The sequence below is a fragment of the Balaenoptera acutorostrata genome, chromosome 5 (genome assembly GCF_949987535.1).
Source record: "Balaenoptera acutorostrata chromosome 5, mBalAcu1.1, whole genome shotgun sequence".
Lineage (NCBI taxonomy): Eukaryota > Metazoa > Chordata > Mammalia > Artiodactyla > Balaenopteridae > Balaenoptera > Balaenoptera acutorostrata.
The window spans coordinates 23,267,054-23,338,479 of record NC_080068.1 but is presented as its reverse complement, the minus strand read 5'-3'; the positions used below and the strand labels follow the sequence as shown (position 1 = coordinate 23,338,479).

The following is a 71,426-nucleotide window of genomic DNA, read 5'->3' as shown; positions in this document are numbered from 1 at the left end:
AACATCATATTAGTTTCAGGTGTAAAATAATGATAATAATGACTTGATATTTGTGTATAAGAAATTAAAATTCTTGTAAAAGAATCATTTGTACAAATATGTATTCCTATTTTCAAAGTCTGAGTGAAATAGATCATTTTTGAGGAACATATAAAATACCAAAATTCATTCAAAAAGAAGCAGGAAACTTAAACAGGCCCATCTCATACCAAAAATTGAGAGGCCAATGCCAAAGTCTTGGTCTACTTAGCAGATCAGCCATGTTCTCCCAGGACTTGTCTGCTTGCTTTTTCCTGGCCATCGATCAAAGGTGGATACCTCAGCCGGCAAGGGCGGTGTTTGTCTCTGGCTGGAGTTGAAAGTGGATGTGAAATCTGCCAGTCTTGACTCCAAACATTACGATGTGATAAAATGACCTAACAAGTCACACTTTTTTCACTGGAGAAAGAAGGGGGGGGGGGGGGAGGGAATAATTTTTATTAAATAATACACACACATATTTCTTATGAATGCTATCCTTTAAATCTTATGCCATTTTCTTTATTTATAAAATAATACCTTTGCCCTGGAAATGCCGGCTCAGAAGTGACTGATTTTGATTGGACAAGGACAGTGAGATCACCAGAAAGAGCCTTTTGGTGCATGTCAGTGCCTTTCTTGGGTTCAATCTGCCACCATATACGATGGCCCTTGCCCGGACACTCCACCCATTACAATAAAGCAGTGGTTCTCCAACCTGCAGCGTCAGTATTACCCAAAAACTTGTTAGAAATGCACTTTCTCAAGCCCCATCCCAGATCTACTAATTCACAAACTCTGGGGGTGGTACCCAGGAGTCTGTGTTTCAACAAGCCCCTCCCCTCTGGGTGATTCTGATGCAGACAAGTTTGAGAAGTGCTGTAATAGACCTCATTCATGTCATCAAATTCAGCATCTATCAGAGCCCACTTCCTGTTGGTTGCATCAAAACGACTCAGAAGGAAAAAATTTTGCAGCCCCCCTCTCGCTATAAATAGTGAACACTTGCTTACCAGCAGCTGGAGTTCCGGCCCATCCTTGTTGGAGCTCTCCATCTCCATCAGACAGCTGCTGCAGAATACCAATAGCTGAAAGAACAAGGATATTCAGCTGTGCTGGGGGGAAATTAGACCATCTTCTAGGTCTTGCCCAATAAAGTCACAAAGCAGATTTGCCGTAGAAGTTTAGGAAAGGAAAGGTTGCCCCACTTTTTTTTTTAATGAGCAAAGTTAAGATGGAACTAATACACAGCTACAGACCCTAATCCTAACTACATGTGAGATTTAAAGAGACAGCAAGATCTAATGCTGAGGCAAAAAAACTGAAAGGACCAGAAACCTGAATCCTTTCCCTGTCTCGGTTACTAATTCACCACATGACCTTGGGAACATTACTCAGGCTTTGAATTCTTTACTATTCCTGTCTGTGAAATATGAGAGATAATAACCCCTCCTCCCCCCATCACAGACTGATGGGGAGATTCATTTCAACCTCCAGAAAAGAAGTTTTTAAGAGAAAAGAGCCACAGGCAGAGATGGGCCCTAAGGTACCTCAGGCCACTCTCACCCACCTCCTCCCAAACTCAGGGCGAAATTGGGAAAAAGCTAGGTTTTTAAAGACTCCCTAGCCCATGCACATGAATAACCTGAGCTTCTAACCCAGCACTGACACCCGCAAGAAGGCAGACTGGGCCACTTCAGCCCTTGGTTTGTCCCTCTGATTGGGAGAGTGGGGAGAGGTGTAGGGTGTCTTTTTTTTTTTTTTTTGGTTTTCAAAGCACCTTTATGGGAAATGATCTGATTTGATTCTAACTACAGCCTCATGTGGCAGTCAGGACAGGTAGTAGTATTTGCATTTGGTTGATGAAGACACATACTTGCTCAGAAGTAACTTCAAGATTACATGGATAGTGGATTGCAGAGTTGATATCAGAACCCAGGGCTCCCGACTCGAAGCTTCTCTGTTGGTAATAAGGTCCCAACTATCACTCCTACGTAGTCATTTTTTTCCATTCCTACCTCTCAGCTTTTTTAACTGGCTCCTGTACACTCTACCTAATTTTCCCTGTCATGCTTTTTTCTTCAGCAATTTCTATCTTAGGGCACTTTTCCTTAGTCTACTCCAGACCTTCCTACACCTTATCCCTCTTCTTCTAGGCCCTCATCCTGTCAAGTCATACTTGCTCATTTCGGAGAATCTCAACATACTAGGGTCTAACCAGTGGTTCTCAACAGGGGGCTTTTTCTTTTTTTTTTTTTAATATTTATTTATTTATTTGGCTGCACCAGGTCTTAGTTGCGGCTCGCAGGATCTTAAATTGTGGCATGCAGGATCTAGTCCCCTGACCAGGGATCGAACGTGGGCCCCGTGCATTGGGAGCAAGGAGTCTTAGCCACTGGACCACAGGGGAAGTCCCTCAACAGGGGGCTTTTGTCTCTCAGAGACATTTGGAGATATGTCTGGAGATATTTTTGATTGTCACTATGGGGGGACGCTACTGATATCTAGTAAGAAGCCAGGGATGTTGCATCTTACAAGGCATAGGACAGCCTCACAACAAAGAATCATCCAGCCCAAAATGTCATTAGTGCTGAGGGTGAAACCCTGCTCTAATCCAATGCCTGGGGAAGCCTTGTCTGACTCCTGACTTGCTCTTTGTAGGTGGAACAGCTGCGCCAGGCCATAAAGGAACTATACTATTTTGAATTTGTGGTGGACAACTTGCCAATCTGTGGCTTTGTGGGCTACATGGAGGAGAGTGGCTTCCTGCCTCACAGCCACAAGGCAGGACTCTGGACCCATTTAGACTTCCACCTAGAATTCCACAGAGACTGGATTATAATGTGCCAGAGTCTCAGTGCGGGATGTCAAGCCCCACAGTTTAGATGGGTTATGACCTGATGAGTTCCTAGGCCTCACCCACACCTGCAGCGTGCACTGGTCTGAGACGTCAGGTGAGCGTTGGAGTGACAGGTGCATGGTGATGATGGCGGTTTCTTTCCCCAAATACTGGAAATCCATTGGTAGTCCATCATCAATTCCATGGTGCTTGTGCTTTTACTGGTGGGTTTTGTGGCTGTCATTCTCACGCGTGTGCTTCGAAAGGACCTGGCTCGGTACAACTTGGATGAAGAGCCAACCTCTGGATGTTCTGGTGATGACTCTGACCAAGGTGACAATGGCTAGAAAATTATCCATACAGATGTCTCCCACTTCCCTGCATATCGTGGTCTGCTCTGTGCTGTGCTTGGTGTGGGTGCCCAGTTCCCGGCCCTTGGCACTGGTGAGGTGATAAAAAATTAATCAGGGATTTCTCTCAAGGGGTAGAACTAAGTAGGTGGTTTGTTCAGAAAAAGATCTGCAGATCTTCTCTTCTGTTCAAGGTGAGGGGCAGACCTAAGGGGTGGATGGCTCTAGCAAGGATGTGTATATTCTATTGTTATTCTACTGTGGGTTTTCTAGACAACAGAACTGGGGGATATTGTTTGGATGGAAGCCCTGGGTCTGGGAGAAAGCGGGCTGGCTGATTCCTCTGAAATTGCCAGAAGAGGGTTGGGTGAAACCTAACACAGGCTTTCCACTACCACCCTGCAGGCTTTATGGTCATGGCACTGCTGGGCATGTTAAGCGTGCACCATCCTGGGGCCATTAACTCAGCGGCCATCCTGTATGCCCTGACTTGCTGCATCTCTAGCTACATGTCCAGCCGCTTCTACTGGCAGATCAGAGGCCAGTGTTGGGTGTGGAACATCATTCTCACCGCCAGTCTCTTCTCCGGTGAGGACAGCCCTTTCCCTGGTGGGCCAGTTTAGGAACTTAGAACACATCATGGAACCTGCTTTCTCATCCTGGATCTGCCAGTTCGAGGCTGTGCTGACCTGCAGATGACTGAGCACCGGTTGCGAGGGTGCCTTTTTCTTAATTGAAGTATAGTTGATTCACAATGTTGTGTTAGTTTCAGGTGTACAGCAAAGGGAATCAGATATATATATATATAATATTCTTTATAATATGTATATTTTTATAATATATGTATATTTATATATTTATAATTTATGTATATATTCTTTTTCAGATTCTTTTCCACTACAGTTTATTACAAGGTATTGAATATAGTCCACTGTGCTATACAGAAGGTCCTTGTTGTTTATTGATTTTATGCATATAGTAGTTTGTATCTCCTAATCCCAAACTCCTAATTTATCCCTCCCCATCCTTTCCCTTTTGGTAACCATAAGTTTGTTTTCTATGTCTGTGAGTCTATTTCTGTTTTGTAAGTTCATTTGTATCATTATTTTAGATCCCACATATAAGTGATATCAGATGATGTTTGTGGAGGGTGCTTTTTCAGGATTCTCTCTTATCCCATGGCTCCCCTGATCAAATGTTTTGAGCCCAAAATAGGGTTAACTGCCTCGCAAATGAAAGGTACCTATAGAGAAACTAGGTGGGTTTTTCTAAATCAGAGGGTAAAGATTACATCCCATGTCACCGCCTGGACAATCTCTCCCCCAGCACAAGCCCTTCTAAGAGGTCTGTGCTCCACCCCACCTCCTTCCATCGGGAGCTTCCTCAGAACCTGTCTTTTCTGCACCCTTTCTTTATGCATTCTTTTTTTTTAAATAAATTTTTATTTATTTATTTATTTATTTATTGTCTGTGTTGGGTCTTCGTTGCTGCGCGCGGACTTTCTCTAGTTGCGGCGAGCGGGGGCTACTCATCGTTGTGGTGCGCGGGCTTCTCATTGCGGTGGCTTCTCTTGTTGCGGAGCACGGGCTCTAGGCGCGTGGGCTTCAGTAGCTGTGGCACGCAGGCTCAGCAGTTGTGGCTCGTGGGCTCTAGAGCGCAGGCTCAGTAGTTGTGGCGCACGGGCTTAGTTGCTGCGCGGCCTGTGGGATCTTCCTGGACCAGGGCTCGAACCCGTGTCCACTGCATTGGCAGGGGGATTCTTAACCACTGCACCACCAGGAAAGTCCCCCTTTATACATTCTGACTGCTCGATACATGTGTGTTAAACGAAAGGTAAAAGAAGAGTGAATGGCTTAATTCTTCCCCTTTGAGAGAACGCTCGACACACATTTTATCCTACTTTCGCCTGCTTGTTACAGCCAACCACGTGCCCTGCATTATCCCCACCGAGGACTGCCTGGGGCCATTGCTTCTTGAGGTGTAGGATTTTATCACAATAAGGAGCCTTAGTTGTTGTTCAGACGACCTTCTTTTACATATTAAACTGAGGCTCAGAGAGAAGATATGACCTGGATAGCTGTTTTGTCTAGAAACTTTGTTGTTAAGGTATTAAGTGATTGAGTGATAATCACTATATCAAAGGGCTTAGAAACCTTCAGAAGCCAAGGATAGATCTGGGATAAAAATGACGTCTGGGCATTGTCTTTGAGGCATGAAGAGCGGACTCACACAGAATTCAGCATTTACCCCTGTGTTAATACAACTCAACTAATTCAGCCACAGTCAAAGAGAACGAAAGTTTAGAAATAGGGTTGATGCATCTTGGCTCCCACAGACCTGCCTGAGTCCTTTCAAGGGTTAGAGACTGCCCCTTCCAAAGCCCTAGGGGAGAGGGAATGTGCCCTCAAGGGTCTCTTTTTTTTTAATTGAAGTATAGTTGATGTACAGTGTTGTGTTAGTTTCTGAGGTACAGCAAAGTGATTCAGATATATTATATATATATTCTTTTTCATATTCTTTTCCATTATGGTTTATTATAAGATACTGAATATAATTCCCTGTGCTATACAGCAGGTCCTTGTTGTTTATCTATTTTATATATAGTAGTTTGCATCTGCTAACCCCAAACTCCTAATGTATCCCTCCTCCACCCCCTTTCCCCTTTGGCAACCATAAGTTTGTTCTCTATGTCTCTGAATCTGTTTCTGTTTTATAAATAAGTTCATTTGTGTCATATTTTAGATTCCACATATAAGGGATATGATATGGTGTTTGTCTCTGTCTGACTTACTTCACTTAGTATGATAATCTCTAGGTCCATCCATGTTGCTGCGAATGGCATTTTTTCATTCTTTTTTATGGCTGAGTAGTATTGCATTATATATACACCATATCTTCTTTATCCATTCATCTGTCAATGGACACTTAGGCTGCTTCCGTGTCTTGGCTATTGTAAATAGTCCTGCTATGAACATTGGGGTGCGTGTATCATTTCACATTAGAGCTTTCTCTGGATATATGCCCAAGAGTGGGGTTGCTGGATCATATGGCAATTCTATTTTTAGTTGTTTTTTTAAATAAATTTATTTATTTTTGGCTATGTTAGGTCTTCATTGCTGTGTGCAGGTTTTCTCTAGTTGCAGCGAGCGGGGGCTACTCTTCGTTGCAGTACACGGGCTTCTCATTGCGGTGGCTTCTCTTGTTGCGGAGCACGGGCTCTAGGCGCGTGGGCTTCAGTCGTTGTGACACATGGGCTTCAGTAGTTGTGGCTCGTAGGCTCTAGAACACAGGCTCAGTAGTTGTGGCGCACGGGTTTTGTTGCTCCATGGCATGTGGGATCTTCCCGGACCAGGGATCGAACCCGTGTCCCCTGCATTGGCAGGTGGATTCTGAACCACTGTGCCACCAGGGAAGCCCTATTTTTAGTTTTTTAAGGAACCTCCACACTGTTTTCCATAGTGGCTGCACCAATTTACATTCCCACCAACAGTGTAGGAGGGTCTCTTAATGTATCCCTGAAGGAATACAATCAAGAATTTTATAGCTGTTCTGAGCTCTCCTCACTTGTTCTAATCAATGTACGAGGGAGGCCTTGGGTTTTGTCCATCTTAGAGATGAAAAACTTGGGACCTGGGGAGGAGCATCCTACTCAGGTGGACCAGTCATCATCCAGAAAGGAATTCAAAGCTTAAAATGAAGTCCACCCAGCAAGGTAGGCCTGGGTGGAGTTCTAAGGTTTAGAAGCCTGTCCTGTCTTTGTCGTCTCCCCTTTCTCTGCTCCTATTTATTGTCTTACTTTCTTTGTAGATGTTGCCTCCTCAACCTCATGTTTGCCCAACACCCTAGTGTCTGGGGCTTACCCTCTCTGGTCTCACCTCAGGTCCTCTCGAAAGCCAACTACACTTTTCTACTCGAGGCCTCCCTCTTGATCTCCCCTCCCAACATAACTTGCTTCTCCTGCATTGACACATTTTTGCAATGTAAAAGGTTGCTAGTTCAGATCCAGCAACAAGAGACCAGAAAGGGGGACAGATGGCCAGAGACGGCCTCCTCCCTCTGATAACAAAGTAGGGCCATGTTCAATTCATACCACATGATTTGCTAAAGTGGTATGTTCTCTCTTGCAAGGATATACGCAGAAGGCCTCAAGCAAGACAGAAAAAGGTCCCCACAAGTCTCCCAAACATAACTCTTCCATGATCATAGCACCGCCATTTGTATACTGTCTACCAGGTGTCAGACACCCCAAGTCTCACCCCCATCCTATGAGGTGCTACTACCCCCATGTTACAGATGACAAAACTGAGGCTCAGAGACATTAGTATGAGCTTGAATGTGAACCCAGGTCTGCTTGACTCCAACACCCGGGTTCCTAACTTTCTTCTACATTCAGCTTAACTCTGAGACGGCTGACTCATTCCAAGCTGCACCGAGAGCCAGGCAGCGTCCTAACATGCGGAGCTGGATCATTCTCCTTGCCCTCCTCTTCTGTATCCCAAACTCTCACCTCTGTGGGAACCTGATTTCCTGCAGTTTTTCTTTCTGCCCTGCCCCCGCTCTCTTCAACCTCTCTACCTCTCATGGGTGGTTTCTGATGGAAAGGTGTTGCCAGCTCTTTATAACTATCCTTTTAGTTCTCCTTAAAAAAAAAAAAACAAAAAAAACTACATTCATATTTTAAAACGTGGAAGCATGGCTCAGTGATGTAAAAAAAATTATGTCAGAACAAAGAACATAAAAGACAGAACCCTTAGAAGGAGACATATCAGCCTGCACAACCCGTTGCAAAGCTACACGACGAATAAATCACAAACGCCTCCAACAGCTGCTGTGCCCTGGAAAGGCTCTCTGGAACAAGCAGCAGTGAGAGTCTTTGTGCTTACCTTGCAAACCTCACCAGGGCTAAAGCCCTCGCACCATCGGAGAAGAAAGTTGGGGCGTGGAACCAGCCCTTAACTAGGAGTCAGTCAACTACTAAACACTGAGCAAGCATGAGGAGTCAGTCAGCCTCTCTGGGCCTCATCTGGAGAGCTTTTTGTTTGTTTGTTTGTTTGTTTTGGTTTTTTTGGAGAACATTCTTAAGGTCCAGCTCTCCCCTGCCACTCTGATTGAATATCTCTCAGATGAAGCCTAGGAACTGCTATAGTTTAAAATTTCCCTGAGTGATTCCCTACCCACGGCCAGATTTGGGAACCACTGAATGAGATGATATCTAAGATACCTTCCAACTCTAAGAACTTATGACGGTTTCCCTTACCCCACTAAGGGCAACTTGATAGCGTCGCCACATAGCTGGTATTGCCAAGTACATCCCAAATGTCACCTAAAACAGGGACACTGGTTTCTGTTGCAGAACAGAGACCGTGAGGATGGATTTGAATGACCATTTGAAATCAAGACCCAGGGAGGGGCTTGGCTGCCACCCAGGAGAGAATGGGGTTTGGCTCTTGCCTGTCTGGATGGAAGGGAGTGGATAGGGCACTGGTAACATGTACTTGACAGAATCCTGCTGGAAAGAGTGACTCTTTTAAACAAAGCAAATTCCTTGCTTTCAAGTTTATTGACAAACACAGCCAACTTAGGAGTTTATGTTTTGTATCTAAATATCCTTGATGAGCAAAATTTCAGTGATAATAACATGTGGTGGGGAAGAGATTTTAAACAGCAAAATGTGAGACGCTAGTTCTTACTTTGGAGAATTTTTTTTTTTTTTAATGTATTTGGCTGCGCAGGGTCTTAGTCGTGGCATGCGGGATCTAGTTCCCTGACCAGGAATTGAACCCAGGCCCCCTGCATTGGAAGCACAGAGTCTTAACTGCTGGGCCACCATGGAAGTCCCTGGAGGCTTTTTTTTAAAACTTCTATTACTGTTATGAGTTGAATTGTGTCTCCAACCCCCCGCCCCACCAAAAAAAAAAAAAAAAAAGATACGCTGAAGTCTGAATTCCAGGACCTTAGAATGTGACATCATTTGGAAACAGGATCTTTACAGAAGTCAAGTTAAAATGAGGTCATGAGTGTGGGCCGTAATCCAGTGTGGCTGGGTCCTTATAAAAGGAGGAAAATAATACACAGAGATAGACATGCATTCTGGGAAGACCATGTAAAGACACACATGGAGAAAATGCCATGTGCCTGGAGGGATACACCTATAAGCCAAGGATTGCTGGCAAGCACGAGAAGCTGGGAAAAGACAAAGGATTCCCCTACTGGTTTCAGAAGGAGCGTGGGCCCTGCTGACACCCTGATTTTGGACTTAGCCTCTAGAATTGTGAGACAATACATTTCTGTTGTTTTAAGCCACTCAGTTTATGGTACTTTGTTACAGAAACCCTAGGAAACGAATACAATTACCAACCTAGACTTTAAAATAATGATAATAATAACAACAACAATAATGGCCACCATCTATTGCTTGGTTTTACGTGCATGGTCTCATTTAATCCTCTCGATAACCATAAAATGGGTTTATCATCCCTAGTTTTATTTTATTGTCATCGCCATTTTTTTAAAAAAGGCAGGTGTGACCAAGTAAGATTAAGAAATTTGCTGAAGATTAGACAGCTCTAAAAAGGAATGGGACTTGAACTTGATCTTGGGCTATCTGACCCCAAAGCCTTACTGCTGCTGACCCTAGAGTAGCCTCCGTGGAAGAACTTAACCTAGAAAAGTAAACCTAAGCAATTCCTCAACTACTGATGCCAATATTTATGGCCTAGCGTCATTATTTTGTTTAAAGTAAAACTGCAGGCCAGATACCTACGATTAGGTAAATACCAAAGCACATTAAATAAAATGTAAAATGGTTTTAAGTCATCTGAGATTTAAATCAAATAAGCAGGGATAAGACCCTGCTTCTATTAATATAAGCTAATCAATGACTGAGTCTACGTATTTATAATAGAGGTGACAAAAACAGTGATATAAGAAGTGTGACTGTTTTTATTTTACAGTTGATGAAACTGAGCCACTTCAGAGAGTGAAGTTTTTATCTTAGAGATGCTCTGTACAAACTTCCAGAATTAGGGTTGATTGGAGTTGTTTCAGGATAATGGGTCTTTCCCAAACGGAACACTTTCTTATGCAATATAATACAAGAAATTTTAGAAGCTCCCATCAAAGGAGCTCTCCTGCTTTCTGAAGCTTAGCTTTTAGGCAATAAAAGCTTTGGCCTCAAAGTGGCAGCACAAAGATCAGATACAGGGAAAACATGACTGACATTACCTTGTGGTATTTTCAAGGATGAAACCAAAACTGAACCGATTCTTTTTTAAGCTGTGTTGTCATGTTTATACGTAGATAACTCAAGCAGAAATTTCCTGAGAAAGCTCATGGGTCACCAGTATGACATACGTGGAGCTTGATCTTATGGAAGAATTCTCACATGTTGATTCTAGCCTCTAGAATTAAGCGTGTGGAAGAGCTGGTGTCAGCCCTGCCTGCCCTCTGTTGGCACACAGATCTGCAGGAATGCTCCCTCAGACAGGCTCAGACATGCCCGCGCCTGAGAGACGTGGTTTTTGTCAATGGCCTCGGTCCATCAGGTGCAGGAGTGAGGCATGGCCATGACAGCTGGGCAGCCCCCTGCTCTGAATCTTCCACACCCTTCACCCTACTGCCCCATCCTCCTTTGCTGGAAGCTGCTTTTCCTAAAGCACTAGTATTCAAGATAAACATTTCAATTGTATTTCTTATTCATTTTCCCTGTTTTGTTTCCTAGATTTTCAAGGTATTTTTTTTTTCTTCCTACTGAGCTTGGTGGGTTAAATAGGCTTTTGTGGGCTAGTCTGGGAACATTGTTTCCAGTAAAAAATGCATTCTGTGTTGGAAACAAACAGCATACACAGAGAAACGGTGGTGAACACCACCTCTTTGTAGAGTGGGGACTGCCTGCCCAGCCTCATGTATCTGAGTGAAAGCCTCCAAGGGTTCTCTTTTGAAATCTAGTCAGCCCCCCCCCTTTTTTTTTTTTTAATGTCTCAATCTGGGTTGGAAAGCTATGCATCTGGCCACATGTGGGAGAATCCTAAGAAATAAACGGTTTTGATGTTTGTATCATCCGTTTTCTAACTGGCAGAGAGGGTTAGAAATAAAGTGATATGACTGCCTTCTTGCTCTTTAGGAAAACACCAGCCCTCTGAGGAGAAGGTGGTGGGAAGTGATTGAACTGTTCATTCACTTGACAAAGATAATTTCCTTAATTAATTAAATCATCCAGCAACTATATACTGAGTGTTACAACCAGCTGGTCACTGTTCTAGGTGTTCCAGCGGAAATTCTGACTGAACAAACAAGGTCTGTGGGGTGACTGACACGAGGTAACAGAATAATACACATAAACAACAACATGTTGTCGCAAACGCTATGATGAAAATGAAACAGAGGAAGAATTAAACCCGAGAGGTGTGCCCAGGTAGCTCCTTTTGATTGGGTGGCCAGGAAGGCCTCCCTGAAGAGGGACTTTTACACTAACACCAAAACCCAGCTGTGGGAATCTATAGGGAAAGGAATTCCAGGTAAAGGGAACAGGAAGTGCAAAGGCCCTGAGGTAGGAGAGAACTTGATTTTATCCCAAGAACGAAAGGGTCAGTGTGACTGGAGTGTAGCAGCTGAGAAGGAAGGAGGGTAATGTGAGAGTTGCTTGCAGAGCTGGTCAGGGACCACATCCTACAGGGCCTTGCAACCAGGGTAAACTGTTTAGATCTGATCCTAAGTACATGCGCAACGCTGGGAGGTTTTAAGCAGGGCAATGTCTTCAGTGAACTGACGTGAAAGGCCTCTCTCCTACTCCACGAGAAGGCAAGAGTAGAAGCCGAAGTTTTAATTAACGACAGCAGGGACGATTGTGGCCAACAGGTACTGTGTACGTACCATGTGCCTGGGATTCTTTAAAGTGCTTTACCTGCATTACTTTGATGAATCCTCATGACCCATCTATGGAGTAGAAATTATTAGAATTTCCATATTACACATAAAGAAAATAAAGCCTAAAAAGTAAAGAAACGTGTCTCCAGCTGGTAGGTTTTTTTTTTTAAATATCCTTTTATAATTATATAAGTTAATAATAGTCATTATAAGAAAACTGTTTTTTGGGTTTTTTTTAAATCTTTTGGCTGCGCTGTGTGGCATGTGGGGTCTTAGTTCTCCAACCAGAGATTGAGCCCATGATCCCTGCACTGACAGCGCGGAGTCTTAACCACTAGACCACCAGGGAAGTCCCAAGAAAACTGTTTTAAATGAACAAAAAGAAAAAAACTAAAGCACTTGAGATCACATTGTCCTGAGATAACGTTAACATTTTAGCTTATGTTTTTCCAGTTGTTGTGCTATGCAAATACATTATCTACTGTTCTCAAAAGCATAGGACCACTTACTTCTATACATGACATAATTCCTAGATTACAGATTTTTGTTTACATTTTTATTATTACTTTTAAGAATACTGCCCACAAATCCATTTTGAATGACAGTATGAAAAAAGTGTTAAATTGTGATAGACAGAATCAAGTATACTATTGTATAGTTAACTAATATGAAAAATTTTTTTTAATTAATTAATTTATTTTTGGCTGTGTTGGGTCTTCGTTGCTGCGCGTGGGCTTTCTCTAGTTGCGGCGAGCAGGGGATACTCTTCGTTGGGGTATGCGGGCTTCTTATTGTGGTGGCTTCTCTTGTTGCGGAGCACAGGCTCTAGGCACATGGGCTTCAGTAGTTGTGGCACGCGGGCTCAGTAGTTGTGGCTCGCGGGCTCTAGAGTGCAGGCTCAGTAGTTGTGGCACATGGGCTTAGTTGCTCCATGGCATGTGGGATCTTTCCAGACCAGGGCTCGAACCCGTGTGCCCTGCATTGGCAGGAGGCTTCTTAACCACTGCGCCACCAGGGAAACCCCATACAACATTGTTGATAGAGGTTACTATTGGTTGTTAGGATTTCAAGTTTTACTTTCTTCTTTTTGATATTCTACTTTTCTAATATCTCTACAAGTAGTATTTTTCTTCTAAAAGTAATAAAGTAAATGGTAATTTAAAATTATAGATTAAGAGTGGATTGTTGGGACTTCCCTGGTGGCGCAGTGGTTAAGAACCCGCCTGCCAATGCAGGGGACGCGGGTTCGAGCCCTGGTCCGGGAAGATCCCACATGCCTCGGAGCAGCTAAGCCCGTGTGCCACAACTACTGAGCCTCTGCTCTAAAGCCCGTGAGCCACAACTGCTGAGCAACCCCTGCTTGCCATAACTAGAGAAAGACCGCACACAGCAACGAAGACCCAATGCAGCCAAAAATAAATAAATTAAAATAAATTTTAAAAGACTGGATTGTTTTGGGGCATTCCCTGGCAGTCCAGTGGTTAGGACTCGGTGCTTTCATTTCCAGGGCCCCAGGTTCCATCCCTGGTCGGGGAATTAAGATCCCGCAAGCCGTGCGGCACTGCCCTACCCCCTCCAGCCCCCCCCCCAAAAAAGACTGGATTGTTTTTAATTTAATGAAGTTCTTCAAAAAACATTTTTCTGTCCTATTCCATGTCCATAGCTGAAAAGTCATCTGTCAGACATAAATTGCTCCCAAGATGGCTATTCTCAGCAACCTGCTCCTGGTGGGCTTGTTTGGATTGGTCCCTCAATGGCAGAGAACACCTCCTGGCAACAAGCTCCCACACAGCTCCTAGACACCTACGTGTCCAGACTGTACTAGGCACCCCGAGTGCCTAGTGCAGCAGCAAATGTAACTTCTGCCCACTACCTCAGCCACCATCACCAGAAAAACAAGCCAAACAATGTGTGACCAAGTAGTATGTCATCTCAAACAAGAGAAGGTCACCTGGGACACCCCCATAAAAACATACCTTCAAAGGTGGTCAAAAGGTACAAACTTCCAGTTACCATGTAAATAAGTACTAAGGATGTCATGTACACCATGGTGACTACAGTTAACACTGCTGTATGGTCTATAGGAATATAATTAAGAGAGTAAATCCTGAGTTCTCATCACAAGAACAAAAAATTGTTTTTGCTTTTTCTTTTTATTGTATCTATATGAGATGATGTATGCCAACTAACCATATTGTGGTAATCATTTCACAATATATCTAAGTCAAACCACTATCCTGTACACCTTAAACTTATAGAGTGATGTATGTCAATTATATCTCAATAAAACTGGGAGGGGGAGGGGGTGAGCATACCTTCAGAGATAAAGTCAAAGTTTCCTCTGCAATCTGAGGCCAGCCATGTATATATATGTTCTTGTGGTTTCATCCCCCATAATTCCATTTTGCATGACACCATGGAAATTGATGTAGGGCTTCCTCAAGTACTTTTCCTTTACCCAGCCAGCTTCTAGAGTTGTTTCTCCACCACTGTCCTGTCATTTCCCTTTCCTCTGTATGTGGCTTTTCATGGTTTGGACAGCTATGGCTCCTATCCCAATACCACTACTGATATGACCGCAGATGAGTTATTTAAATTTATAGTCTCAGGTTTCCTCATCTATAAATGGAGATAATATCCTATAAGGTCATTTTCAGGATTAAATGAAATCACATGGATCAAGGTCCTGGGATACAGTAGACTGTCTCTAAGCACCATTTTCTTCTCACTTGTCTCCTGCCCTCCTATGCCCACCATCTAAAGGATCTCATCACTCTGCATGAGATGTGTGGTATGTGAAGGCCCAATGGGCCTTGATTTGAGCTCCATTCAGCCATGTTTTTTTTTTTTTTTTTTTTTTTTTTTTTTTTTTTTTTTTTTTTTTTAATGAGGATCTTGAATCAGATGCGTATGTTTGATTGATTGATTGATTGATTGATTTTGGCTGTGTTGGGTCTTCGTTTCTGCGCGAGGGCTTTCTCCAGTCGCGGCAAGCGGGGGCCACTCTTCATCGCGATGCGCGGGCCTCTCTCCTTGCGGAGCACAGGCTCCAGACGCGCAGGCTCAGCAGTTGTGGCCCACGGGCCCAGCCGCTCCGCGGCATGCGGGATCCTCCCAGGCCAGGGCTCGAACCCGTGTCCCCTGCATCAGCAGGCAGACTCTCAACCACTGCGCCACCAGGGAAGCCCCCAGCCATGTTTTTGATGTGGGATCCTGGGCAAGTCTTTAAACCATCATGGTCTTGAGGATTACTTTGAGATACTAATGAGATAATAGATACCAAATTGCTTTCTATTCAAGATAGAGCTCTCCAAATACTAGAAGAGTATGGTAACAAGAGAAATAGGCCCTTGGAAAAAAATGAATCTATAAATGAGACACATCCACTGTATAACCCAAAATTTTTCAATAAGCATTTTCAGAAGGGCTATTCTGAAATAGGAAAGTTAATTGCAAAATACCCAAATCTTATACAGGATTGGTGGGAGGTAAGAGAAAATTGACTTGCCCCTCTTTCTTATATACAACTTAGACTGAAGCTAGCCTGCTTCAAATCACAATCTTTTGCCACACCTGAATGGGTAGGGAATCCCCGGGGAGGCCAGTCCAGAGAGGGGAAGCATATGCAGCATGGAGAACGTGCCCTGTCTTCCCAGCTGAGCAACAACTAGGCTGCCCACACCCGTAGGAAGCCCATGCTCAGCCCATGCTTGAGGAACTGCCCAGATGCCAGGTTGGGAAAGGCTGCTCAGGGCTTGTAGAAGACCTGCCCGCATAACACGGCAGCTCAACTAGCATTGTTCTCCAAGGCCCTGCACTGTCCTGCCACGGGGCTGCTTCTTTGTGTTCCTCTATCTTGAGCACAGGAGCATCTGAACTGGGTTCTGTAAATTGGGCTGAAAGATATTCCAAAGTTGGCCACAGCATTTTTTCCTGGGAACTGATCTATGAACTCAGCAAGGAGGATCAATTGGACCTTAAATGACCTGAAAGGACACTCTACGTTTAAAAAGACTGCAGGTCCCCAGCAAAGTCCATCTGGGGAAGGAGTGGCTTAGCAACAAGCCCCTCTGGGTGGGGGCTACCTATGTGTCAAGGACGTCATTTCAATGTCACGGGTTCCAGAAACACTCTGTCAATCTGTCCTTGTTGGTAACTTGAGTTAACAAGGCCACGTGAATATTTTCATTTCTGGATTGAGTTCAGAATCAGAGTCCTGTCTGTTCTCCATCTATGTTGGAGTAGATAGCACCTGCATCCTCAAGGTGAAATTTCACAACCTAAGTCATCATAGCAAAAGGCCAGCCTCTCTTCTCACGCAGAGAAGAGGAAAAATATCCTTGAGTTGGGTGCCCAGGAAAAGATGGGCAACTCTATCACATCACAGGACCTATGGACCTTAATAAGCCTGATCTCTTTATTCAAAGTGCATGGTGGCCAAAGGAAGGTTAGGTCACTGTTGGTAGCCCATGAAGCAAAATGAGCTGCTCCTCCAAGAATTTGGAAACCAGGTCACCCTCAGAAAGTTAGACTAAAATCTGCACGTATGATGGATTGGACTAGAATTCAGCGGGAGTAGACCAAGACAGTGACAGAATTTGTGACCGAAGAATTTGGAAATACCCCAAATTCCCATTAAAGTGACTTGACTGCAATATCAGGAAGGTAGATACAGAATGTGATTATGACTTTAAAAGTGTAAATCTGCCTAGTTAGGTGTATAGGATGCTGTGTGGAGAAACTGGTTTGAAGAGACTAGTGCCTACAGAACGGAAGCCCAAACTCTCAGAAGCTGGCAGGGCCATCTAAGCAAGGATGGGTGGTAGGGGTGGGTGCCTCATTCTTTCAGGGCATTGTGTCAGGGGCATTCCTCTGTGGACCATACAACAAATTTCATTTATTCTAACTCCAGGCTAAGCAAACATCTGGATGGAATTTGTCTTCTCAAGTACATTTATCTATAGAGACTGATCTTGCGTGGTAACGTGAGTATTCTGGTCTGTTGGTCATAATTTGGGTATGTCCATCAGTCTCTGGGGTCTGGTTAATGCGAGTTTATTTGAGGAAGGTCAGGATCTCGGCTGTCGTGAATGTTGTGACATTTGTGATAAACAAGACAGCTGGAAATGCCCTTCCATTCACTCTGTGGACAGTAATGTTAAAAGATACACAATGTACCCACCCCTGCAATGTTAGCATTTGCCCATGACTGATTACAGGACCCAATAACTTTAATTATAGCCCAGTAAAATAATTTTTTTAAAAAGCAATAAAATAAACTGATACTTAAGAAAACACATTTGGTTTTGATGGTCATTGTATTTTTCAAATTCCTGCATCCTATTGATTTTTCTGAAGTACTTTCTAAAGCAATCACCTCTTTGAAATCGTTTCCAATTTTTCTTTCTTCTTTTTTTTTTTTTTTTTTCAAATCATGTCATTCAGCAGCTTCACCAGACCCAAGCCTGACAAGGGTTTTCGTATCCCATAATGGAAAGACCAAAAGAAGCAGGCACACTGCAGAGGAAGAATATTTGTCCAGATTGGACCCAAATAGGGAGACCTGGGCTGTGTCTTCCCTTCCTCCATGCCCCCAAAGGGCTAAATTTAGTTTACAGGATATACTGCCATGACATTAACATGTTGCAAGAACAAGAATCAAGCCAAAGAGAGAAAAATAAGCTTAATGTGGTGCAAGATATTTAAATGCCATGGCAACTATGATGTCTTCTCTATTATTTAATTCACTTCCTCGGGTCAGGTCATCCTGCCCTCTCTCCCCTGCAGTTCCTGTTGCTGTAATCAAATCAGGTCACCCTGGATTCGTGAGTCCTCTTCATGACTGCAGTCGTGTCTATTTCCAGCAGAATGAATTTTCTCCATCTCTTCCTTTGCTCCCGGACCTTTATTTGGTGCCCTTGATGTTGCCAGTTGCTCTTCGCAGTGCTCCACATGCTGTAAATGCTTCCCTTTCATCCACATCTCTTCCCCCACACCCTTCTCCTCAGTGCTGCCCTCCCCGCCCCTCCCTCCAGCTTCTGCAGTTGTCACTAACACAGTTAGAGCCACTTGATTAGCAACTCAGTGATTCAGAAGCCAAGAACCTTGGTTCTTCTGAAAGGCCCATGCTTCTCTTCCTAGAGCAAGATAAAAGTTCCTCCTTCACCCCCAGATCTCAGTGCCCTTAAGTTGAGATGACACGGGGGCTTGAATATTCCATTTGCCAGGGTTGCCCTGTTTCTTCCCCTTTCTTTTTCTGTGCCTGTCCCTGGAGCTCTTCACGCTCTATTCAGCTTTTCCCCAGGAAAGGTGGACAGAGAAGGTTTGAGCTTAGCATTTTGGTAGCCCAACCTCCTCATTTACAGATGGGAAAACTAAGGTCCAGAGAGCTTAATTGACCAGTTGCATGGCTAGCCCTTGGAGGAACCAAAACAAATAGGGTGAAAACTCAATCACAGTGGCAGATTTGGTGGGAAAAAGTCTTGTTAAGGGGTGAGCAGTGCCAAAATGAGTATTGATGATTATTTAAGAGTTCCTTCACTCATTCTGCCCTCATCTCCCTGCCAGCAGTATTAGCAAAAGATCAAAGCAGAGCGGGCACACCAGTCATAGATCCACCAGGACACCTGGCGAGGCTCTGCCTCGTAGGAGCATGAAGACCCTGAAGACCGCCTGGGCCCCTCCAGCCCCTCCCAGCAGGACAGGATGAGGGCTCAGTGACAGCCAGACTAATGAGTTCCACACGAGTCCCACATCCACTAGGCTTTTCTCTATTTGCCAGCACACATAGTGGTGAATTGACAGAATTTTTTCCCCCTCAGTGTAAAAAGATGCATAAAATACATGATGCCTATGAAAATATATCTATTGCAAAAGTTTTATCAGTCTTGTAAGTAAGCACCAGCCCTCTCTGGGGAAAGACATGGGTGGTAAAATGAATAAAATAACTCAGTATTTTGACTGCTTCCTGCAGTGGAAGAGGGACTTCTGTTTCCCAAGCTGAGTGGGAAGAGAGGGATTTATCCTTGGATGCAGAGGAAGCAAGGCAGGGCAGCTTAGAAGAGCCACTCCTTGGTGTGAGCGTGGAAGCAAGTCCCACCCCAGAGCCTGGCCGTCGGATGTCCTGAGCCACCCCTTTCCTCCCTGGTAGGGCTTGTTCTGGTGCATTGGGATCTGCTGAGTTAGGAGCTGAGCTCTGCTGCCGACGCCCAACACTGTGATTAAGAGCTCAATGATTGATTTTCTAGCCCATGACCACACTGGTGGGGACAGAGTACGACAGAGGAGACTGGCGGGAAGCCAAGTGGAAAGAGGGTTTATGAAATGAGCTCTCAATGAAGAAAACTGTGGGAAAGAATGCAATGGAAGCAGATTTGGGGCCAGTATATGTGGGAAAATAGAACTCAAAAACGCTCTTCAGACTCGAACTGAAACAAAGCATTTTGTCAAACACAGGAAGAGGATCCAGTGTGTGAGAAAGACTCAGCACTGTTTATATAAAACAGAATATTCCTCTCTGCACAATCATCACTGACAAAGCTTCACCTTCCTTCTGTACCAGGCACTGTGCTGGGTTCTGGGGCTATAAAGAAGAATCAGTCAGTCAGTCTAGAGAAGGGGATTGAAAACACACAAAATGATGTGCAAAAATGCAAATGGCTCTTAAGGGAGTCATCAAAACATTTTGCCTAAACTTTGGGCCCAGAGCCAGCAGGCACGAGTGGTGGGGGGAGGGGGCTGGGACTGTGTCCCGGGTGCTGCCTGCCTCATGTGCAAACCTTTTTTTAAAAAATTTATTTATTTTATTTATTTATTTTTGGCTGCGTTGGGTCTTCGTTGCTGCGAGCGGGCTTTCTCTAGTTGCAGCGAGTGGGGGCTACTCTTCGTTGTGGTGCGCGGGCTTCTCACTGCGGTGGCTTCCCTTGTTGCAGAGCATGGGCTCTAGGTGCATGGGCTTCAGGAATTGCAGCATGCGGGCTCAGTAGTTGTGGCGCACAGGTTTAATTGCTCCGTGGCCTGTGGGATCTTCCCGGACCAGGCCTCGAACCCGTGTCCCCTGCATTGGCAGGCGGATTCTCAACCACTGCGCCACCAGGGAAGCCCCCTTATGTGCAAATCTGAGGAAGGTTCTGGCAGGAAGACCCTGGTCGCTTCCCACCCCACCCCTTACGTCCAGAGGAAGTCTGCTGAAGTGATGGGGGCTGTGTGCAGGGTTCCAGGTGTTCAGGCTGGGAAAACCTCACAGCACCAAGGGGAGAGTTGGACATCGTCCTCTAAGCCTAAAGTTAGGGCAGGACACTTGTAACATGATTATCTCCCCTCCCCGCACTTACCCACGCACCGTGAACTCGTGTCTCTGTGACTCCACCTGTGTGTTTTGAGGGGAGATTTCTTCCAATCTACCCTGCCCCTGCCTCAGCCCCCTTTGAGTAAAGAAATAAATTATTTGTGTTTTCTTTAGCTTTCAGCATCTTTTTTTTTTTAAATAAATTTATTTATTTATTTATTTTTGGCTGTGTTGGGTCTTCGTTGCTGTGCGTGGGCTTTCTCTAGTTGCGGCGAGCAGGGGCTACTCTTCGTTGTGGTGCGCGGGCTTCTCATTGCGGTGGCTTCTCTTGTTGCGGAGCACGGGCTCCAGGCGCGGGGGCTTCAGTAGTTGTGGCACGTGGGCTCAGTAGTTGTGGCTCACAGGCTCTAGACCGCAGTTGTGGCGCACAGGCTTAGTTGCTCTGCGGCATGTTGGATCTTCCCAGACCAGGGCTCGAACCAGTGTCCCCTGCATTGGCAGGCGGATTCTTAACCACTGCGTCAGCAGGGAAGTCCCTCGGCATCTTTTTTTTTGCCCTGGAAAATAAACTGGGAACTGGAGGAGATGATTATCTGGCGGGTTTTTGTGCATCAGTGTAATATGTAAGAGAGGAGATATGTTTAAAAGAGGAAAATGAGAAAAAATATCATATAACTCAAAACCAGTGAGTGACCAAGCTCAGTACATGATGGCTGCTTTTTTTTTTTTTTAATCAGAAATAAAATCCTGTTTCTGTGGGTCATGTTTGAAGATGATGTAATCCAAAGTGGAGCTTTCATCTTCCACTGCAGGAACCCCTTCTCTTTGCAGCTTTGGAGCCCAGGTATCTGCTCTGGAGGACTTTAAGGAGGTTAAATTTAAGCCAGAAGACTTCAGAAAGGTATCGACTAAGCCGGAAGGACCTCTGATCAATTTAGCCTAAGCTGGGGCACCTGATACCAGTGTAGCCGAAGCCTGTGGTCTCCTAGGGGAGGAATCCAGGCTGGGAGGAGTGGCTTCCCAGGGCCCTTAGGCAGGTGAGCAGCACCAGGACCCAAGTTTCCTAACTCCTGGTCCAGGCCCCTTCCCTCTCTTTCTGAAACAGTCAGAAGGGGCTGGAATTTCTGGCAGTGTATGGGACAAATGTCCCTAGCATTGTTCTCTTTTTTCGCAGAGGAAAAACTGAATTTAATAAGAAACTCACAATACTCGATAAAAATACCTGGCATTTAAGCACAAAGCCAAAAGCAAGGCGTGGTCTCCCCGGTACTGGAAGTACTTTGAAATCCACAAAGTCTCATTCGTGGTTCAGAAAACAAAATGGAACAACTTTCTCGGCTCCCTCCTATCCTCCCCTCCGCCCCCTCCGTGCGGTAGCTGTTCTTGGCAGACGCCCAGAGCGGCACCCGGTAATTCCACGGCACATTGTGTACATTTGCATACATTTAACCAGCTATTTACAGCCGCCCTTTGCCGCCACCTGTAAGAGGCAACGCCATAATGACGCTAAGTGGCGGGGCTGGGAAGCGGGTGCCCCGTGATGTTCTCCACTTAAAGAGCCCGAATCTGTGGAAGGCTGGCACTTGGAGAAACAGGGAGACGGCTGGGGACATCACACGTACAGGGGGGGAGGCGCGCCAGACGGAGGGTCCCTCCTCAGTAGCTCCGCTCGGCGGCTCCTTTTCTGTTACCACAAGCGCGAGGAGGGAACTGCCAGGCCTTCCGCGCCGCTTGTTTCCTGCCTGATAAAGAGCCCGCTGCCATTTGGATCTGCTGAATTTCTGAATCACCCGAGACGCCTGACGGTCCCGAGGAGGGTGGGGACGCAGCGCGCACGGGTGGGAGCCGCAGACCCGCATCTGGGCTGGATGTCACCCCCTTGAGTTTGGGAAACCTGCTCGCGGATGTGATGCGGCAACGCGGAGACACCTGCTCTCCAGTGCGTGCCGCACTCGTGCAGCTCCGGGTGGCAAACGGGGTGAAGTGGGGGCGAGGGCGAGAGGAAGTTGAGGCGCTGGAGCTTTAGGAACGCTGCCTTAGCTCGCCTTGCTCTTTGGAGGCTGTCCCGAGGGGGGACTGGCGGGCATTGCACGCGGACTTCCAAGTGGTCCCCGGCACAGTTGGAGGTCGGAGTTCTGAGCCCCAGAGGGCGGATACCCGGAGGTCCCAAGTGCCCGCGAGGAGCCCGCGGCGCCCAGGACCAGGCTTGGCGCTCGGAGCGCAACAAGCCTCGCAGAAGCAAAAGATAAACCCTGATGGGCCCGGGGGCTGGTGGGCTGGGGCGTAGCGTCAGCGCGGACCCCGAGCGTCTTTCGTTTTAAGGAGCCTCACTTCTGGGAAGGGACGGGGAACTGTCAATCAGCGAGGGAGGGAGCGCACCGGCGCTGGGTGATGTCAGCGGATCAGCTGCTCGATAACAAAGAGGGGGTATTACAGGAGAAAGTTGCAGCGGCGGCGGCAGCCCCGGCGGCACCCCGGAGCCTCGGAAGCGAGGGGCAAGTGGGCGAAGGAGGAGGGACGGCTGCTGCGGGAGCAGCTTAAGGCCAAGGAATTGAAAGGGCTCTAGGGGGAGGCAGTGCGAGCCAGCCCCGACTGCTCCTCCTCTTCCTCCTCCTCCAAACTCGCAGGGTTCAGCCCCAGCGCTCGCTCAGCCGCCGGGAGCACCCGGAGGGACGGGAGGCAGCCGCGCGGCCCCGAGCTGGGCAGGGTCCCCAGCCGCCATGGATAGCGACGACGAGATGGTGGAGGAGGCTGTGGAAGGTACAGGCATTTCTCTGGGACCCGGGGAGGAGGCGCCGAGGGCACGGAACGCGGAAGGAGTGGCGGGCTGCGACCGGCGCGGCGCCGGGCCCCGCGGCCGCCACTGCCCCCTACGCGGGTGGCCCGCTGCTTGGGCAGGGGCCGGACCGCCACGGCCACGCCGCTGGGAGCGCGCACTGCGCGGCGGGGCGCAGGCCGGGAACGGGGCTCGGCTGGGCCGGGGTCTCCGGGAGAGCGCTGCTGCTCCATCCCGCCCGGTCACCGCCTGCATCCGCCTTCGGAGTTGCGAAACCTGCCGGGCACTCCGGCCTTCCCCCTTTCGGGGATGGGAGGTGGCGGTGCGCAGGAGTTCAGCCCCCCGCGGCCGGCCGTCTCCGTGGAGCAGTCCCCCCGCCCGGTTTTGGCAAGCCCGAGCCCCTCTCCGGACGCCAGCCCTTTCCTTCCGCTCGCCGCTGCGACCCGCGGTGACCGCGGCCGCGTCCGGGTCCGTCCCCCGGCGCAGCGCACGGGGCCGGACCAGGCACGTGGCAGCCGCGGTCCGGGCGGTCGCTTCTCCGAAACGATGAAATCATTGCAGAGCCATGGACAACGCTCCCGACCCGGGGCTTGAACGCACGCCGGCGGGGAGGCGGGTGGCCCTGGCCTCTGCTGCCCCCGAGCGAACTCAGTCAAACCGCCCTTCCCCCTTCCTGCTTCCCAGGCGGGTGCCGCCGCCGCCACGCTGTGCAGGCGCGCCGCAAGCCCGGACTGAAATTGCTGGGTGACACTTAACTTTCTGAATTCCATGCAGTTGGCTGTGGGTGATATCACCGCCTTGGTGTCGTGTTTCTCCGCCCCTTCGCTTCCAGCGCCCCTCCCCCGACTTTTCTCGCCACTTTGTTTTGCTGAGTTTCTCCACCTTTTTTTTTTTTTTTTTGCTGGTTCTAAAAAGCGAGGTGGGGACGTTATACAATCTAGTTGTTTGTATCAGGAGATGTTATGATTTTGTAACAGTGAATACTGGAAAATACTCTTTAGCGAATTTATTTATTTGATTCTACCGTACACAGTACGTCGTGATGTTTTGCAGTGTTGCGTGATACTATTCCGGAATATTTTAACCAGATATCTAGGTAAATATTTTTTAAGCTTTTGGTTGAATACGGTTTCTATCTAATTTGTATAAACAAGCTCTCAGAAATGGTAAAGAAAGACAAAGTGGCGACCCTTACAGATGCATGAGGATGCATACTTATTGCTACTTTGGGAGAAAAAAAAAATCAGTTTTTATGTCAACATAATTGACTCCTTTTGTAGTGCTCCCGGGGTCTTAAGGATAGATTAAGTAGAATAATATTTCTGAATTCTATAAAAGCTAACTGTCTTAATGTAACTAGTGAAACTTCTTATTTCTTTATCCAGCTTCAAGGAGTGTTCATGGTGGTGTTTTAATTTCACAGTGTCCTGAACTGTTTATCTCCAATGAGTAAAGCCAATGCTGGGACTTACTGGGGCCCAAAGATGTTAGTTGGAAGCCTTCTTTAAATGTAAATTATTGACTACGTGTGCCTTCATATTATGAAAGATAATTGAAAAATGCTCTTCTCAAATTGTTAGGACTGGCTCTCATTCTTCAAAGTTTACTTTTACTCATAAAAATTTAATGCAAACCCTTGATCACAGGCAGTGCTCCCGAGGTTAACCCATCTTCCCCTTTGAAGCTGTTTGGAAACACAAGGCCCAGTTGATCACGGTCCCAGGCTCCTTGCAGAATGTGAACAAACAGCTTTAGAAATGCATCGATGTTGTTTTTGAGATTGCTCAATGGGTGAAAGCAGAGAAATTTCTTCATATAAGCAAGGAAGGTTCTGTTATATAGGGTGACCATATGCATTATTGTCCAAAATCAGAACATACTTGAGAAGGGTCACTGTTTAATACTTATGCTGGGACAACTGGCTTAAACCTTGAATGTCTGGGGCAATCCGGGACACATGGTGACTCAGTTGTACCTAACAGTAAACAATTAGAGTAACACAGAAATTTTAAAAATCCTTAGACGCACCCAAGGCTCAAACTCACACAGTGTCTAGAGCATGCATGTGTAAAAGTAGGCTTTTCTTTAGCCATTCTTGGACTTTTAAGTGCTGTCTGTAATAGTCTTTTCTTAACATCTAACACATGCATGGGGGACTGGTAAAAAGCCCGTCTGAATATCTTGGTGTTGAAGTACCAACTAACCTACCTCTCTCCACATACAGAGCCTGTGCTCTCGGTAGTTTATTTGTCTTAGCTGAAATTATCATTGCTGTAATTGTTTAGTCCTTACTATGTGCAGGCTCTGTGCTAAGTGTTTCACACACACATTATCCATTCAGTCTTATCACGTGCGTACTAATATTATCCTAATTTTACAAAGGAGGGAACTGAGGCTTAAGAGAAGTTAAGAACTAATCTGAGGCCACTCAGCCAGGTAGGAGACAGGCTTGGACCTCCAGAACCCCACTGTACCATACCAAACCGTCTCTCTACAAATTTCTTTTTTTTAAATGAGTCAGTCAAATATATGAAATAGTTGGCAACTGAGTTTGGAAGCAACAGTTAAATGTTGCGTCAGTGTCATTCTTTATCAATGTCACTCTTTAGAGGTTGGTTCTGAAAGCGTTTGGTGACTTTCAGAAAAATGTATTTGGGGAAAGAGAATTTAACTTACAGCCTCTGCAACAGATACCCTTTTTCTTCTTTTTCTTCCTCCTTAGAAACATACTCTGGGGGAGAAATTGGTCTCTTCAGGACTTGAGTCTTTTGTCACCTCATGTACATTTTGATTCTCTGTCGGGTGGAACTGTAGCTTGGGTGGCGTTCTAAGCTCAGGATGGATGAATCCCCGAGGGCAGGTGGGTGGAGGGAGTGTCTGTGTACATTGCTGGCTGTGCTGCCTTGGGAAGGTAGCCCTGGGCATCAGCAGGCCTGCTGACATCACCTGAGCTCCTGCTGTGGTTTTTAAAAAACTCTTAGAGGAAAAAAAAAAAAAAAACTCTTTGAGGCTCATTGTTTCTTCAGGGAATGCTGTTTAGCTTTGGAAATAGAAATCGTCATTACATCTATTTCTTTGTCTACCCATAGACACAAAGATGAATACAGTGTGGTCCCTAATATAATTTGAAATAAATATATCACATCTAAACCAATGAATGATGGTGGTTGAGAGGAAGTAAAAATTGCATCTCGCTTGGGGAATTAGATGGGGGAGGATTTCCCGGAAGAGGTGGCGTGGAGTTGAGTCCAGTCCAGAGGGGAACTTGGGGAGTAAAGAGAGGTGTGGAATGAAACAATAATTCACAAGAAAAGCGCAGATGACCAATAAGCATTTGAAAAGACACAACTTCATTAAATAAATACAAATGAAAATGTTGAGATAAAAGTTTTCTCTAATTAGATTGGCAAAATTCAAGGAGACTGGTATCATCCTACAAGGAAAGGGACACCCTTATGTGTGGTTCATTAATATCATCAAGGAATTTCAGCTAATTGAATACTAACCCAGGAGCACAAAGACATTAAAGAGAAAGGGGAAAAAAAAAGAGAGAGAGGAGTGCAATTATGCAGGCACATTCAGAGACGAATCCCTGGGTTCTGCTGTAACAGAGGGCCTGGGAGGAGAAAAGTGGAGGGTGAGACAGGGAAAGGAGGCTCGTCACAGGCCGAGATCGTGGACTCCGTCCTGGAGGCCATGGGCCATGTGAGGGCTCTTTAGAGCTGGGAATGGAGGATGAAGGCCCTGCTCTGGGAGGGCGCGAGGATGGGATGAACAGGCAGTGGGGAGCGGGTGAGGCGATCACCTAAAAGGCTCTTTGCAGTAGCGGTTACGAGGGTAGGAAAAAAACAGAAAGGCCTCGAAACATAAAGGAGACATCGAGGAAGAATCCTCAAAAATGGGAAATAGCAGAGTCTCCAGAACTAAGGAGCCAGAATGAAAACAAGCATCTCCATGTTTCACTGTCCCAATCCTCAAATATTAAGAGCATTTCTAACAGTCCCCCTAATATCTCATCCTGCCTGTCTCTAATAAGACTGCGAATGCTCTGCACTTAGGAAAAATACAGGCTAGGTGTCCTGGTAGCACCCTCTATGTGTAGGCCTCACATTAAAATTAAGACCCTCACAACTAATAATTGAGCTCTTGCAAGGGATTAGTCTCAAAACTCAAATTATGTTTTTTTTTTTTAATTTAATTAATTAATTTATTTATTTTTGGCTGTGTTGGGTCTTCGTTTCTGTGTGAGGGCTTTCTCCAGTTGTGGCAAGCGTGGGCCACTCTTCATCGCGGTGCGCGGGCCTCTCACCATCGCACCCTCTCTTGTTGGGAGCACAGGGTCCAGACGCGCAGGCTCAGTAATTGTGGCTCACGGGCCCAGCTGCTCCGCGGCATGTGGGATCTTCCCAGACCAGGGCTCGAACCCGTGTCCCCTGCATTGGCAGGCAGACTCTCAACCACTGCGCCACCAGGGAAGCCCTCAAATTATGTTTTTAACCACCAGCGTTAAGTGCATCATCATGAGGGCACATTCTTTGCACTAAACAGAACAAGTTTGCCTTTTTATTATTATTACTTTTTTTTTTTTTAAAGTAGTTCTATTATACAAAACCAACAATGCACGTAAGGGCCTCTGGTTCTGAGGGAAACACACACATATATACACACACACTCAGATCTCCTGTGAATAAGCCTGAGGCAGTAAGCAGCCAGGTGTCCGATCCAGAGGGAATTTCCTGTGCTGAGAGGTACCATCACTGCATAGAATACAGGCCTGGCTCTCCTCAGGTTCAGGAAGAAGCTCCGAGGGAACCCGAGGGGAAAAAATTGAACTTTCTGTCTGTTCAGTAGATAATGATCTTTAGAACAAAGTGAAAAACTAGACTTGTGAGACGGTTATGTTTTATTCCCTCTTCCTCTAACTTCAGTCAATATTTAAAACCGTGCTGCAGACAGATACATGGCACACGAGCTGGGGCCGCATTCCCAACACAGAGCAGTCATTCAAGTGGGTTTTCCTTGTTGTTTGGGTTGGCGTTCAACCTCTGTTGAGTGGGAATTGGCCCGGAAGGCTGCTGGCTGACTTGGCGCATTGCACAGATTGATCTCAATCAGAGCAAGCTGGACTAGTGTTGCTCTTTGCATCGGGTAACACTTGGAAGAGACAGGCATTTGCCACCAGGATATGCTGGTGAAGATCCTGGTGGTTCTGTGAGAACTATCTTAACTACGAAGGCGTCTTCCACTTCTCTGCCTGGGACCTGAGAACACCTCCCTCTTTAGAGGTCTCTTCTTCCACCATCGGCAGGGAAGAAAGGGTGTTCAGCCAGTTTGCCCTTGACCAGAGAGAAAAGGGATTGGAGGATTGGGGGAAGGGGCCTTCGGCATCCATGAGCGCATTCAGGGTAGCAGTTAATGTGTTTCTTGGGCACATAGCGGTGGCTTCCTCATCTGTAAGATTGGAATTTGAGGGATGTTGGTGAGGTTTAATTTAGATAACAGGAAATTACATAACCCAGTGCCTGATGCATAGTAGGTATACAGATTTTTTTCTTCTCTGTATATCAGTCTCCTTCTCCATTACATTGACTATTGCTGGCAAGACAAATATTACATGATCTTATTGTCCAAATGGCAGTGGAATAAGAGTTGTACCAGAAGCTCCTCTAGCACTAGCATTGATAGGAGATATGAGGTCTCAGCAACCTAATCTCTTCTCTTTTTTTTCTTTATTTTTCTTTTTTAAATTAATTTATTTATTTTTGGCTGCGTTGGTTCTTCGTTGCTGTATGGGGGCTTTCTCTAGCTGCAGCGAGCAGGGGCTGCTCTCCGTTGCGGTGCGCGGGCTTCTTATTGCGGTGGCTTCTCTTGTTGCGGAGCACGGGTTCTAGGCACGCAGGCTTTAGTAGTTGTGGCTCACGGGCTCTAGAGCACAGGCTCAGTAGTTGTGGTGCACAGGCTTAGTTGTTCCGCGGCATGTGGGATCTTCCCGGACCAGGGCTCGAACCCGTGTCCACTGCACTGGCAGACGGATTCTTAACCACTGCGCCACCAGGGAAGTCCCAGCCTAATGTCTTTTCTTCCTGACGTTTCTTTCCTTGGACGGTCCCTTAGTTGTTGTTATTATTTTGGTTGTGGCTGTTGTTTTAAACATAAAGTTCTACTGCTAGGAACACCACCCCCCGCTGTTACGTATTCAGGGTGGAAGTCTTGAATGATCACAAGCCTTAACTTTTAGCTCCTTTTCATTGATCCCGGTCATTGATCACATCCTGGTCATTGATCACATCGTCCTCCTTTTGGAAGGATGAGAAGAAAACAAAACAAATGAGCCAACCAGAGGATTCTGCTGTGATCTGATAGAGGGAGATTTCTCACAGCAAGCAGCCTAAACACCTTTAGAAAGGCAGGGAATCATCACAAGTCTGAGCCTTCTTTCTAAACACACAGTGTCACCAGAGAAACAGCCATCATTCAGCAGCTTCTCTGTTCTCCCTCCCTAGAGCCTAACAAGGTGATGGGACTTCTGTTCACTGACCTGTGGAAGGAGGCGCGGGCATAAGCATCCTTCCTGGAGCAGGGCTGATTTTTTTGCTTTCATCTCAGTGGGGTTCAGTACTGTCCCTCAGGTGCTTTTAGTGTGTTCTCTGATGCTTCCAAGTTTCTCTAATATCTAAATGCCATTGCTGAGGGTGCACCTGCAGTGTTTTATTCAGAAATAGGATAGGACTATTGCAACTGAGCAAAGGTGGAAATGAATTAACATTGGATTTTTTTTCCCCTTAGTGTTCATGTTTATCATAATATTTCTCTTGATCTAAAGTGGAATAACTGATTTTATCAAACATTAACTTTATAAACTCTGAAATATGTGAACTGTTTTCTATGGGGAAAGCGTTTTCAATAAATTAGTAAGTACCTCAATATAAGGCTAAAATGATTATTCTGATAGTTATACCTAAATCAGAAGTGGAATACTAAATTTGTAGGAATGCAAGTAGCTAAATTTAATTTGATCTGAGCAACATTTCATAAAAGAAAGCTTTTAACTATACACTGAGTGTTTTTTTTTTAATGAAAGGAGAAAAAGTAGATATAATATATTTCAATGAGAGAAACGCCATCAGTAGATATTTAGAAAATAATTGTCCAAATTACTTCATATGACTCAAGTGTCATTGAATTATGTCAGGTACAGTTTTTGGTTTTTGAGCAGGAAGGAAGCAATTGTGGCCTACTTCCCTCCTAACCATTAATTTCCTGGCCCTTGTTAGAAAAAAATTTGGGTTAAGAGGAAAGGAACCTTATTGATTGTGATTTATTTAAGTAGCCATGTTTTAATGCAATATATTCTAGGTAATTCATTCTATGCAGAATCAGTTGTAGCAATAAAACAGTGCATTTGTTCATTTTTATTTTATGTTTATGTAATCAATAATACAAATAAAGAGCTTTTACGTTCTTTGTAAGAGAGCTTACTTAACTATCTCTTCTAAGGGATGATATTCTTTTATCACTTTAGAAGAAATTCTTTTAGGAGAGTAAAGCATTCATTGTGGTGATATGGTTTGTGCTTTCTTTTATGTCTGTGAGCCATCTGGAAGCCACATTTAAGTGTTTAATGTCCCTGCATTGCACACAATATTTAATGCTTTTATACCTTTGTCATCCATGACTCAGGTCATTAACCCAGGAGAAAGCCAGTAGATTAACTGCTGCCTTCATTTTCACCCGCCTCTGCAAAATTAGTTCACCAGAATGACTGGGGAGACACCAGTGAGGTGACTCCTGGATTTTGTGAAATATGTAGATAATAATAAAAAACCTAAACATTGACTGTAAACGTAAATATAACAGTACACCCATCAGTGACCCAAGAAGAACCAGCAGTTTAAAGATCACAGTGTAATAATTGCTGCTGGTGTTCAAAGCCACTGCTTAAATGGCCATGTGGATACTTCTAGCTACATTTAAAGCGCAAACCCTCAGAACACAGTGGGTCGAGGGTGTATGACAAGGTGATTACTGAACATTCAAAGCTGGAAGATTTTGGAAAGTAAAGCAGTAAGTTCAACGTTAAGCCTAAGTTTAAGCTTAGAGGGACTCGCAGTTCGTGTGTTCGTACAGTGAGGCGTAGATTTTAGGGCAGTCTTGAAGACGTGGCTCTATCCTTTTCAGAGGGCACCTGGCCAGCACCGCTCCGCGTCATACTGTATAATGATGTGTGACGTCGTATTGTATACTTAGTTCTAGAACGAGATAACTTACTGCCGAGACAGTGCGCCATCTCAGCCATGTTTCGGTTAAGCGTGAGCGTTCGGGGGCGTTAATTCCAAACGTGCGCAGTACCGTGTGGGGAAGTACTGGGTCAACTGAAACTCACACTGCAGGTGTTATTACTGAGAATAACTCTCAGTCCCCAGTGAAATCTGAGCGTGGTTTTGGTTCATAACCTTACACGTGTCTAAGGCCCTCTGTGGTGGACCCGTCCTTTCTAAAGTGTACCTAAGAGCGGAGTTGATGGTGCTGATGCGGGCAGAGAAAGCTTGGTGTTCGCTCTCCCCTCAGGCAGGGAAGGGACCCTTGAGCTGCACGGGGCACTTGCTGGCAGCGTCTGGGCACGGATGACGGTGGGTGAGCGTGGAAGATGTTAAGGTTTGCCTTGTGCTTCCCTTTCTCCAGGGCACCTGGATGATGATGGATTACCGCACGGCTTCTGCACGGTCACCTACTCCTCCACGGACAGATTTGAGGGCAACTTCATTCACGGAGAAAAGAACGGACGGGGGAAGTTCTTCTTCTTTGATGGCAGGTAGCACTCACGGTTTTGTTTTATTTTGTTTTTTGGGGGGTGGGGAGTAGGTACCAAATCACTTTATTTGGAGGAATGATATGAATGAGAGAATTTAAGTGAATATTTTAGTACAGTTTATAGAAAAGGTCAGAGTAACCCCAACATGCATGTACTGCTTTGGGGACCAGGGAAGTCAGTCACCCCCTGTTACTGAACCAAACTTGGGTCTGCTCCCCCGTGTGCAGTAAAGCCAGTCTGACATCTGGCTGTGGTGAAGGAAAGTGCAGCGTTTAGTGCAGGCGCCAAGCAATGAACCCAGGGCATTTAGTGCTCAAAACACCCCTCCCAGATGGGTTTCGGGAAAGCATTTTTAAACACCAGGTGAGGGAGGGGAGTCCCAGAGTATGTGATCAGCGTGCACACATTTCTCTGCTTGGTTGATGGTGAGGGAACAGGGCGGTGTCACAGGGGTTAACATTACCAGTAGGTCTGTGGGCTACATAGTCATGACCATGTATGACCTCAAGTAGTTAATTTCTTCCATTTGGTGGTGGTTTTAGCATCTGCAAAACAACTCCGGAAATGTGCATCAGCTCCTGTTATCTGGGTCCTTCAGAGAGGAGCTCCAGCAGAGGATATGGGGGAGGGGTCTGTCCCGGGAAGGTCCCATAGCGTCCTGCTTAGTTACACCCCCATGGCTATGGCCTAAGACCCAGCTCTGCCATCATTGCCTCTAAGGGTGTGCTTGTCAAAGAGAGCCTCTGCCGTGCCACATTCAGGGACCCCCATCTTGCAGAAGTTGGTTAGGTGGTCGCCCAGGTCTTTGATGGATTTCACCTCCTCGTTCAGATAATGAGTCTCCATAAAGTCACTCAAGTGGGGATCGTTTTTGTCAGGGACCACTGTGTGTAGTTCCAGTAGTGACTGATTTCACGCTCTTTTCCAAGTGTAACGCACACTCACTGTGTGTTCGGCACACTCTCAGACATCATGGTCCAGTTTCCTGATCTCCTTTTGAAAGAAGATTCAGCCACCTCATTGGTTCTGCAGCTTCATAATTTTCTCAGCATAGTCTCCTTCCTCCTGAGATTAGTCAAGAGACTATTTAGCAAAGTTCTTCAAAGCCACGTCATCATGGTCCAAGCAGTAAGATGGGTAGATATAGGAGGGGGGTACAGCTCCAGACTCACAGTGTTCTAAATGCTTGTCTTTGGGATGACTGGACATTGTGTGTGATACCTTAATGCTGATGTCGTAACTAGTATTTCCTATGTTCTACCACTAGTTAAAATATTTTTCACAGCAGGGTTCTTTTACCTTGCTTTCACCCCCTGTGTGAGAACGCTGTGAGGCAGAAGCGCCTCACCCTCTTGAGATAGGTGGAAATAACTAGGACTTTTCTCTTTCAAGAAGAGATACGTTTGCATGGGCTCAGCTTTCCAACAGTGACTCTTAAGCCGTGTCAGCTTCAGAAATGAAAAGTGGTCATGTGAATTTCTCCAGCATTTAGAGGAATTCAGAGCCACGGAAGGACTAGCTCTTTTCATACCACTTGACTGGGTAATTCAGAAATGGATTTAGCTAAAGCAGGTTATAGGATTCTGTGGGACACAGCACTGCTTACTGTAAACTCTTGACATTGGTGATAAGCTGAAGCTTCCTTATACCTTGGAATTCCTTCAGGAAAGAAAACGTCTAAGCTCATAGTTGAAGGGTGATCGCAGGGACTGGCTTGTAACCCAGAATCTCTTTTCTGTAGGTGGAGTGAGCTGCTTTTAAAAAATATTAACAGGTCCTCAGGCTCTCAATTATCTGATATAAGGGGGGTGAGGAAAGCAATAAAAACCCATCAGAGAACTTTTGTAAATTTTTATTTTAATTCCAACCTTCTCTTTCCCATTGTCCTCAACCCCACACCCCACCTCTTTTTAGCAGAAATTGGCTTCCAAACTATTCATGTTAAATGATTGAATATTCTGCTTCCTTTCTTCTGCCCTGGTGGGTAACTGAGTCCCGTAGCAGTCTCTTACAAGATTTGGTATCAGTGCTTTCTTCTCTCACGATTCCTTTAACCTGTCCAGAAGGAAACTTTTCCTGCCTCACTTCCATAGAAGTTTATTTATAACTCTTTTCTGGAAAGTGTCACTGTTTACCTCATGCAATTATTCTTTTATTCATTCAGCAAATATATATTTATATAAATGTCTTATTTCCCCTACAGGAGAGAGGTTTCCTTGAGGGCACGATCTGTATCTGTTCCATCTTCTGTGCTTCATAGCACTTTCTGTTAATTTGGTATTAAAAAAAAAATTCTTGCTGAATGAGGATGGGAGACGAAAAAGAGGGTAGAATTCACACACACGCACATGCACACGCACGTGAGCGCGCTGATGTTTTAAATCTCGTAGTTTGAAGGTCATACCCGGTAACTGACTGACTCTGGGAAAACAGTCCAGCAGGCTTCGTTGAATTTAGTATTGGTTACGGGCTTGCTTCACAGACCTGAGACTCAGCGAGCTGAAGGGCTAGGCTGGGCTTCCCAGCCAGTGTGTCAGGAATGAGCCCTGCGGGGCTGAGTGGGGCCTGAGACTTCCCAAGCACCTGCCTCCCTCCCTCCCTGTGTCAAGCCAGTCACGTCTGGCTCTGACCAGCTTCATCCAGTTCCCCCAGCGTGCTGTACAAATGCAGTGATCTGCAGGGGAGTCATGACCAGGGAAAGCTGGAACCCTGGCTGAGGCTGAAGCACTAGGCCAGTATCTATCTATGGAAGAGAAAGAAATTCATTGCCTTTCTTTTTTCTTTTAGAGGCACGAATTCACTGGTTTTTATACCTACCACTCAAACACTTGGAGAGACTTGGGTCCAATGGTAGACTCAAAGAGTGGTGGCATTAGCAAGGACCCGAAAAGTTTACCCTTGTTAGCCTTCTGCGGATAGATGGGGGTGATACCTTGAGGGGAGGTGGTCAGTATCACTGCTTTTATGACATGGGATGAAGCAGTGTGGTGACAGTTTCTCAAAAGGTCCTCGTCACCTTCGTTCGTAAGCCCAATGATGATCATGTTATGAGACATCGGCTAAAAGGATTGGCGGAAAAGTTAGTGAGTGAGTCTTATGACTGAAATAAAGGCTGTGGAATCTACTAGATCTTTCTAAGGGGGATGCAGGAAGTGGTCATGGAGAAGTCAGTCACCTCTAATGAAGCAGCACCTTAGTTTAACACTGCTTTATTAATTTTTCTCCCTATTACTGCTACCAATTTTTAGGGTCTGATGTATTGGGTAAAACGAAGTGGGCACTCAGTACTTTTACTGCCAGTCAGGAGGCTTTAGTCTGGAAAAATTCCTCCCAAAAGGGTGACATCAAGGTTTTGAAATAACAATTGAGGAAACAAAAGGTTTATGGTAGAGTTTTTGGAAGTTGTTCAAACCTGTAGTACTCGCTTATGTTCCCATCGAAGGCTTTATTTGCAGTTACGGGAGGCTGTGTTTGGAAAATTCTAGTGTAGTGACAGAAGATTTGGCCTGATGCATTCTAATCTTATATAAAACCTGATTGTGATTTTTTTTTTTAACTAGACACATGATTCATACACAAAAAGCTGTACATATTTAACATATACAACTTCATGAATTTGGAGTTAAGTATACGTTCATGAAACTATCACCACAATCTATGCCATAGACTGGGTGTGTGGTTTATGAGAAGGTTTCGAACAAATAAAAATTTATATCAAGAAAGTTCTGGAATCAATTTTCCCCTTTACATAGAATATGATAAAGCTGAATAAGAATTTAAAATATTCAGATCACCAGGAAAGATGGCCTGGAAAAACAGAAGCAGAATTTTTTTTTTTTTTTTAAATTACACAGGTAGCAAATGCTTGGTAGAAAAAAGAACTTCAAGAAAATACAGAAATGTAAAAAGTGAACATGCTCCCCCCTTTTTTTTTTACCCCCATCCTCAGATCACAGAGGTAAACCACTGTTGGCAGAGAATTTAAGCATCTTATTCTCTGCCCCCACTGTTGGCAGAGAATACTCGAGGTAAAATAAGGAACTAGCTATCTATTTCTAAACCAGTTTAAATAGCCAAAATGTACATTTTTACCTTTTTACTACTGTGTCAGCTTCAGAAGCTTCAGAATGTTCGCTAGTTTTGAGATCTATTTTTTGTTTGTTTTTTATAAATTTATTTATTTATTTATTTATTTTTGGCTGTGTTGGGTCTTCGTTGCTGCGCGCGGTCTTTCTCTAGTTGCGGTGAGCGGGGGCTACTCTTTGTTGCGGTGCATGGGCTTCTCATTGCGGTGGCTTCTCTTGCTGCGGAGCACGGGCTTCAGTAGTTGTGGCTCACGGGCTTAGTTGCTCCGCGGCATGTGGGATCTTCCTGGACCAGGGCTCGAACCCGTGTCCCCTGCATTGGCAGGTGGATTCTTAACCGCTGCGCCACCAGGGAAGCCCTCCCCCCTTTTTAAAGGAAAGAAGAAGATTGTCCTAAGATTAGGTAATGGGACTTCCTAACATCTGCTCTGGTCCTGAGATAAAGGCATTTATGCAGCGAGGAGAAAGGAATCTTGAGGCTTTGTCGGTGTGGTTCCTGGAGTCCTGTTGGGTATTACAAAATGTTTAGTATGCAGAATACTTTGATTTACACATCTCTACTTTTTATACTAATCCCAGATTCTGGATGTTCATGTTAATGTATTTTTTTTCCTGAATTGTTCTCATCTCACACAAGATTTGTGGATGTAAAGACAATTTAGCAGGACTTCTCGAAATCTTAGAATGGTAACAAGAAAGAGATATTTCAATGCAGGTTGGCTTTGGGCTGTGAGATATTAGGGCATCATGTGGTTTTTAGCCTGATTATGAGATAGAGATAAGTGAATTCATTCAGGTTTTTTTTTTTTTTTTTTTACATTATTGATGCTTCCTCCTGACATGCCAATTAGATTTCAAGATATTATTTGCTACTCCATGACTTCATCCTTCTCTGCCCTAGTCATCTTCTGATGTTGATTTGCTCCACTAATGAATCCAGCTAAGCGGGCTCCTTGTAGTTGATCGTTGACCAGGTAACCTAAGAGAAGCTGCCCATCTGATGAGCCACTGAGAAGGCTGATGTTTTCCAGGTGAAAGGTCCATGCAGGAGTTCTTTTGTTTGGTTTTTAGAAAGTGCTTGGTCACATTTTAGAGAAATTGGAGCTGGAATTCATGTATCCCAACCTCCCACACAAGGCAAAAGTCCCTTCTGTATCGCTTTTGTTGGAACCAGGCTCAACAAATACATTCATCTGTATTCTAAGGAACAGTTCTGATCGAGGCAAAGATTTTTGTGATGTATTAGAAAGGGAGAGGGAATGAGATGGATAACTTTGAACACCTACCGTCTGCTCAAACGCTGGACATGTAGCCTTCACAACAATCTGTGAAGTAGATTTTATAATCCTTTTTTGTTGTACTTATGAAGAAACTAAGGCATAGAGGGATGAAATAACTTGCCCCAGGTGACCTCATTTGTAAGAGCTGGAGCTGAGATTCAAGCCAAGTTGAACTGGAAGTTTGTACCCTTTGACCAACATCTCCCCATTTCCCCATCCTCCAGGCCCTGGCAACCACTGCTCTACTCTCTTTCTATGAGTTAGGCTTTTTTAGATTCCACATATTAGTGGGGACATACAGTATTTGTCTTTGTCTGACATTTCACTTAGCATAATGTCCTCAAGATCAAGGATGGATTATTACTGTTATCATTATTACTATTATATTTTATTACTGCTGTTACTGTTATTATCCGTTGATAACAATGGCCAGCAGGGTTTTCTCAGGGTTTATTTTTAGAGAACAAAACTAAATTTCACTAATTGCTCTTCAAATATTTTACTGTTATCTTGAGCCTTTATAACAATCAGAACCTACCGACTCATAGATCTTCTATTAAAGGATAAGAAACTTTGAAGATAGTGCACTGGATTACATGGAAGCATTACAGAGCTCCATTCAGTTTGCTTGTCACATCTTGGAAGAAGTTGAAGTTTCTCATTGCATATAGCCCCAGCAGATGATTTGGGTTTGTTATTGATGTTCTTCTTTACTTAGTTTTCAAGATTTTAAGAGATAATATGTAGTATAATGTTATATGTCAGTAATGTCTCAATTTAAAAAAAAGATAATATATATTGTCATATAACTAGTTCTCAAGACAATGTTTTAATACTAAGGGTCACAATTTAATTTGGTTAGAGACAGGAATTTAAAGTAAAATTATCATTCATTTAAAATTTCCCTCTTGATTCTATACCAGACAAAAGAAAGGGAACACAGTGGGGGAGGGAACACAGTTTATGCCTCAGGAGCTGGAAAGCCCCAAACCTTCTAGAGTCCAAAATACAAAGGAAAAGCCAAAGCTGTTTAGTCTCCTAAGAACACTTTTGTGTATTCAGATATTAAAGAGAATTTAAAAATGAAAATAGTTGAATAGATTGCAGCTGTATCAGTCTAGGTAAACAATTATAAAAAATTTTCATTTCTTTGTAAGTTAGATTTTCTCATTTAATTTAATACTGGAAATTTAAGTACAAGAGCTTTGATAAAACAGATTAAAATGGTCTGTGTATATGGAAAGAAAGAAATCTAATTAAAATTGATTTTTAAATTTTCTCCATGTTTTCGAGTTATTTGATTCAGATGCTGGTACCAGAAAAATCAAACCATTTTTGCAGCTTCTTAACATACTAAAAAATCTGCCAAGATGTTGAAAGAAATTTTAAGAAAATACAAGTCAAGAACATTGTGTATGGTATGATCCCATTTTTGTTAAAAAAAAAAAACCACCACACAGGTGGGAAAATGCTTAATATATAAATGGAAAAAAGTCTTAAATGGTAAATGCCAAATTGGGTAAGAGTACTGGGGGAGTTTCTACATCTTTGTAGTGTTTGATTTGTTTGTTTGTTCATTTTACAGTGAATACATATTACTTTTTTCACTTAAAGAAGCATTTATTCCATCCTTCCCTCAGACAGAGAGGGATCTTTCTTACTTGTGTGTTTTTTTTTTAAAGTAATATATATATATATAATTTATTTATTTTTGGCTACATTGGGTCTTTGTTGCTGTGTGCAGGCTTTCTCTAGTTGCGGCGAGCAGGGGCTACTCTTCATTGCGGTGTGTGGGCTTCTCATTGGGGTAGCTTCTCTTGTTGCGGAGCATGGGCTCTAGGCGCGTGGGCTTCAGTAGTTGTGGCACAAGGGCTCAGTAGTTGTGGCTCACAGGCTCTAGAGCACAGGCTCAGTAGTTGTGGCGCACGGGCTTAGTTGCTCCGCGGCATGTGGGATCTTCCCGGGCCAGGGCTCGAACCCGTGTCCCCTGCATTGGCAGGCGGATTCTTAACCACTGCGCCGCCACGGAAGGCCTTACTTGTTTTTTTTGTTTGTTTGTTTGTTTGTTTTGTTTTGTTTTGTTTTTTTAAAGTAGATTTAGAGCAGTGTTGTCAGTTTCTTTGACTATCTATTCCAGTGTCTCATAACTGTGTCCCTGATGCTGCTGTTTTAAGCCAAGCTTCTCAGTAGAAAGCTCACCATCATGTACATGAAAGTGCATGCTTAATAATCATAGCCGTTATTTATTCGAGCAATCATTATGTCCCAGATCATCTTCTAAGCACTTCATATGTATTAACCCATGTACTTTCTAATAACCCTATTAGTAGCTGCAGTTTACAAATGGAGGAATAAAGCATAGCGTTTAAGAAACTTTCCTAACTTGCAGACTGTATGCACATACACTTCATATAAAGAATCCTCCCTGCACTTGAGGATGTTAAGAAATACTCTTAACATCCTTATGTTCCTTCTCAATTTTCTCTTCTCAAAGCAAGATTATCCCAGTTCCACTGTTTCATTTAGGAAATATCACTGGAAGATAGGCTGTGTTTATATGTTAGGGAGGAATACATAATGCCTAATTTGTTCCTGTAAAGGGCTTACAATCTATTTAGAGAAATAGGACCCGTAAGCTGATCATGGATAAAGACACGGCAAAGCCTGTACTAGTCCATGACTAGGCTTCGGTGACTGTGGTTGCAGAGGTCAAGGTAGACTCTGTGGGAAGTAGGGTTCCATATGGGGGATGGGCAGGCTCTGGGGAGGCGAGTGACGAGCACACCTTCCTCCACAGCATAGCTCCCAATCCAGCTTCAGCAAGAAAGATTAGAAAGTTATTCCTCCAGAGCTACTTCCCAGATATGACCAGATATTAATGATGGAGTTGCTACAAAATAGCACCATTTTCTCATAGTCGATTTCTTTCTGAAATAGAAAAAGACCAGGGGTTGGAGAATATTCATTCTTTTCCCAAAGTCATTTTTGTTTTGAATTTCAAAAAAGGGAAATGTGACCCGTAACTTTTTTTTCCTGAATGTGTCCTCAGGGATTGTAAAAGTTTGGTTACATATGTTTTAAGGGAAGTGGCAGGGAAAACGTAGTATAGGAGCTAAGATACATAGATGTGTGCTTGGGGCCAGTGAATAAACTAACGTGAGCAGAGGATTCTAGAGCGGGAGTCGGCAAACTTTTTCTGCCTGGGGTGAGGTAGTAAATAGTTTAGGCTTCTTGGGCCACATTCGGCCTCTGTTGCAACTATTCAACTCTGCTGTTGTCATATGAAAGCAGCCACAGAGGATACGGAAAGGAATGTTCATGGCTGTGTTCCAGTAAAACTGTATTTACAAAAGCAGGCAGCCGGCCATGGTTTGCCAACCTCCTCTGGAGGAAAAAGTTAGAAAGAAAGGTGGTGCCTTTAACACCAGACTAAGAAGCTTTTATTTCCTCTGAAATAAAAGGATTTCAAAGCCTTATCATTTTTTATTGCCCTGGAGACCCCAGTTCATGTGATAACATGCCCCCTTTTTGTTATCAGATTCCAACCAAGCTACCAAAAAAATGTACCAAGGAAGCTAAGCTGTTTCCTCAGGCAGGGGCTGGAAAACAATGCAGTAAGTTTTGCTCTCCAATACCTAAGAATGTGCATTTGGGAATCTTATGTTCGTTGAGCTAAGGGAAAGAGCAGTTTGTTCTTAGGATTATGATACTAATAAGGGTAGGTTCTGCTGTGAGGGAGGGGTGGGACAAGCTACTGGACATGACCCGGGGGAAATATGTGCAAACCCACATGACTAGTTAACCGATTCGTGAGACCCATGCCTTGTAGATTTCATCATAAACCTAAGAAACATTGGCAGACTAGTCTGTCAGGGGATAATTCTGCCCAAACATACACAGTAACATTTTGAATGCCGCTGAGAATTCAAAGTCAATAGGGTCACCAGGTTTAGCAAATAAAAATCCAGGGCACCCAGTTAAAATAGCTCAGATAAGCAACGAAAAATATTTTAGTAAAAAACTATATCCAGTTCAATATTTGGGACATACTTATGCTAAAAAATTATTTGTTGTTTATCTGAAATTCAACCTTAACTGAGCATATTCTGTTTTATCTGGCAATCCCCAAACTGAAGATAGATGATTAAATAGTTTTTTGCCCTGTCTATTGCATCACTGTGTCAGTTGATCAGTAATCCTTCACCAAGGTTCTTTTTTTTCATGGCAGGAGTCTAATGACAGTCGAATCCCCTTAATTCCGACCTCACTGACACAGAATTTTGATTATTGATGCAAGGGCTGTGCTAAAGTGTACCTTTTTCTCTTCATGAATTTACTAGGCCTGTTTATCATTGATAGTACAAACAAAACTGAAAGAGAACGATTTATCTCCTTGGGAGACTACAAATAGTATAATTACAATGTAATCAGAGGCTATCGTTATTTAGACTGTGCTTTTCATTTAATAATTACAGATCATTCTGTCATTCATTAGAGCAAGACAACACTTTTCCAGGCAGACTCAGGTGCAGCCATCTCTGTCCCCATGGACCCCTTTGGGTCCCATCTGTCCCCAGTACCTGTCTCCTGGTTTTGTGTTTGTCTTGTTCATCGTGCTTTCTAGATCCTCACACGACGCCACTACTTGAAGGCACCCTGTAAATGTCTGTTAGTTGAATTCATGAATGAGTGTTATCTGCACATGTTAAAATAATCAGGCTGTCTTTGTTGCTAAACATCTTACTTTTTAATTGTAAAAAATAATTTGAGCTGGTCTTTCCCTTCATTCCAGATTTCAGTTCATGAAGGGAATTTCAGTTCATGAAGGGAATTTTTGGATAAAGTTAGTTTCATTGCATAACGGCCTTTGCGAGGCTGACACTGAAAACATGTATTGAAATTCGAAAAGTGTTTTATGAGGAGAGAAAAAGGTTCTTGTAAAATCACCATGAGCACCCTTGTGAGCTTTCTTCTGTTCCAGGATGATGGGTCTCAAACTTTATCAGGCTGCTAACGATATCAGCAAGGTTTAGCGGGCCATCTTCCTTACTTGCCCCTATTTCCCATGATCACACGCACACACAAGTAAATCCCCATATATCTTCCAAAGAGATGGATGGGGATACTTCTGATTGGATACCAGTTATGGTTGTCACTGATAAATAATGCATTGATGGCTTAAGACAGATAGGCAGACATCTACACGTTCTAAACCACATTTGTATTATTAGAGACCACTATATACAAGCCATCTGAAAGACCCTTGAGAACTCCCAGTGAATTCTGGACCACTCTTGAGGGAAATTAAACATGAGTGGTTTATGTGTGGAAAGGGTAACACCAGAATTTCTATTGCCCGGTGTTGGGTGGCATCTAGCCTTGGAAACATACTTAGATGAGGCTTGTTCTTTTCCACCGGTGGCTTCTTTCTTCTGTATTTCCTCCAGTAGAGAAATTGGATTAATAGGAACCAGGAGATTAGGAATTAAATCTCCCTCTCTGTTTCTAATCCTACCCATATCTTGGGAGTATTTTTCCTAGCAGTCTCGGAGAATTCAGGAAGATGCACTGAATACAGGCCAGCATTGGAACAGAGCTGGGCGTGATGTGATCCTTTCTTTTAAGAGAGTTGAGTCACTCTTCTCTTTTGTTCTCCCTTCTCTCACAGCACCCTGGAGGGATATTATGTGGATGACGCCCTACAGGGCCAGGGAGTTTACACTTACGAGGATGGAGGAGTTCTCCAGGGCACATATGTAGACGGAGAGCTGAACGGACCCGCCCAGGAGTACGACACAGACGGAAGACTGATCTTCAAGGGACAATATAAAGATAACATTCGGCATGGAGTGTGCTGGATATATTACCCAGTAAGCCTCACAACTGTTCGTTTTGCTGGAAAGTAACAAGTTTTAAGACAATGCTTCGAGTCTTCCCAGTGAATAACAAAATGTATTCTCTATCTTAGAAAATGTGAGGCTGTGAAACTTGAGAGTCAGTAGCTGAAGCCAACAGCTTAGGGGGATATCCTCTCACTGTTTCACTATTGACTTAGATTGTTGTCCTCCGATCTACTATGAATTCCTCCTCAGGGTGGCTTTGGAAAGGAATGATTAGTCATGATGAAAACAAACTGGGACAGACTGGTTTGATTGTACCACTAATAAAGACAAAAATATATTGCTTTTTAAAAATATCCCTTTGGGATATAGAAAGAGATGGTGGAATGTCTCATTGTTGCAATTAATGTTATTCTTTCTCATATGTAAGAACTAATCCAGCAATTTCCCATCTTTTTGGACTTACTACACTATTGTTACTTGATTTTACAATCCTACTCCCTGCTTTCTGGTTTATCTTGCTTAAATCAAGGTGATTAAAATTAACTTGCCTTTGAGTATTTGATAACATTTTATGATCTTTCTGGAGCTGACTAGAGCAAAAAAATGTGGCAAAACCCATGGCTGGAAATTAATGCTGTAATTTTTGTTTGCATTTCAAATACCCCATCTGTTTGTAGTGAATTTCCAGAAAATGTTTCAGAAAATAAACCTGAGGAAATATTTTACCTAATATTTTATTTTGTCCAGAGCTTAAGTCAAAATATGTTTTTTTTCCTTACTCTTAACCATATCCTCTTATGATTTAAAAGTATTAATAAAAACATGCATAACAAGAAAAGTAGTCCCAGCTAAATCTATTTACACATTATTGTTCCTAAAAAATAAGTTATACTCTAGGCATAAGAAAAACTATTGTAAAATATTTTTAAAAATAATTACTAAAGCATTTACACATTCTCTTGGTAGGATCTGCAGTAGCTCACAAGTCCTTTCAGTTACAGAGGGAGATGAGATGGAGGTACTTACCAGTTAGGAAGCCTGAAACTTTTGTTGCTTCATCAGTAGGCAGGATAAACTTCCTGCTGCCCAGTGCTGGGGAGCTGCCGATATGACAGTGAATCTTGAAGTCTGGGAAAGTGGAATTCCTCATGAGGGTGGGTCTAGGAAAGAGGTAATGGATTACCAGATTCTCACGCTACCTGTCATTTTACTTGTTATGATCAATTTAAGTCCCTAGAGATCAACGATGAACTAAGGTGAATGGATCCGATTGGCTCCGTGTAGCTGCATTTTGAAACCTAAAATGTGCAGCTCCATTTTAGCCTTCAGCCTTAATCACTGTCTTTTAAAGCACCAAGAGAAGACTCTGCCTTAGGAAGGAAGAAGCACTAGGGAGTTACAAGCTTTAAAAATCAACTTGGTTGATAGCACTTTGTATATAGTATCTGTTGGCATTTGGGGTCGGGGCTGGGGGAGGCTGGTAATCACACCCCACTGCTCTGTTCTCTGGATTGGGAATCAATTAAGAAATAGACATAGGTGTCAGGGATCAGGATGTTGGTTTCATTATGGCGGAGTTGGACTGGAGACATGGCGTGGGCTTCTACTCTTGCCCCTCTGAACTAAACGGATGGGCCAGCTGCCCACAGAGCAGCTAGAAAGCTGCAGGTTTCCCTTGGGGAGTAGGGCTGCCTGGGGGAGCTTCCCCAAGGAGAGGAGAGGAATGAGAGGGGAGCAGGTGCAGCCTGTGGGCACCGCCAGTTCCCAGGACAGGTGAGCGAAAATGCAGAGCACATGAGAGCAGCGGCTTTATGCTGTTAACCCCTACCCAGTAGAGTTGGGTGTCAGTGGGTGTCAGATCCTGCCTTCTCACTAATCAAGTGAACGATTTCTCCTCCCATGAGGGGGAGCCACTGAGCAGAGGAGAAAAAGGAGCAGTTTCTTCCCCAGCACCCCTGACACAGCCAACAAGGAAGTGTTTGTGACATGAAGTCAAAGCAGGAACAAGGGGAGGCAAAAATAATGATCCTTCCTACAGGATTTGTAAGCTCACTCTAAGGACAGTTTATTTCTTTCAAAATTTGACCTTGAAACAGTGATGGAAAGTTTTTAATTAAAAACTCATAACTCCTTTTGGAAAAAAAAGAAGAATCTCTGCTTTATCATTCTAGACAAAATCATTTGCCCCCAAAACTGGAAGTTTAAAAGCACATAAGGGGGAAGAAAAACGTGAGATCCTAGAAGGACAGAATCCTGTTCTGAAGAAATTGTCATGTTGATGGCTTACATTAGTTACGGCATATAAGAAGCATAAATACTCTAACACCATTCAGCTCAGTCACTGAAAGCCTGAAGGCAGATCTTGCAAAAAGTATCATCCCCGTTCAGGCTGGGTTATTAAGAATTAACTCGGGGAGGAGAAAGGGCAATAATACGTCCCTAATGCACTTTCTATCCGTGAAAAATGCTTCCAAGTATTTTTCTTTCTATGGAAGTGCTGTGATTCGTTTTTTAATTGATAACCTTTTTTCTCCAAAGAGCAATTGGAGTACGATGAACTGTAGAAATCCTGTACCTGGTGGTATTTCTTCCTGCTGTCTCTCTGTAAACAGCATTTGGAATCACTTAAAAGTTGTCCCACGTCACTGACTTTGAGTAGCTGCTTCTAGAACCTTTCAGTTGGGGGAATAGCCAAGCTTTTAGAAGATGTCATGGGCTTACTAGTCTTGTGTCAAACCCACGAAGGTCTTAGATTTTCAGTTATACCATAAGGACCTTCTGGATGGGAAAAAAATAAAAAAAGGGAAACATCTCTTGCACCCTAGATTAGATTTTTTAAAATTATTTATTGGTTTTAGTATCCCAATTCAGTTTTAAAAATATTTATATCACCTACTGTATCCCTAGCGCTGGTACCAGGATACAGAATTCTCTGATAGCCTCTGCCCTAAAGCATTTAATGACCCTTTGGAATGAAGCAAATGACAGTTAAAGAAGAAGCACAGCTGACTCCTCTCCTGGAAGGAGGGAGAAGGGAGAAGTAAATAAAGACGAGTGGGAAGAAAGAAGTGATGGGGAAGGGAGTAGAATTTAGTTGATCTTTTTTCACTTTTCCTTCTAACTCCAAAAAAAGTGATGGTATAAAATTCTCAGAAAGGCAGTGTCCAGAAGTCCTTTTGTTTATCCCTTAGAAAGTGCAGATAACTCTCATTACTCATGTATACTGAACTAATTCTTAAGTACCTTTGAACTAGAGATTTTCTTAATAGACCAGAAATCCAGAATTCAATATTTGAGAAGTGACATCATAGGAATAGTAAGACTGTCCTGCTACAGATCCTTGTCACATTTGATATTGGCCCAAAGTAATCCTTAGTTACATTTCCTTTTGATGATTGTAACTTACATCACAAATACAACATGTTTCTTAGATAACAAACCAAGTTAGAGTATCAGTAGCTTGTCCAAGGATTATAAAGTACAACTCCGTCTTTGACTCTCTAAATCGGGCTATATGCCCCCTGTGCATATACCTTATCGGGGACTGGATGGGGAGGGGAGAGATGCATCATGCTTTTCATGCTCATGTGAAAAGCTCTGAGTTCTGAAACTGTTATGACCATATTAGTGCTGTTAACAATGGCCGTGCACAAGAGAAATGTCTTGAACTCATGCCATACAGATAAATACTATATATAATATTTTCTGGTTTTGGGTTTCTCCCATCAGGATGGAGGCAGCCTTGTAGGAGAAGTAAATGAAGATGGGGAGATGACTGGAGAGAAGATAGCATATGTGTACCCTGATGAGAGGACTGCCCTGTATGGAAAATTCATTGATGGAGAGATGATAGAAGGGAAACTGGCTACTCTTCTGTCCACTGAAGAAGGAAGGCCTCACTTTGAACTGATGCCTGGAAGTAAGTTGAATCTGCTTCAGACGGGTTGCTCTAATTCCAAAACGGGTTGTTGCGGCTTAAGAGAAGTTAATTTCTTTGTCTAGTCCTGGTGTATTAGCTTGGCCGCATAACAGGTACCTCAGCAGCTCAGTGGTTCACAACAGCAAACACAGGTCTGCTAAGCAACTGTACTCAACTGGTCCAGGGGGGGCGTGGCCAGACCAGGCTGGACCTGAGGCTTCTAGTCAGCTCTGAGTCTGTTCTATGTCTTAATTCTGGGCCCAGTCTAAAGGGACAGTGGTGGTGGCCTGGGTCAGTTTTCTCAGGTGGTCACAGGAAGCCAGAGCATGAGCAGACACCTATGATGCCTCTTAAAGCCTCAGCTTGGAACTGACACGAAGTCCCTTTCACCCACTTTTCATTGGTCAAAGCAAGTCACATGGCCAAGGCGGAAATCAGTGAGACAGGGTAATATACACCGTGCACTTTAGTGGCAGATGCTAAAAAGTCATCTGTCAAGGGCATAGCTGTATAATTCTAACGCACAGAAGAAGTGAAGAAATGACAGCAGTAATTTAATCAGTTTTAAATATTATATCTCAGGGAAAAAAACTTACAGTTTAATGATTTAACTGATAAAGAATCAAATTAGGTAGATCTCCAAGTTGGTACAGATTGTAATGCTGATTCAGCCTGAGCTCTGACTTGGAACGATAAATGCACATTGGCACCCGGGCCCTCTTCAAAGTCTAGCATCTTCTTGGAGGACATATTCCATACATGAATGAGCCTATTGGAATCAATGATAGAAAAAATCCTGTTTCCTTTTAAAAGTACAGGATGGCATACCAAACTTTTTTTCTGAGTATAAAATTATTTCTTGTAGAAAATCTGGAACATATACAAAGAAAAAAATCAAGATTTTGTATTTTCAGTGACACAATATTAAGAAAGCTAAATCGGTCTGATTCCTTGAAATATGCGTATATGTATTTCCAATCCAAGTTAAGGTATAAGGAGAATAAAGTAGAAAAGATAATACAGGAACTTCCCCGGTGGTCTAGTGGTTAAGACTCCACACTGTCAATGCAGGGCGCCTGGGTTCAATCCCTGGTCCGGGAACTAGATCCCACATGCCTCAACTAAAGATGCTGAGTGCCTCAACTAAAGATCCTGAGTGCCTCAACTAAGACCTGGCGCAGCCAAATAAATAAATAAATATTTTTTTAAAAAAAGAAAAGATAATATATCTAGGCATTGATAGGCCTAAATAATATTTAGCTGTTTGGATTGGAAGGAGATTCTCCAAAGGGTGGTGGTCCAAAAATAGGAAGCCTAGCACTTTACATTTAGGTCCAACTTGGGTTGTTATAAATGTCTCTGGTTTTGTTTTTTTAAGTTAAAAATTGAGGCATTTTAAATGCAGTATGGGATTCTGGATTGGATCCTGGAACAGAAAAAGGACATTTGTGGAAAAACTCGTGAAATCTGAATAAAGTCTGGAGTTCAGTCAATACTAACGCAGCTATGTTGGTTTCTTAATTTGGACAAATGTACCATGTATCACAAGAAATTAACATTAGGAGAAGCAGTGAGGGGCATTGGGAACTCTCTGTACTATGTTTGCAACTTTTCTGTAAATTTAAAATCATTCCAAAATGAAGGGCTTTTTAAGTGTAACAGTAATCTTTGAACTTCAAACTCTAATATCTGCACTCTTCACATCCATTCCAAAAGGATACAGTGTTATAATGTTTAGAAGTGAGGAGACTCCAGCTAGGGGAGGATCCCACTTGGTGATGCAGATTTTAAAAGTGGCAGCATTTGTTAAGTGGCAGCATTTTTAGTGCCAAGAGTCTTGGACTTAAGAGTCACCTCGTTTGAGTCTCAGTGCCAACATTTACTGTATTATGGTTTTGGGCAGGTTAGTTATCCTTTCAGAACCTGTTTTTTCATTATAAAATACAGATAGTGGCACCTACCATAAAGCCCCCATCAGGAAAGTTACCGTGGTTATTACATTCTTCTTAGTATAAGTACAAAACACATTTTGGGAAGTGAGAGTGATCATTCTCAGGGGAATGATGATTTTTCTTAGAACTCCTGGTTGCAAATAACAAACACCCTCTTCAAACTAACTTAAGGCCAAAAAAAGGAGGGGGGTGGATTTACTGGCGAGATTCCAGCAGGCCTCAGTTCTTTTAACGGTAGGTTGAACAATTTGGGTCTCAAAAGGGTCAGGAACCATAGCTGCTCTGGGTGACTGGGAGGAACCAGGCACAGTCTTTACTCTGCGTTCTGCTTTTGTTTCTCTCTCCTTCCTCTTCCAGTTGCAGCGATTGAACCACTGACTGGCTGACAGATGAGGGCTTTCGGGTCATGTGGCCTCTGGTCCAGTGGTTGAGGGAGGGGAAGAGGGAAACAGAAATCGAGTATCTCACCTAAAATCCTCCTACAACTGCCTTCTCCTCCTTTTTCTCTGTGCTTTTGGATCCACAAACTGCTTCTCTGTCTCCACTTACTTCTTGCTGAGTTTCTCCTTGTGCCTCTGCCTGGAATTTCTTTTCTTCTCATCTCTTTGCCTCTTTACGTAGGAATTCCATTCCCTGGCTAATGTCTAGTCCATCTTTTTTTTTTTTTAAACGCAATTATCAGCATCACCTGGATGTTTCTTAGAAATGCAGGCTGTCAGGCCCACTTTGGGACTATTAAATCAGAATTCCCATTTTTTTAAATTTGATTTTTAAAAAAATTTTTATTGGAGTACAGTTGATTTACAATGTTGTGTTAGTTTCAGGTGTACAGCAAAGTGAATCAGTTATACATATACATATATCTACTCTTTTTTAGATTCTTTTCCCATATAGGCCATTACAGAGGACTGAGTTCCCTGTGCTATACAGTAGGTCCTTATTAGTTTTTATTTTTTTGGCTGCGTAGCTTGTGGGATCTTAGTTCCCCGACCAGGGATTGAACCTGGGCCCTAGCAGTGAAAGTGAGGAGTCCCAACCACTGGACCACCAGGGAAGTCCCTACCTATTCCATCTTTACAGCTTGGCTTACCTCTTAGAAGTAACGTTTGTCGAGTGAATGGATAAATTCTAGTCACAGGTCATAGTACCAACGATAGGGGAAAGGAGGAAAAGGAAAGGGTGCCTTCCGTTTGCCTGGAGCACAGGCCTGTCTAAGGGAGTAGAGGGAGGGATGGTATGCGTTGAAGAAGATGCATCAGCTCCTTGAGGGCAGGAGGAGATGTGACTCCCACTTGTATCTGCACAGCCCCTAACACAGTGCTTTACGTGTGGTTGGCACTTAGTACATTTGTGAGGAAAGTATGAGTCTAAGGAAGGGAGATGGGAATTCACAGGAGAATTTCTGCACAGTAGAATGTGTATTCCACAGAAACGTTTGGTTTGAAAGTGGTTTTTTTCTTCTTTTTTTGAACTAACTTCCTTTAATGGGTTGTGTGCTGGTCCAGATGCATTCCTCAGCCTCTCCCTGCCCTGCTTTACTGCAGGGGCCTTCTGCCCCTTGCAGGCTGCATTTCCCAGGCTCTTGTGCCTCTGGCTTCTGTCTGGGTTTGGCCACAGGCTGGGGACACGGAGAGGGACAGGAGCAGGGAGAAGCCCTCTCTGTGTCCAGCAGAGTCCCCAGCAGTGGCCTGTCTCCTGATTCCGTCTCCCAGCAGGACGGTCCCCCACGGGTCCAGCTTCCCTGGACACCCGCAGCGCTAGAGCTCCAGGAATGCCTCTGCCTCTGTCCCTGTGGCTCAGGGTCTTGGCCTCCTGCCCTTGCCAGTTTCTGGGCTCTCCACTGCCCTGTTTGGCTTCCCAGCTCTTCCACCCTCTGTGTAACCAATTCCCTGTATTAAATTCTCTCTCTCTGAAATACTCAAATGGTCTGTTTCCTGGTTAGACACCGACTGATCTGGATTGTTTTCTGACTTTTAGTTTGAGACACTAATTTGGGTTTTATTTTACTTATTTATTTTAGTTTTGGCTGCGTTGGGTCTTCGTTGCTGCGCGTGGGCTTTCTCTAGTTGCGGTGAGCAGGGGCTACTCTTTGTTACAGTGCGGGGGCTTCTCATCGCGGTGGCTTCTCTTGTTGCGGAAGAGGGGCTCCAGGCGCGTGGGTTTCAGTAGTTGTGGCACAGGCTACGCAGGCTGCGTAGTTGTGGCTCGCGGGCCCTAGAGCGCAGGCTCAGTAGTTGTGGCACATGGGCTTAGTTGCTCCGCGGCATGTGGGATCTTCCCAGACCAGGGCTCGAACCCGTGTCCCTTGCATTGACAGGTGGATTCTTAACCACTGTGCCACCATGGAAGCCCCTTAATTTGGGTTTTGATTGTATAAAAAAAGGAAACAGAAAGAGGACCTGGTAGCCATTGGTAACCACTTAGGAATTGCTTAATGGAATAATTTGTGATGCTTTAGTACCTAAAATAATTGACTTTGCTGGATTAAGCCCTCCAGTTCCAAAACTTGTTTCTTTACTTATTAGCCTTTGGAACACCGTATTGTCTTCCTTGTGCTCTGGGAGGATTCTCTGAAGCTAATTCTTTGCAGAGAACGAACGTTAATTCTAGGACGGTTGTGTACCTTCGTTTCTGGAATAAATTACTAATTGGCTTCTGAACCACTTTAATAGAAATAAGATGACTTTGTTAATGCTTTATCAAAAGCAGTCTGTTCTCCTTAATTCTGGTGAGGCTGAATTTATTTTTAGTGAAGGAGACAATTGCCAAGGGTGGGTGGTTGGATTCTATAGACTGTGTCTAGTATGAAGAAAACCACAAGAAAAATTTGAAACTATTATCCAATCTGATCTGACCAGAGAGATCTCAAATTTTCATGACAAAGCTTTTTCTTGATTAAAAATTGTAATTACACAAGCAGCTTTTAAACCATATGAATAAAGAAAATTCAAAAGCAAAAATGGGATTTTAAGAGATACTTCTGATGGCTGTTTATTAAGACCTGAGAACGAAACTCCAGAACAAATCTAAAAACTATCCATTTATATCTTGCACAGCAATCTGTAATTACTGGTGTAAACCTGCCTATAGGAAGCATGTTATCTAGCCAGTCAGCGACTATTTTATTCTATCACATATTTTTTTTTTACACAATATTCTCTTGGCATTGAACTTTTTTAAATTTTATTTTATTTTTTTATTTGTGGCTGCGTTGGGTCTTCGTTGCTGTGCGTGAGCTTTCTCTAGTTGCAGCGAGCGGGGGCTACTCTTCGTTGCGGTGCTCAGGCTTCTCATTGCAGTGGCTTCTCTTGTTGCAGAGCACGGGCTCTAGGCGCACGGGCTTCAGTAGTTGCAGCACGCAGGCTCAGCAGTTGTGGTGCATGGGCTTCGTTGCTCCGCGGCATGTGGGATCTTCCCGGACCAGGGATCAAACCCATGTCCCCTGCATTGGCAGGCGGATTCTTAACCACTGCGCCACCAAGGAAGTCCCTCTATCACATATTTTAATTAGAACTAATATTACCACATGTTACCGTTCCCATCTACTAAGCATCCAATTGCTGTATTCAATAATAACCTAAAAATATCTTTTAGCAACTCAATTCAACATCACAAAGTTCAACAAACAAAACAGCAGATTTTAATCCCCTCGTATAAGAATGTTTGATGTTATGGCAATATTTGTTATACTTATGATTCTCCAATCATAAGTGATCTTAGAGGTATAACATCAGTTGTACCAAATGGTGTGGCTGATGCTTAGATGTAGACCACCCAGGCAATTCCAGATATTTGTAGAATGAAAGAGAGAAAGTACATTATGCTGTATAACATGGTATCCATCTTCATTATTATATTCTTGAATAAAGTGAAAGCATTTCAGGAGTAATATAAAAATTATTTCTTTAGATTAACTTTTTCCTGATTATCTGTACGTATTTTTTCCACTTAGATATTCAGGAAAAGAAATAAAACCCATATGTGTATCTTTTACTAGGTAACAAAATGAGGAGTTGGGGTTTATCTATTCACAATCGTAAATTCTCTTAAATATAATGAATGTTATTTTAATCACCAAGAGATTCATGATGAATATGATGGAGAATGAAGCTAAGAAATTGATTCTGTTTGCACATTTACTCAGCATAAGTAAACTTTCTTTTTTTTTTTTTCCCCTAACCCGCTCTAGTACACTTTATCATAAAAACCTATTATCATTAAAAAAACTATCCATTTATATTGAAGAATTTCATTCTAGTTGGTCTAACTTGAATAACATTTTTCATTATTTAACTCTTTCTGGTCCTGTGGATAGAGAGAATGCTCTTCCCTAACTCTGGGCCTTGTACTGAGATTTTTGTTTGCTTTTTAGGTTCGGTGTACCACTTTGATAAGTCAACTTCATCTTGCATTTCTACCAGTGCTCTTCTTCCAGATCCATATGAATCAGAGAGGTAATTTTTTCCATGTGGTTTAAACGGCACCGTTTATGTGAGATTAAATAACCCTCGTGGTAGGAATTATTGCTCCTCGGTGACCCTCTGCTCAGGCCGAGTTCTTGAGCAGAAAAAAATATTCATATATTCTGAGGAAGAGTGTTTTTATTGTCATATAGAATCTGTCCCTGTAAGGAAGTTTTTCCACCCATAAAGCACAGAACAGCTTGTGTGTCAGTCCCAGAATGAAGCTTCTACAAAGACAGCAGTTGGGCCTGGCAGCCAGCTATGCCCTGCTCAAGTGTCCCCTCTCTTGGGGCTCTAGTGCCACAGTTTGTGCCTTAGCCCCTGCTGGCCCCTAGGGAGCATTTCACACTCTTGAAAGCTCTAGCCGAGGCAGGGACCAAATACCTCCTTTTCTGCTTAGCCCAGCTGAGGGGGTCTGGAATGTGAGATAATTTCTTCATTCACTAAGGGAAGACAGGAGTGAAACAAAGAAAACACAAGAAGCATAAAAACATTCCAGCTTATAAATTACAAGTTTCTGATTCTATAAGCTCCCTCCCAGAGTGTCAAGCCCTGCTCCATTTCATACCCTATCTAAACTCTAAACTCTTGATTCCTGGTATGGTTTTCTCTGGTCCCCTGCCTGGGGTTCTTATTCCCCAGCGACTGGCCTGTCTGTGGGTAAGAGTGCCATCTGCAGTTGGCTTTCTCTTGGCCTCACTCTGTAAGCGTGGCTTCTATTCAGTTTCTGTTCCGTCCCCATCTGAGAAAAGGCCTCTTCCCTGGTTTAACTGACAGGGCTGACACCACCATGTCACAATGAATGAATGGCCTCTTCCTTGACGCGAGGCTCTGGCCTGTTTGCAGGGAGAAAGGTTTGGTCTCTTGTTAGCCCCCAGAACACAACAGTACCATAACCGTATGCATCAGTCATTTTTTGTTACTGTCATTGTGATGATGCCACATAACAATACCCTCAGACTATCAGTGATTTATGAAAGCAAACATTTTCTTTTACGCTCCTGCTTCTGTAGATTGGCTGACGTTCAGCCACTTCTGACTGGGCTCAACTCGGCTCAGCTGGCCTAGGCTACACTCCAGGTTTCAAGTTGGGTTCCAGTCTGTCTCACATGCCTTCATTCCAAGACTCAGGCTAAGGGAGCAACAGCCCCCCAGGGCATCTTCTTCTTGTGGAGATGAATGGAAACTCAAGGAAGCTGGCAGAAACTTGCCATGCTTCTTAATACCCAAGACCTAGCTTTGCAGTCACTTCTGCCTAGTCGCAAAGCAGATCACATGGCCAAGACCAAAGTCAGTCAGGCAGGGATGTATCCTCAGCCCAAGCTGAAGGGCAGTCATGCGGCCAAGCAGCAGGACGTATAATTCTGTCCCAGGGAGAGAGTCAAGTGGTAAAAGCAATAATTCAGCCTTCCAGCCCATCAGATAAGCAGAAGATCTACATAACAAAAATCCCAGATGACCAGTTCCACCAGAGTCATTACATCACAGGGGCCAGAAGAACTGAAATCCTGTGGATGGGGCATGTACTTACTTACTAAATCCAGTTCCGTAATCATGAGTGCTGTTTTCTTATAAACCAGTGGTTGGCAAACTTGTCCTCTAAAGGGCCATGTGGTCAGTATTTTAGGCTTTGTGGGTCTCTACGGCAACTACTTACGTCTGCCTTTGTAACGCTAAAGCAGTCATAGATAATATTGAACAAATAGGTGTGGCTGTGTCCCAATAAAACTTTATTTACAAAAATGGACACAGCCAGATTTGGTCCTTGAGCTGATCTGCTATAAACTCCTTTGTTGGGAAGTGCTTATTGGATATATTTTATGAACTATTTATCACTCTTTCATGTAAAAGATTCATCTTGGGGCTCCATTAAAACAGTCTTTCCCTCCTATTTGGCACTGAGAAACTTAGGTATAGCTTTAATTAGCTTTGGGAAATGTTTGCCTTGCCTAGGAAGACAGTGGAAATTGTCATTAATTAAAACAGACAAATTTTTAAAAACCTTATATCAAGCACTGAGTTACCTTGTGAATATATACTAATAATCCCTTTATTAGAGAGCAGTGAGAGAAATAAGTAACAGTTCTCCAGTTTCTAATGCCAAAATACGTGGTTTCACTGTTTCTTACTTCCTCATTGGATTATTATGAACTGACATTTTGGATTCCGTAGCTCTAAGGATATTTTGGTGGTTGATGTAAGGGACGACAAATCAAACTAAAAATAATCATTATTTGCCCCTTTTTTCTGTTTAGGGTTTATGTTGCGGAATCTCTCATTTCCAGTGCTGGAGAAGGACTGTTTTCAAAGGTAGCAGTGGGACCCAATACTGTTATGTCTTTTTATAATGGAGTCCGAATTACACACCAAGAGGTGAGCGGGGTAGAAGTGGAAAATTAGCGTGATTGGTTAAAGGGTTTTGTTTCAAACACCCTTATTAATTTTCTCATTAGTCCTTTTACTTTAATATTCACTAGGAATATAAAGAAACAAAAAGCTAGGGTTTTTTGTAAAATGCTTGGATATTGTCTTATAGCCAGCCTCAGACTGCTTTAGCAAAGACACCGTAGATTGTGTAGCTTATGAACAACAGAAATTGATTTCTCACAGTTCTGGAGGCTGGGAAGTCCAAGATCAAGGTGCCAACAGATTCAGTGTCTGGTGAGAGCCTGCTTCCTGGTTCATAGATGTCCCTCTTTTTGCTGTAACTTCACATGGCAGGAGGGATGAGGGAGCTCTCTGGGGCCTCTTTTATAAGACACTAATCCCATTCATGAGGGCTCTGCCTGCTGTCATGACCTAAATACCTCCCAAAGACCCCACCTCCGGATACCCTGACATTGGGGATGAGATTTCAACATATGTTTGGAGGGGGCACATTAATAGTCAGTCTATAGCAGATATTTTCCTCTTTTTTTTTTTTAATTGTTGTGAAATCAAGTCTATTCGTCTTTTTTTTTAATTTATTTTTATTTATTTATTTGGCCACACTGCACGGCATGTGGGATATTAGTTCCCCGACCAGGGATTGAACCTGCGCCCCCTGCAGTGGAAATGCGGAGTCTTAACCACTGGACCGCCAGGGAAGCCCCAATTTCCCTCTTTATTTTGAGCCTTAGTATGTTTTGTTTTGTTTTGTTTTTTTTACGTTCCACAGCTATTTTATAGAAAGTGGGCTGGTACCATCAGGGAGACAGTAATTGCTTTGTATTGAACTACACCCAGTATCTGAAAAACTGAGATCCAATCGGACTCTGTCAATAATTAATTTATGACCTTGGCTGGGGTGCTTTACAGGAAGGGCCCCTACTTCTGTTTGTGCAAAAGCCATACAATAGCCTACATCTTACCTGGAAGGGTTCTATTGCCAAAAAAAACATAAAAATTAAAAGTTAAAGAGTTGAGTCACCTCTTGCCTTAGACATAATCTTTGATACACTTCTCAGATTTCATGTATGTTTTTTTGTTTTTGTTTCTTCACTTCACAACTAGCTTCCTTAAGTGTCTGCTTAAGGGCAAAAGCTTGATGCTTTGAGCACAGGTAGGGCTCTGTCCATCCCGGTCTCACTTGTGTGAAGTTGGGTGGGACTTAAGCCGATCACTCACATCCCACCTTCACGTCTTCATTTTTTATTTGTTCCTATGAAATAATAAAAAGCGAAAGGCCGAGAAATAATCAAGTCACTGTACGTTCAAAGCAGCCGCCCAGACAAAGATGTCAGTGCACAAACCGAGCTGTGATATGCCTCGCAGTGTCCCCTTGTGATGGTCAATCCAGAAAGTCCAAGAAATTCAGCCTATGGACGGTGGCTCGGGATATTGATACATAATTTATTCAAACGTTTTACAGCTAAGGAAACTGAAGCCAAGAGAGGTTAAGCAACTTGCCTAAGGTCACAAATATAGTAACTGGCAGAATTCAAGCAAGGTTTCTAACAGCAGAATCTGTCTCTGTGCTGAAACTCACTATATAAATGAATGAGGGTGCCTCCTTGCCTTCATGAAGTTTAGATGAGAAAAATACACAACTAGCGGCAACATAAGGAGGATGGTACTGCGTGTCATATATCAAGTCACATAACAGGTCTGGACTATTAAGATCCATGAAGATTGTTTCACTTTCATCACTGCTGTATCCCCTGCACCTAGAACAGTGCCTAGCATATGGTAGGTGCTCAGTCAGTATCTGTTGAATGAATATCAGATACAAATAAAAGCATAATTGTAGCTTACAGACGGGAGAGATGGTATACCTCTGAGTGTCAACAGTTTTTGAATGAAAGTGTGATCCTTTTTGGTTCCAAAACGCTGTCCTTGCTGGCATGCACAGATGCTGGGGCATGTTGGTCAGGACTGGTTGGGAGAAAGGATGCCTGCTGCTTGCACAGAGGATAGTGAGTCCTGCTGTGGGTGAGAGAGCGTGCTGGTTGTCCGTGACTCTGCTGGTCACACCGATTGCCCACCTGCAGCAAAGGTGTAGGACTTTCCTGGCGCTCAGTTTTGCATTCCTTAGGTTTCTGGTTCCGTTTGATGTTCTTACTTTCATTTTTCTTTGGCTTCATCCTTTTCTCTGTAGAGGTTCAAGGGATTTGAGGGCTGATTAAAGAAAAAGACCAGGGCTTCCCTGGTGGCGCAGTGGTTGAGAGTCTGCCTGCTAATGCAGGGGACATGGGTTCGAGCCCTGGTCTGGGAAGATCCCACATGCTGCAGAGCAACTAGGCCCGTGAGCCACAACTACTGAACCTGCGCGTCTGGAGCCTGTGCTCCGCAACAAGAGAGGCCGCGACGGTGAGAGGCCTGCGCACCACGATGAAGAGTGGCCCCCACTTGCCACAGCTAGAGAAAGCCCTCGCACAGAGACGAAGACCCAACACAGCCAAAAATAAATAAATGAATAAATAAATAAATAAATTTATTCAAAAAACAAACAAACAACCCAATCCAAAAGTGGGCAGAAGACCTAAACAGACATTTCTCCAAAGAAGATATACAGATCACCAACAAACACGTGAAAGGATGCAACATCACTAATCATTAGAGAAATGCAAATCAAAACTACAATGAGGTATCACTTCACACTGGTCAGAATGGCCATCATCAAAAAATCTACAAACAATAAATGCTGGAGAGGGTGTGGAGAAAAGGGAACCCTCTTGCACTCTTGGTGTGAAGGTAAATTGATACAGCCACTATGGAGAACAGTATGGAAGTTCCTTAAAAAACTAAACATAGAATTACCATATGACCCAGCAATCCCACTACTGGGCATATACCCTGAGAAAACCATAATTCAAAAAGAGTTATGTACCACAACGTTCATTGGAGCTCTATTTACAATAGCCAGGACATGGAGGCAACCTAAGTGTCCATCGACAGATGAATGGATAAGGAAGATGTGGCACATATATACAATGGAATATTACTCAGCCATAAAAAGAAACGAAATTGAGTTATTTGTAGTAAGGTGGATGGACCTAGAGTCTGTCATACAGAGTGAAGTAAGTCAGAAAGAGAAAAACAAATACCATATGCTAACACATATATATGGAATCCAAAAAAAAAAAAAGGTTCTGAAGAACCAAGGGGCAGGACAGGAGTAAAGATGCAGGCTTAGAGAATGGACTTGAGGACATGGGGAGGGGGAAGGGTAAGCCGGGACGAAGTGAGAGAGTAGCATTGACATATATACACGACTAAATGTAAAATAGATAGCTAGTGGGAAGCAGCCGCGTAGGACAGGGAGATCAGCTCGGTGCTTTGTGACCACCTAGAGGGGTGGGATAGGGAGGGTGGGAGGGAGATGCAAGAGGGAGGAGATATGGGGATATATGTATATGTATAGCTGATTCACTTTGTTATAAAGCAGAAACTGACACACCATTGTAAAGCAATTATACTCCAATAAAGATGTTAAAAAAAAAAAAGACATCTGGTTATTTTGTGTGTTTTTGTCAAGGGACTTTAAATCCTTTTTTTCATATAAGATAGGGGAAAATCAATAAATGCTAAGTTGAGCTTTCCGGCGCTGCCCACATACGCCTTTTGCACCATCAGTGTGCGGGGTTCGCACCATCGCGGTGCAAGGGATGCCTTAGGCTCTTTCCACGTACGTGGCACTCAAACCGTGAAGTTTAAGGATAAATGAGTTAATATCGCCTGTGTCCTCTGAGCTCCTGGGAGGAAGGGCCTTTCTGATGTTCGCTTTCTTGTTTTCTGCAGGTCGACAGCAGGGACTGGGCTCTTAACGGGAACACCCTCTCCCTCGATGAAGAAACGGTCATTGATGTGCCTGAGCCCTACAACCGCGTATCCAAGTACTGTGCCTCCTTGGGACACAAGGCAAACCACTCCTTCACTCCGAACTGCATCTACGACATGTGAGTAGGAGACCACGCGGCCAGTGGCTGGGGCAGCTCTGTGCCTCGGGGCCCCGAGAATGAGGAGGGCACCTCAAAGGTGTCATCCTGCCTCGAGGAAGGTGGCTTCCTCGGAATATTCGAGGGTCCTCTGGCCAGGGGCCTCATGGTTAGAACTTGAAACTCGGAAATGGAAAAGTGCTCCAAAGAGTAGAAATGCTGTGGAAATGCTGTACTTAGTGGTTGCTGTTTTATTTGTGGCTTTTTCGTCCTTTAGTTGTCTCATTCTGGCAAATTAAGGGTAGTGTCATTTGAAGTAATAGTACAAATTGAAATGACTCTGCACAGTGGAGATTAGGGAATCCTTTTATTATGTGAGAGGAAGGAGAACCAAAAGATCCTAAGCCTAGGACGTGAGCTCTCAGTATTGGAAAAAAACGTGTAAAATCAGAGTCCCTATCATTTAACAATCAAGAGGAATGAAATACTGAACACATGCTACAACATGGATGAGCCTTGAAGACATGCTAAGTGCAAGAAGCCAGTCATGGGGACTTCCCTGGTGGTCCAGTGGGTAAGACTCCACGCTCCCAATGCAGGGGGCCTGGGTTCGATCCCTGGTGGGGGAACTAGATCCCGCATGCATGCCGCAACTAAGAGCCTGCATGCCGCAACTAAAGATCCCACATGCCACAACTAAAGATCCCACATGCTGCAACTAAAGATCCCACATGCCGCCACGAAGATCCCGCGTGCTGCAACGAAGACCCAGTGTAGCCAAAATAAATAAATAAATATTAAAAAAGAAGCCAGTCACAAGAGCATGTAGTGTATGATTTCCATGTATATGAACAGTCCACTATAGCCGCAGAGACAGAATGCAGATCAGTCGTTGCCTAGAGCTGGGGGCGGGGGTGGGCAGAGTAGAAGTTGATGGCTAATGAGCGTGGAGGTTCCTTTTGAGGCTGATGAAAGCTTCCAAAATTAGTGGCGATGGTTGCACAACTGAAAACCACTGAATTGTACACTTTAAATGGATGAATTTTATGAGACATGAATTATATCTCAACAAAACCATTATTTAAAAAAATCAAATAATCCTACCTCCCCTCCCAACAGTGCACTGAACCTCTTGGAAACCTCCATTGATGAGAACCTTACCATTATCCACACAGGCGGCTGTCTGGACAAATACATATCATGGAATTAGCTGTTGGGCTCTGAGGATTAGAAAGTTCCTTCTGTTGAGCCCAGATGGGTTTCCCTGTAATATCCAGCCCTTGGCCCTAATTACCTCCCTTTTTTTCTTGTGTACAGTGTCAATCTCTCTTCCACATAGTAGTCCTACAAAATATCTTAGTAGTCTTCATGTGCCCCCTGAACCCTCTCTTCCAAAAGGCAAGCAGCTCCGACTCTGCCTTAAAGGATACAGCTGAGATTCCATGTTGTTGCTGTTCTTAACTCAGCCTGAGGACAGGCTAGGAGCCTAGGAGTTAGGCAGCTGTGTGCAGCCTTTTCTGCTCAGCTGTAGTTTGCTGTCACTTAGTCCTCTAGCTTGTTAACATAAGCAGGATCTGATCATGTGCATTTAATCTGTAGGAAAATTGCCAGGATTTGAATGTCCCTTCTTGCATCCCTGAGATGGCTTTAAAATTGTTCTGGCACTGACTTGCTCTCTTTGGCAGCCAGTACCAAGTACTGAAGCTACAACTTCTGTTTAAAGGGCGGGTAGAAATGGCAAAGGACATGTGTCATGTGAAATGAAACTGACACTGTTATTAACTCCAAGGCTTTCACGGCCAGTGTGAATTAGGCCAAAGCATCGTTGCAGGCTGCACACAGCTGAACAACAACCCTTTAAAGCAGTGGTAACTAAGGATAACAAATGCTACTTAGGTTGCCCCTTAAAACAAATGAGTCCTGTGATTTCATGGCAAGAACATGATTTTTCTCATCAAAAAGGAGACAGCACAGGAGACAAGAGAAGGAACCATTTGTGCAAAATGAAGTCCCTCCTCAGAGTTTTTTTTTTTCCAAGCCCAATGTGAACGATTAGTATAATTTGGGGTCATGGGGAGACTAGCTGAATAATCATTAAATAGAACATTCAGATACCAATCCATGGCATTCATTTGTTTCTAAAATCATTGGTACTGTTATGCACACTGTAACTTAAACAGAACAGCACTTCTATAAGCTGTTTTAACTGTAGTCTGGTACAGCGTGCCAAATGGACAGATAGGCAGGAACTACTTTTCTCGTTGTAAATATAGGTTACTTGTCGACAAGGGACCGAAGAGTGTGGCCCAGGGGTTTGGTCTGAGGGCTAATCCTGCAGCCAGTGTTTCCTGAGCACTTCCTCTAGGTCAGTGCTGTGCTAAAGCCTTCTGTGCACATTGTCATTCAATCCTCCCAGTAACTTCGTGGGGCCCCTAGTATTACTGCTGATTCCAGATCAGCGACAAGAAACGCAGGGCTCTTGTCAAAGTGGAGAAGTGCTCTTAACCATTGTGCCTTGGGGCTGCTTTGAAGAATCAGCACCTGAGATTGAGTTCTGTCTTTTCAGTCTGTCCATTTTCTACTCCCTGAGAATAACGATAATGAGCAAGAAAATGAAAATACAAGAGGACGATAAGAGAAATCTTAGGCTTCTTGTGCGATTTTTTTCAGTGTACCAGAAGGTTAACTAGAGCTCCATTTCAGGAGTATTTTTTTTATTGAAGTATCACTGATTTACAATACTGTGTTAGTTTCAGGTGTACAGCAAAGTGATTTGGATATACATATATATTCATTTTCAGGTGCTTTTCCATTATAGGTTATTACAAGATATTGAATATAGTTCTCTGTGCTATGCAGTAGGTCCTTGTTGTTTATCTATTTTATATAGTATTGTGTATCTGTTAATCCCATACTCCTAATTTATCCCTCCCCCTCTCCCCGCCTTTCCCCTTTGGTAACCGTAAGTTTGTTTTCTATGTGAGTCTGTTTCTGTTTTGTAAATAAATTCATTTGTATCATTTTTTTAAGATTCCACATGTAAGTGATATCATATGATATTTGTCTTTGTCTGACTGACTTCTCTTAGTATGACAATCTCTAGGTCCATCCATGTTGCTGCAAATGGCATTATTTCATTCTTTTTTATGGCCAAGTAATATTCCATTGTAAGAAGTATTATTTTTTAATGAAATATTTTAATTTAGAGACAAAGAGTGATTTTAATAAGGAATTCCCAAATCCCTGATCCAGGGATGTCCTTTGTGCTGGAGCACAGTCTGAGACTTCTGTGCACGTGCGTGCTCTCATACACCCACGTGCTTGCTTACACATGTCACAACTGATACGAGTCTTCAGCTGTGCCAGGCACTGCGTGTGGTGCTTTATTTACGTGACCCTATTTTGTCACCACAATGACTCTTGGAGGATAAGGATTACTGGTGTTATCATGATTTGGCAGGTGAGGAAGGTGAGATTCAGAGACACAGAGGTGAGCTTTCCAGAAGGAGGCAGTCGTAATGTGTGGCGCCAGGACTCACACCAAAGTCTTCAGGCCCAAATCAAGTGTGCTTTCCAAGAAAGAGGACAGCCGAAGGGGGTGGGCATAGAGGCCCCCTTGGAGTGAGGGTGTGGTGGTTCCTTTTTACCCCCCACACAATATGTCCATACACTGCAGACAGCTCGTCTACCACCAAGCGCTTGCCGTCGTGCGCCCTGTACCTCTGACTTCAGGCCTGGAACCTCCGCCTTTGGTGTTTCAAAGCCCTTTGTTCAAAATGTAACTATAAATGAATGGATTTGACCAGATGCATAGGAAAACAAAGTTACTTTCCTTCTGGCCTGCCTTCCAGGTATCCGTGTTGGGTTTCAGCAGCTGTTAGAGGAGATGAGTCTCTTAATACTTATTTAGCTCCCCGTTCCCCTGAAGGGAGCCTTGCAGGTGAGCCGGGCCGGGAGCCTCTGGCAGAGGAGCATAATCCTAGCTTTAGCCCGGCCTCTCCCATCACAGGGGGCATCAGAGGGAAATCTGAAAGAAGCAGGATGGCAGAGCGGTCTGGGCTTCCCTCTTGGGAAAAAAAAATCTTCATTTACTTTTATGCTAGAAAATAACTCTTCCTCTATAGGTACAGGATGGAAAACAGAGTTTTTTTGCTTTTGCAAATCCACAGGGCTCTTTCTTACAACTCCAGAAGCGCCCTGGCAAAGCCTTTCCCCGAGGTACAGGCAGGTAATGTGAGGTGACAGGCCAGAGGAGCTGAAATGCTGACAGGCCGCATTGGATCTGATTTCTCATTAAAGACAGATTTTTGTTGAAGATCCTGATTGTTGATTTACAAATACAGAGTGGCAAATAGGCTCAGAAAGGAAGATAGGGCCGTGCTTTTTAAACCTTAATGTACATAGGGATACCGGGGAGGGGGAGGGGGGCGGGGTGTTAGAATGCAGATCCCACCACCAGGTCTGGGTGGGGAAGCCTGGAGTATCCCCGTGAGCACCAGCCTCCCAGGGGAAGCTCATGCCGGCTCCTCTGTGGCCCGCACACTGAGGACCTGCCGGTGGTGTCCAGGGCGTGGCAAGCACACGGGTGATTCCTGCCTCAGCCCTTCTAGCCTTTGCATCTGACCTCCCGGTCCAGCCCGGGAATGACCATGTGCATCTTGATGTCTAGGTTTGTCCACCCCCGTTTTGGACCCATCAAATGCATTCGCACGCTCCGAGCCGTGGAGGCCGACGAGGAACTCACTGTTGCCTATGGCTACGACCACAGCCCCCCGGGGAAGAGTGGGCCTGAAGCCCCCGAGTGGTACCAGGTGGAGCTGAAGGCCTTCCAGGCCACCCAGCAGAAGTGAAAGGCCTGGCTCCGGGCTTCAGAGACCTGGAATAGAAACTTGGATCTATGCACTACGTTTATCCGACAACGGGACAACCAGGGACTGCTCATGCTGTGACATCACATCCTCTCACTCTGCGTTCGCTACAACTTTCTCGAATACTAACTAGGTCTGACTGTATTACTCATACCAGGTTTAAAATTAGCTAGCAACAACGCCCTCCTGAGAGGTACTGTTGAGCACTTGACAGAAGACAGCGTGATGTTCTTGGGTGGTTCAAGACTAAATCTGTACCACATTCAGAGATGCCAAACGATTAGACTGAAAAAAGGGGGTTTTTCAGTCATTTTTAGTCAGTGGCTTTTCCATGAGGTTTATTTCTATGGCCGGTGCAAATTGCGTTATCACACTTGCATATGCACCATATGGAGGACAGAGAATTACTACATTTTTATTCTCTAAATGTAGTATCATTTGCCTTTTAACCTTTGATCTGTTCTTGCAATAGAATGGCTTTGTTTTTCCCCTAGCGAACAGAACCCCACTTTTTGAGTCACTTCACCCCTTAGTCCTCTTCTCTATCTTAGGTATCTTTCACAAGAGAAAACTTCCAAATGGATTTCGTTTCAGTGCCAGTGTGTAGGTCTCTCTGGCTCTCTCTATATCACTGTTTCATTACTATGTCCTCATATAAAGACCTGGCTTCTAGGGCCGGGCTATTATTATAGAATTATTATTCTCGCATGTAAACAAAGATATCTTTGCTTTAAGATGTGAGAAGAAATGAATTTACTTTGTTTGCATTAAGTTATGGAAGAGTTGTAACATATACTTTAAGAAAGAAGAGGGGGAAATTAGTATTTCTAAGCAGTAGACGTGGCAATTTTGCAATATCTTCAATAGTGCTAGTAATTTTTTTTCTCCTTGGGTACACATTAAATGTACATAACAGAGCAGTCTGGCTTGTGGCACAGTGCATTGAATTCAAAAGTCAAATAGCAAACTTGAATTATAACACAGAATTCAAAAGGTTTTTTTGGTTTGTTTTTTTTTTCTTTTAAATCGCTACTGTTAAGAGAGACGTACTGATCACTAGGTACAAATCAAACCTTAATGCTAAAACTCTTCATCATTGTAATTTCAAAGCACTTACCTGCTTCACAGCCTTGTGAATTAAGACTAACACCTGTATAGCTTAGAAGCAACGGTATCAATAGCATTTCAGCCATTTTTGCTAGCCATGTGTAATCACAACTGCAGAAATAAGGAGAAAAGCCCCTGTTTTTTAGTTTAGCCAATTAGGTATGTAACCTGACTGGGATTACTCTGGGGGAATTCTGGGAGTTTGGGGTTTTTGTAAGTGCCCTCACCACGTGCCATAGCTGTGTCCTCTTCAGATGCCCAGCTGAGGAGCTGGGAGGTCTGGAAAGCAGCAGTTGCTACAAGTTGCAACTGTCAGCTGGGGCACCTGTCACCCAGTCAGTTTGGTCTTGAAAGCTGAAGCCTTCCACACTGTAGCTCTGGCTAGTAGGGAAGGCTTGCTGGGAGCAGGAAAAGAGAAAAGAAACAGGCAGGAGGAAGTTTGCTATTTCATGTCAGTTACACATTGCTCTTGGGAAGAATGTAACAAAAAGTGCTTCATCAGGGCTGCTCACAGCTTTCAGTTCTGGCAGCTCCTGGGCACAGGATTCAGCCTTCAAGACAGTGACAGAAGTGGCCCTTTCCCTTGGTAAGTCCAGGCTTCCCGGAGCTCCCCTGTCCCCAGCAGTGCAGCGAGGTGGCCACGGTTTCAGGGAGCTCAGCTGCTGGTTCACTCGTGAGAAGTTCTGAGGCTGCCAGGAAGATCTTCCAGGAAGTGAACTGAATAGACTTTTTAGATTAAAAGGCATCAGGATAGGATCGCTTCTATTCTGTAGAAAGAGACCAGACCGTCCCATAAACTGGCAGATGCGCAGAGTCTTGGGACTTGTGTTCTGATAGGTGCTTTCATTCAAACGCGTCCCAAAGTAAGTGACTGTCTTCAGGAGAAAGATGGCTTTAATCAACCCCAGTGAGTTGGGTTGTGGAGCCAGATCAGGGAGTGCGGTCGGGGGGGGAGGATGGCGCAGGACTCCAAAGCAAGGACTTCAGGCTGCCGGCTGCCATGGGGTGTAATGTCTGTCCCAGTGGGCTACCCCATTCAAATGGAATTTTTCTTTTCTTTTGACGAAAGTGGCTGAAGAGTTGGAAATAGTGACTAACCAGCAAATCCATTTTTCAAATAAAATAGTGAATAACTCTCTGAGTTTCGAGCCCGGCAGTGTGTCTGTCTGTGACGTTCAGACAAATCAGAGGAAGCAGTACATCCAAGCTGAGCCTCTCCACGTCCTCTCTCCTGTCTCCCTTGTTCTCTGGCTCTTCTTTCTCCTGCCCTACCCTTTCCCCTCTCTCCCTCTCTGTTGTCTGTGAGAATGGCTGGTGTTTGTACGTTACAACGTGCCAGCTGACCCCTCCGGCCGCTCCCTCTCTCCCTCCTCTCCTGCCAGTCTCTCTGGCCCATTGGACCCTGTCTGTCTGTCTTTCCCTCTGCGAGTACCTCTCTCCATCACTCTGTGTCCACGTCTGCTTCTGCTACTCCTGTCGTCCCCCTGACACACACCCCCGCCCCGCCCCCCCCCCCCGCCAAATGTAAGGCTTTGTCACAGGGTGGGGTCAGAGGGGGCCTTGAGATTCACTGTGTTCTGTAGGTAGATAAAATAGTCAAGGGGGTTGGGGTCCCATGAGGAATTAACTGGTGAGGGAATAGGGTTTGTTCCCTGTTTGAGCCAAAGCTGAGGGGGAAGCCTTGGGATGTATTTTTCTACTGAATCTTGACGTCCGCTGTGGAAGGAAATACGTCAGGAAGCAGGTAGTTTCATCAGCATCGTAACAGAAATGTGGAAGAGTCCAGGTGGTGGGGATAAAGGAGTAACTTTCTGCTCTCCTCCAAAAGGGTCAGTGCCGAGGAGGGTGCCTGATGCCATGGTCCCCATCAGATTCACTCAGAGCCGTCTCAGTCCACCTCCTGCATGACTAGATCTTTCCTTAGCAGCTTTTCTATGACAAAATATTATCTTGTGTTAGAGTTAGGAATAGGAACTAATCTGTAGGAGTATGTCCCCAAATGGGCATTTGAATGGACTCACAAAAAACCACCGTAAGGACTGAATTTCTGACACAAAGGAATGATGAGATTTAAAAGCTACAGGCAAGGAAGACTTGAGTTTTGCAGTACCTATTCTTATTTTAACCTGCTTCATCCCTGGTCTGCCTGAGAAACTGAGAAGGAAATTTGTTGTTCAAGACCCCTTTGAACCTGTCTGGGGCTGTCCTTAAACTTATTTGCCTTCTGGGGGTTCTTCACACTTGAAAAACAATTTCCTTATCACCAACAACCTGAAAAGGCCAAAGCAAAGGCCAAGTGTAACCATTGACAACATTTAATTGTAACGGTAAAATTGCAGTAACTGTGAACAGTGAGTTCAAGGGTTGTCTTCTCAGTGAGTCGTATGTGGCACTTTAGTAAATTTCCTTTACTATATGAAATTTTAAATCACTCACTGCAAAATGCATTTAAGATCTTCCAGGAAGGTATTGTTTTCTGTTGTGCTTTGTTTTAAAACAGTTGCCTCAAGTTTCTGTCTTCAGAGTAGTGATTTAGAATCCAGACATCTTTCGTTTTAGAAAAACAAGCAAAACCATGTTGCAAGACTGATAGTCGTAATGTTTATTTGCCGCAGATCAAAGGTTCACAAAATATACTGAATTTACATCTACTTGAGGTACCTTGATAGACTGGGTTTTTTTTGTCTTTGATCTTTCCCTTCAGGAATTTGGAGCCTCAGTATCCATTTTGATTTTTAAAATACTAAATTGTAATCGTTTTATTTTGCCAAATGGGTGCAGACATACTCAAAGCAATGAAAACTATTTCAAGCCATACAACCACAGGGATGGAAACCCTTTTCACAAATTTTAACGTGTTTGTATGTAAATAGATGTTTGTATGAACTATTTTCATGGTAGAATGAATATATTTAAGTGAAGTTGAATTATTCCAGTGCTATTTAAACAAATTGCAAACATTTTTGGTGAGAATTCTCTGAGTCTATTGAGATATAATGCAGATCAGTTTTGATTTTTACAAAATCAAAAAGCCTACAAAAAACTCTGACTCATGGCAACTTCCCCGCGTTGTTGCACCTGATGTGGAGAGAGCTCGTAGGCTTCCCCAGTGCCTCAGCCGCTTCCTGGTGGAAGTTAGGTGCTCGTGGAGGTATGTCCACCCTTAGTGACATCACTCCGGGCCTTTGGGGGCCCGTGAGTGACTCAGAGGCATTAGAGACACCGGTGCAGTTATCCGGAGCACAATTTCTTTGCAGGGCAGCAGAATCAGAAGCCAGACGTGGCCATGGGAACCTCGGAACCGGGTTTTCTGGCCACCATCCACCGCTTCCCTTACTGCCTAGTCACACACGTCAGGGAGGCTGCCCTCAGTGGAGCTGGGGTTCAGACCCCCGGGTGGGACCTCACGGTTTTGCCAGCAGTCCCTGCCTCTGGGCCTCCACCTCGAGAGAGGACGGAGGAGGGTCCTGCTGGCAAGGGGCCCATTTCTCAGCACAGTACACTTCCCGTCTCAGCTCTGGGAAACTATGCACCCAAGCACCAAACTTCCAACCAGAGAGAGACATCCTCGGATAACGCAGATCCTTGCTTCCTCTGTCTGTGACTTTACACACCGTTGTTAGAAGTCGTGTTAACATCAAGACCAATCACCTCCCTATAGGACATACCTCCCAACTCCCCTGACTCTTACTAGAACACTCCTTTATAATGATATTCAACTTGAGTGGGGTTTTTTTTTTCCGCTTTAGTCCTGGATATAATGAAATGATAAATATGATGACAAATTTTCACTGTGTATACTAGCAATATGTACACACACACCAATGTATCTTAACATACAACTTGGTTACATTTTGGATGACTGTCATTCATCTCAAGTCATGTACTGGGAAACTACAGGGACTACGTGATGTCTGCTTATCATAGAGGAAAGTCGGGTTCATGGTTCTGAGCTCCCTACTTCAAAAGTTTTTCCTCCTGGGTTTTCTGTGTTCTCTTTTTATCCTGAAATGCATTGATTAGGTTGTGAGGTATGTTTAAGGATTGGAAGCCAGGGGAATGCTTTCGGCATTTATTGCAACCAAAAGTTAACCTCATCACAGTTAACGAGCATCTTTGATTGGTCTTTTGTGGAATTTGAACTAAATCTATGAGCCTTATTCAATATCTATAATTCTATGATTTTTTTAAATTATGGGAAATTAATGAAAGATGTTTACATGAATAATGTTTGCCCTTACTGTGTTATGAATGAGTTTTTTGTAGTGTGTCTGGGTGCATGTGCAAGAGAGTAGGAAAAATGTTTCTGAAACAAAACTTGACAAATATTTGTAATGAAAAGTAAATTTAAAGATTGCTATAATCGCGCTATAGAAACAATGCAAGTATTAAACAAAATATACAATCGCCTGTCGTTGTCGTCCTTTGGTTGCCTGGGGCAGGAAGGCAGTAACGTATTTCTCTGCCATGTCTTCCTGTATATTTAAATTACTCAGCAAACTTTACATCTGAAGTTGTTTAAAAATGTTACAGTAAGTCCCCTACATACGAACGAGTTCCATTCTGAGAGTGCGTTCGTAAGTCCACTTTGTTCGTAAGTCCAACAAAGTTAGCCTAGGTACCCAGCTAACACAATCGGCTACATAGTACTTTACTGTAATAAGTTTATAAGTACTTTACTGTAATAGGTTTATAATACTTTCACACAAATAATACATAAAAAACAAATGCAAACAACAAAGAAAACATTTTTAATCTTACAGTACCTTGAAAAGTACAGTAGTACAGTACAATAGTACAATAGTACAGTACAATAGCTAGCATACAGGGGCTGGCATCGAGTGAACAGGCAAGAAGAGTTACTGACTGGAGGAGGGAGAGGAGGTGGGAGATGGTAGAGCTGAAGGATCGTCAGCAATAGGAGATGCAAGGCAAGCTGCAATTTCACTCATGCCTGACGCTGATGAAACGCACGTTCGCATCTTTGAAAGTTCGCAACTTGAAGGTTCGTATGTGGGGGACTCACTGTACTAACCTTTTGCCATTTTCAAAGCATCATAGTAAGACCTGAGGGAGGGGTATGGAAAGGTGAGGACCCTGCCGTGTATTTGGCATAGCACCCCGTACACCCATGAATCCAGAAAAATTAGCAACATCAGCCAAACGTATCTGATGGACTCCATAAACGTTAAGGATATTGACCGTACATCAGAAGATCAGGGAAAATATCTGAAGAATGGGAAACTTCAACTTGTGCTTGAAGATACAGGAACGTTGTTAGATGTTGTGGTAGATCTTGGTGATCTTAGGACAGCTTTGAGCCAAGGAAGCTAGAAACCCCTTATTTCTGCCCAATCACTGTCATCGTTCCCAAACTCTCCCCTACAGCATTCCCAAAGCACAAAGGCCAGAGACAAAGGGGGTAAAAAAATAGTACTTTGCTATCAGCTGGGCCATCTACCCATGGTCCCAAAGAAGTGAATTCCAGTAAGCTGGGTGTCAAACTGAAGCAGCCCATGAGCCCTCCTGCTTTATCTTACCTCCCTCGGTTGCCCATTCTTTGATCTTAATCACACTTCCTTCCATTGAAGCAAGTGAGATGACTC

General features: G+C 43.9%; 1 protein-coding gene, 1 long non-coding RNA gene and 1 pseudogene across 3 annotated transcripts in view; 2 read left to right on the top strand and 1 right to left on the bottom strand.

Annotated features, from left to right (window-relative positions):
* Positions 1-1,371, bottom strand: part of LOC103002072 (uncharacterized) — a 1,415-nt gene extending 44 nt beyond the window's left edge. Inside the window, exons 1-2 of the long non-coding RNA XR_450211.2 lie at positions 1,032-1,371; positions 1-438 (exon numbers count right to left, since the gene is read on the bottom strand). The exon at positions 1-438 is cut by the window's left edge and continues 44 nt beyond it. This is a non-coding gene — a long non-coding RNA (uncharacterized LOC103002072). The remainder of the gene's footprint in view (positions 439-1,031) is intronic.
* A 181-nt stretch (positions 1,372-1,552) lies between these two features.
* On the top strand, positions 1,553-3,918 carry LOC103006454 (transmembrane 9 superfamily member 1-like; annotated as a pseudogene).
* Positions 3,919-22,279: 18,361 nt separating this feature from the next.
* Positions 22,280-70,227, top strand: SETD7 (SET domain containing 7, histone lysine methyltransferase). Of its 2 annotated transcripts, XM_007172932.3 has the most exons (8): positions 22,746-23,119; positions 31,818-31,947; positions 42,981-43,182; positions 46,885-47,074; positions 53,399-53,480; positions 55,745-55,862; positions 59,709-59,866; positions 64,515-70,227. In XM_007172932.3, the coding sequence occupies exons 1-8, from the start codon at positions 23,080-23,082 to the stop codon at positions 64,693-64,695; spliced, it is 1,101 nt and encodes a 366-aa protein (XP_007172994.1). In that variant the 5' UTR covers positions 22,746-23,079; the 3' UTR covers positions 64,696-70,227. The 2 variants fall into 2 exon arrangements, with proteins under 2 accessions (XP_057402426.1, XP_007172994.1); XM_057546443.1 differs by lacking the exons at positions 46,885-47,074; positions 53,399-53,480; positions 55,745-55,862; positions 59,709-59,866; positions 64,515-70,227 and adding an exon at positions 22,280-22,298 and having other exon boundaries at positions 22,987-23,119; positions 42,981-43,885.
* The last annotated feature ends 1,199 nt before the right edge of the window (positions 70,228-71,426 follow it).

Excerpts from the sequence above, each read along its gene's own strand:
- SETD7 (XM_007172932.3), top strand. The coding sequence starts at position 23,080 with ATGGATAGCGACGACGAGATGGTGGAGGAGGCTGTGGAAG. Across the intron at positions 55,863-59,708 it reads TCCGAATTACACACCAAGAG|GTCGACAGCAGGGACTGGGC; the intron begins GTGAGCGGGGTA and ends TGTTTTCTGCAG. Across the intron at positions 59,867-64,514 it reads CCGAACTGCATCTACGACAT|GTTTGTCCACCCCCGTTTTG; the intron begins GTGAGTAGGAGA and ends CTTGATGTCTAG.